The following is a 55,541-nucleotide window of genomic DNA, read 5'->3' as shown; positions in this document are numbered from 1 at the left end:
TGGAGGTGATATGATCCTTGACTCGTCTCTCAAAGCACTTCTTGATGACAGAAGTGAGTGCTACCAACCAGTCATCTCACACAGCACCTTCCCGCTAACCATCCCCGTATGCACACAACAAGCACAGAGCCATGCCTCATATGATTTGCAAAAATGAAATGATGACAAATACTTTACTCATTATGTCACTCCCACTAAGGCCAACTTTGAGTGGTTACTGTCCCAGGCTTATATGTGCTGTTCTAACCTGCTACGTAAAGTCACTTCTGTTCCGTAGCTGTATACGATCTATGCCTTTTCTCAATTGGATTTGTTAAACTCCTGCATCCCTTCTTCTCCGTTCTCTGACACTTCCTTTTGAAAAAGGTAAGGTAATCGAAGAGAGGGAAAATGTACGAAAATGTGCTCATATGAAATGAGACTCCTCCAATCGCACCTCATCAGGCAAATTACGTTTACAGGGTGGAATTCCAAAATACATTTATGAAGTTATAAAAACAAATGTAGCAAGTTGTGCAAGACATTTTCCAGATGAAAGTAGCATATCGTTTTAAATGTTCGCATGCTTTTCTCCTTTGAGAAAACAATTGCTTATACAAACAGATTTCAAAACTCTTCTGCGAAAGACTCAGGTAGGATACACTTGTGCTCCCTTGCCAAAAGGAGGCTATCGACAACTTGACCACTTATCGATGAGAGGACAGAGGAGAGAGGGCGGAAGACGGACTTGCCCAAATGAGAAAAGGACCCAGTGACAACCGAACGAGACTTCCATAGAGTGGCGAGGGATCAATAAACCTATCAACTTCAGCACACACTGGTGACTTGAATGATGCAATTCATGTTCACATTTAAATAATAAAACATGAAATTAAATTAAACAAATCTCCCAGTTGTTTTACAAGATGTTACAGTAAAACATTTTAATTTGGTAAGTATTTCATTTGTTTTATATGTCAAGTTTCGAAATCAGTCACAAACAAACACACGTCATATCATTAAACACACCTCTCAATTAATTTGTATGAAATTGAGCAAATTCTAAACATATATTGTGGTGCGTGTTGGGATAGCACTTCGCTCTGGAGCCTGCAGCCTTGGTCAACGTGGCTATTGGAGGGTCTAATTAGCCCCTAAACCCTCAATCATTTTCCCTCCCTCAGCTTTGGGACACTTGTGCAAATGGAGGGCCGGAGGGAATTGGGTGATTTGGGATTCAGCCGTACAGTATGTTGCAACACATGTACTGTAGTAGTAGCAGCACTTGGGAGACTTTGGAGCCAAACACGCATAGCACATGCCCCTTAGATGACCCAGCTAATGGTCTGTCACCAATCTCACAGGCACACAGTTGGGTATGGAGTGTTAACAGTTTTGAGAGTACAACACACTTTATTCCAATCAAGTAACAGAAAACAGCCCATTCCAGTGCATTTTGAGCATCATATTGTTAGTCTAACCATGGTTGTTAGATATCACAGCCAAGTAATTTTGGCAACCTTAATTGCATTAATGTTGATAAGTGGCCTCTTAAATCATGCAGACGAGCTCCGGGCCTGTCTACCCGACTGGCGCTTCTCCCTCCCTGTACCGTTGTCACTCCCTCCGCTACTGCCTTTCTGAACTGCATCAACACGTGTGTTGTGTTCTACTGCTCAGACGTTGCATGCATCAACCAATGGTTGCATGCCATGTCAATGACTGTGCCGTCGGGCACCAGATTGCAATAACATTATGTGGTCAGCTGATATACATTAAAAACCTATCCAGGCGTCTTGACATGACCATCGCCATGTCAAGACCTGCCACTGCCAGAACCCTACATTTATTTTTAGTTTTTTAAAGCATCTTTGAGATTGTCTTTAATGAAAAGCATTATATATAAAATATATAAAAACATATATAATACATCTATTATTAATTGGCCATACTCATCTTTTCTTTTAAATAAATAGTTTTAAAACATGTACACTATTGTGATAACAAAAATGAACCCACATATCAATCTTGAGCAAAAAATGTAGGATCATTTTACATTTAATCATGAAAGCTAATCCAGTGTTCATTGCTGGTTGGACTTCCAAATTTGCACATATTTGCCTTTACCCAGGCAGGTCACAAAACCACACCTATGTGAAGCTAGCCACAATAGTGGAATTTGAGTTTCGCCTTCAAAATAAAAGTCCCTCATTAGCTAGGTTTGCATTCAATTTGCGACAGGGTTTCATGCGAATATTCTATCATCTGCATAAAATCATGTGCATTATCACACCAGAAATGTGTTTCCATCAAAATTATTTATTGAGGATAAAGTATGTGCGTGATGACGTAGTGCACATAAAAACAACGTTTGTGGTTAAATTCCCATGTATTGAATGAAAAATCCAAGTTGAATGGGTTTCCATCGCATGTTCAACTCTACTGATGGTTTTGTCACAAACAGTTGCATTATATATCAAATGCGCTCACTGGTCTTGGCATGTGTGCTCGAGCCAACAGCTCGCTGATACAGTGCGGGTAGGCTACATACATTATGAGATTATTATTATAAAAGCATCAATTTTATCACCAGAATAAGACCCTCTATATTTATTGCAAAGGAGCATCCAGCTCATCACATGCACCACCCTGTGAAGCTTTTTCTATTTAATCTGTAGCCAAATAAACTGCATGGTTTGCTGAGTCATAGTGGGAGGCCCAGAAAACATATTAACACGTGACTCCAAGTTTACTTCCAGAGAGGGTGTGTTATATGGCTAATATACCACGGCTAACGGCTGGTCATACGCACGACTCAACGCGGAGTGCCTGGATACAGCCCTAAGCTGTGGTATATTGGCCATATATCACAAACCCCCGAGAAGCCTTATTACTATTATAAACTGGTTACCAACGTAATTAGAGCAGTAAAAATACACATTTTGTAATCTTTTGGTATATGGTCTGATAAATATAGCTTTCAGCCAATCATCATTCAGGGCTTAGGCTTCATAAACTGGGTGGTTCGAGCCCTGAATGCTGATTGGCTGACAGCTGTGGTATATCAGATCATATACCACGTGTATGACAAAATATTTATTTTTGCTGCTCTAATTACATTCGTAACCAGTTTATAATAGTAATAAGGCACCTTGGGGGTTTATGATACATGGCCAATAAACCACGGCAAAGGGCTGTGTCCAGGCACTACGCAATGCATCGTGCATAAGAACAGCCCATAGCCATGGTATATTGACCATATACTACATCTCATCTTGCCTTATTGCTTAATTATAACATGGCATTGTTGAATTCTTCTTTCTTTTGGCTTGAAGGGTATTCTAGAGCATGCATTATTTCCCTATAACGCACTGTATAGTTAATTTTTACATGGTTTTTTTAGCTGCTTTTGAAAGAAAAAAGTCTAATTTGAAAACAGTATTGGTATTGTTGAATTCGATTTTCATAATAGTGTAATGACCTGCCTAGATCATAAATGAACAATTGTCCAGACAGAGGTTTGAGTTTGCGAATTGACGGTTTATTAAACCAACTTTCCACAGGCTACTGTTTGGGCCGTAGCACACGCCAAAAAGATGACAGATAACCCACAAGCCAATCGTGACCTTCTCTTGGGAAGCCCAGACGTAAGAGAGAGAGAGAATAAAGGCTGAACCTGGTCTTAACTTCCAATGCCCACCCCCTGCCCAACCCCCTCCACGCCACTCCGCCAACCACCAGGATGCCCGGCATCAGAACATTCCAGGCATTCCCGTGATTGGCAGATAGCAGGTTGATTGACATGTCGGACCCCGCGAACACCGGGTACTGGTCAGTACAACACAACCACCTCCTAGCCTAACACATAACACACAGCTGTCTGTGCGGGTCGCTACAATAGCATGCTAGGACTGATTGTTTGGTTAGCTAAACTAGCAAGTCTGGTTGGTTACCATGGCAACTACTATAGCTATCTAGTAAACTTGCTAGCTAGTTCAGTGGATGTTTAACACATTTCTACTTGGAAATGAACACATTTCTCGTGATGTGTTAAATTATAAAGGGATAATAAACTGGGGGCTCTATGTGTTCTCTGGAAAATAATGCAACTCCGTGGGAGGTCAGTTACACTCTGCTAGTGCGTTGTGGAACACATTCCATATCAATCACTAGAATGCATAGCTGGCGCGTTTAGGGTCATTAGATATTGTGTGGATGAAGGGCGGGTAGGTGGCGGAGGGGGTTGAATAAAGAGAAAATAAAACCTTAAATCCATAAATGTATAATTATTTTGGCGGGAGTGTAGCCTAGTGGTTTGAGCGTTGGGCTAGTAACCGGAAGGTTGCAAGTTCAAATCCCTGAACTGACAAGGTACAAATCTGTCCTTCTGCGACAGGCAGTTAACCCACTGTTCCTAGGCTGTCATTGAAAATAAGAATTTGTTCTTAACTGATTTGCCTGGTTAAATAAAGGTAAAAAATAAATAAAAATAAAAATTATAGGCTACATTTATAGTGCATCCGGAAAGTATTCAGACCACTTCCCTTTTTCACATTTTGCTACGTGTTACTACGTCCGTCGTCGGAATGAGACCTAAGCTCAGCGTGGAAGATGTACATCTTTCTTTATTTTAGATGAACACCAAAAAACAACAAAAGATAAACGAACGTAACGTTCTGCAGGCTACACAGTAACTGAACAAAAACAAGATCCCACAAACTCAGGTGGAAAACAGGCTGCCTAAGTATGATTCCCAATCAGAGACAACGATAGACAGCTGCCTCTGATTGGGAACCATACCCGCCAACAAAAGAAATAGAAAACTAGAATGCCCACCCAAATCACACCCTGACCTAACCAAATAGAGAAATTAACAGGCTTTCTAAGGTCAGGGCGTGACACTACGTTACAGCCTTATTCTAAAATTTATCAAATACATTTTTTCCCTCATCAATCTACAGATTCTACACACAATACCCCATTATTACAAACCAGAAAAAAGGTTTTAGAAATGTTTGCAAATTTATTAAATATAAAAAACAGATACCCTATTAACATAAGTATTCAGACCCTTTGCTATGAGACTCGAAATTGAGCTCAGGTGCATCCTGTTTCCATTGATCATCCTTGAGATGTTTTTACAACTTGATTGGAGTCCATGATTTGGAAAGGCACACACCTGTCTATATCAGGTCCCATAGTTGAAGTTGACAGTGCATGTCAGAGCAAAAACCAAGCCATGAGGTCGAAGGAATTGTCCGTAGAGCTCAGGGACAGGATTGTGTTGAGGCACAGATCTGGGGAAGGGTAACAAAACATTTCTGCAGCATTGAAGGTCCCCAAGAACACAGTGGCCTCCATCATTCTTAAATAGAAGAGGTTTTGAACCAAACTGAGCCCTCAGGGGAGAAGGGGCTTGGTCAGGGAGGTGACCAAGAAGCCAATGGTCACTCTGACGGCGCTCCAGAGTTCCTCCTGTCGAGATGGGAGAACCTTCCAGAGGGATAACCATCTTTGCAGCACTCCTCCAATCAGGCCTTTATGGTAGAGCGGTCAGACGGAAGCCACTTCTCAGTAAAAGGCACATGTCAGCCCACTTAGAGTTTGGCAAAAGGCACCTAAAGGACTCTCAGTCCAATGAGAAACAAGATTCACTGGTCTGAAACCAAGATTGAACTCTGGCCTGAATACCATGTGCCACATCTGTAGGAAACCTGACACCATTCCTACAGTGAAGCATGGGGGTGGCAGCATGCTGCCACCCTCATGCTGTGGGGATGTTTTTCAGCAGCAGGGACTGGGAGACTAGTCAGGATTAAGAGAAAGGTGAACAGAGCAGAAAGATCCTTGATGAAAACCAGCTCCAGAGTGCTTAGGACCTCAGACTGGGACAAAGGTTCACCTTCCAACAGGACAACAACCCTAAACACACAGCCAAGACAACGCAGGAGTTGCTTTGGGACAAGTCTCTGAATGTCTTTGAGTGGCCCAGCCAGAGCCTGGACTTGAACCCAATCGAACCCAAGCGCATCATTAAGCTTGGGCCCTGGGTCTGAACCCCGCCCTGTGCAACTGGGTTCTGGACTTCCTGATGGGCCACCCGCAGGTTTTAAAGGTAGGAAACAACACCTTCACTTCGCTGATCCTCAACACAGGGGCCCCACAAGGGTGAGTGCTCAGCCCCTTCATGTACTCCCTGTTCAACCATGACTGCATGGCCACGCAAGCCTCCAATTCAATCATCAAGTTTGTAGACGATACAACAAGTAGTAGGCCTGATTACCAACAATGACGAGACAGCCAACAGGGAGGAGATGCCCTGGGAGTGTGGGGCCAGGAAAATAACCTCTCATTCAATGTCGACTAACCAAGGGAGCTGATCGTGGACTTCAGGAAACAGCAGAGGGAGCACGCCCCTATCCACATTGATGGGACTGCAGTGGAGCAGGTGGAAAGCTTCAAGTTCCTCGGCATACACATCACTGATGATCTGAAATGGTCCACCCACACAGACAGTGTGGTGAAGAAGCCGCAACAGCGCCTCTTCAACCTCAGGAGGCTGAAGAAATTTGACTTGCACCTAAAACCCTCACAAACTTTTACAGATACACAATTAAGAGTAAGGGCATCCCGTCGGGCTGTATCACCACCTGGTACGGCAACTACACCGCCTGCAACCGCTGGGCTCTCCAGAGGGTGGTGCAATCTGCCCAACGCATCACCCGGGGCAAACTACCTGCCATCCAGCACACCTACAGCACCCGATGTCAGAGGAAGGCCAAAAAGATCATCAAGGACAACAACCACCTGAGCCATGGCCTGTTCACCTCGCTATTATCCAGAAGGCGAGGTCAGTACAGGTGCAACAACGCTGGGACCGAGAGACTGAAAAACAGCTTCTATATCAAGGCCATCAGACTGTTAAATAGTCAGCACTAGGCGGCTTCCACACTGTTACGTAACTCTGCACCTTAGAGTTATATATAGATCACCAAATGGTTTTAGGAATGGTCAGAAAAAGTTAGTTGATCCACGGAGGCAAAAAGGACTATGTCAGAGTTTATTTCAATAGTAGAAAAGCTGCGAAATGGAGAGTTGAGAAGGGAGAGACAGAAAAGTTTGCCTAATGTTTGGCAAAGATTTGGTGAAGTGGTAAAAGAGGATGATATTATGTGTGATGATTGTGAGGCACTATACAAATTTGACAGACAAGACAGGGACATCAGATAGGCCTATGGTATGTCAAGGGAACTGTAGCCTTCTGTTCAGATGGGTTAAATGGAAACTGAAATCTGGACACTCCGTAGGTTTATAACCTCTCACATAGTCTTAATATTAACTTCTGCCGAATTAAGCATTTGTTGCAGTAAAAGTATACACTAAGTGTCGGCTAAATTTTGACTTGGGAACAGGAGTGGAGAAATATGATTTCTGTCTTTCAGCATCTTGAGATAATGAGTGTGCAGTTAGATACCATCTGTAGAGGTGATATCTATACTGAACAAAAATATAAATGCAACATGCAACAATTTCAAGGATCTTACAGAGTTACAGTTCAAATGAGGAAATCAGTCAATTTAAATTAATTAATTTGACCCTAATCTATGGATTTCACATGACAGGGCAGGGTCGCAGCCATGGGTGGGCATGTGCCCACCCACTTGAGAGCCAAGCCCACCCACTGGGGAGCCAGGCCCAGCCAATCTGAATGAGTTTTCCCCCACAAAAGGGCTTTATTACAGACAGAAATACTCCTGTTTCATCAGCTGTCTGGCTTTTAATGGCCTTCAATTGTCCCCAGCACAAAGTACACCTGTGTAATGATCATGCTGCTGAATCAGCTTCATGATATGCCACACCTGTCAGGTGGGTGGATTATCTTGGCAAAGGATAATTGTTCACTAATAGGGATGTAAACAAATGTGTGCACAAAATGAGAGGATATAAGGTTTTTGTGTGTGGAAAGATTGTGATCTTTCAACACTTAATATGTTGCATTTATATATTTTTTTCAGTATATATAGGCATCATAAAGCTGATAGTATTTCAACTAGGCTACATAAAATATGCATCCAAGCCGAACTTAAATCTTATCAAAACACATTAGGTCGTTTACACAGCTTTCTATTTGCTTACAACCAGTCAAACTGATGTCATTTGGAAATTTTGCTTTGAAAATCTTGTCCATTTCTTTAGAGTTATTGCATTTTCCCCTCGGTCCCTAAATGTCTTTGCTCCACAAAAGAAGCAGAGGTCACAGCAGTGGCTTGTGTTCATGGATGCCAAGGAAGGCCAGGCTTCCCCAAAAAAATTTAAACAAAAATTGAATGCAAGGGAAGCCAGCGGTCATTTGGCCTCCGTTGATAAAGAAATAAGAAAATACAGCCAATCAGCGTTGAGCTCAACTGTGAATGGTCTTGGCGCACCACAGACAGTTTGGACATGGCTTCATTCCAATCACATCGAGAGCATATGTCACTGACAGAAACTCGTTATTATTTTCAAAATATTTTTTATTATGAACACAAATACAAAAAAAACTGAAATATACAAACAAGAGTACATAAACCTAACAGACAGGGGTATTACATATCAAGATTCATTTTCAATTTGTTAAGAACTTTTATGGTGCATATTGCTTTTTTGTTTTTACATTTACTGATCATTTCAAAATAATATTTAAATTCGATCTTAAATAATGTGAAAAGGGGTTTGTTTTCTGCCCACTTAATTTTATGGACAAAGAATTTTCCATTAAAGATAAACAAATTAACAATGAAAGTTAAATCAGGGTCCATATCATTTGTTTCAAATAAAACATCATATCAGAGTCTTTCAAATTAACAGTAATAGTTGTTTCTTTTAAAATAAAATATTCTAACAGAAACTCGTTATGCATCTCATTGTGTTGTTGTCCTCCGGGGGCTAGCTAGCTAGCTAAAATTGTCCCTTTCCTAAATTAGCCAGGGATGGAGATAGGGGTTTTACTTGATTCTCCGTGTTGGCCAATTATTATAACGGCGATTCTGATCCAACCATTAATTCATACATTGTTGTGCCCCTGGTCTGAGAGAATGGAAGTTCAATATGTAGCTAGATCTAGAAGGCTAATGTTAACTAGCTAACGTTGCCCATGAAAGGAAGTTAGCCTAGGGAGCAAGCTTTTTAGCCAGGTAGCCAAAGACAAAAAAAATGAGTGTGTAATGTATGACAGAGTGATAGACCATTTATTCAACATGAAAGAGAGGAAGATGACATTGGCGTTTCTCTACAAGTAGGGTGAGTCTCTCTCTCTCTCTCACACACACACACACACACACACGCACACACGCACACACACACACAAATCATAACCATGGACAGCCACATCATATTTAGCTTAAGTTGATTGGACTAAATTGTTTTTGATATCTTTTAGTGGTCTGTATTAAACTAAATATAGGTGATTTCATGATGTTGAAGTTGAAATGGTGCTGGAATAGTTGAGGCAGCTCCTGTTTTCTTTGCGACTTGCGGTAACTCTCTGGTTCTAAATCAATAGGCTAGTTGTTTAGTGATCCAAATTGTCAGAAACATTAACTAGCTTGACCATGCTGTAGGTCATTTAACTGTTTGTTACATGCAATGTGCTTTGTGAACTTCACCGGACAGAGGTTGCGTTCCGGTTTTGTGATGAAGCAAAAGGTTTTGTTGAATTGATTATGCGACTGTGCCTTATTGTCTTGGCCTTAGGCCTCTAGCCTATATCACAGTCGCAAGAACAAAAAACAATGCAAATATCACAACACAGGTTGTAATGTGGGATTTTTTTCTGGCTTGGCTTCCCCAGTGATTTTACCCATTCACCGCTACTGGATCACAGAGAACTTCAACTTCATTCTATCAATTTATGAAATTATTCTGGTGAGCAAGAGTTGATTTAGTCTTCAAAATATAATTACATAAGAGAAGCTGCATGTTACTAATTATAGACAAGTTGACTAACAAATAGCCTACAAAATGTTGGAAATTATAATCTGAAAAAACTAAATCTGCCCAAAAATCTTTCCGCAATCTGATCATAGCCTATACCGCATTTTCTATATTAGAGGGTTAGGGTTGGGTGCAGGCCTCAGCTTTTCACTTTATCACATATAAACACATCTGTCTGGTGGTTGCGGATGGGTTATTAGCAATTGGGTGTGGGTGAACAAACAGCTGACCCACAACACCACTACCAAGTAGCTATTTAGCAGTTTATGGCTTAGAAGTTTATGGTAGAAGCTGTTCGTGGTCCTGTTGGCTCCAGACTTTGCATCTGTACCGCTTGCCGTGTGGTAACAGAGAGAACAGTCTATGACTTGGGTGGATGGAGTATGACAATTTTAATAGCGCCCGACCATATGGGATTTTTGGATCAGATTTTAGAGCAATATATCTGAATATTTCAATTATTATAGCTAGAATGAAAACAAAATGGTGCAGCCCTATAAAGGTAGTTGTAAACAGAAAGCATATTTCTAGAACATTAATGTAAGCGTCACATAACATTTAGGAGCACCAGGAAGACAAGGTTTTTGTATGGGGGAAAACTGATTCTAGTGAAAGTTAGATAAAACTGCACTGATTCCAGAAAAAAAAGTTGACTTAGGCTCTGAAGACTGAGCTGCCCCATGCTAGCCAGCTGGAAAACAATGACCTCATATTTTTCAATGTACATTTTTCAATGTATTGGTATTTAGATATGTTTTCATAGATTGTAAAACTGTAGCCACTGAAGTAATTGCTATACAGAGTCATTGGGACGTCCCTACCCCCCATTGAAGCGAAAGGTGAATTTGGTCTTGTCCCTGACAAGTGACAACCCAAACATCAAAACGTAGCTACGAAGCGCTACTTTGTAACCTGGTATTTTTTTCGTGTCTCTGGAAACATTTAAATGACAGAACTTGAGGAATACCCTTCGCCAAAACCAAATATAACACACGAGATTTCGCGGGCTTCTCTAAAGGGCTGTAACGTTAATGTTACCTTGTAGTCTTGTGTTACCTTGAACGTTCAGCATGGCACTCGCTTTACATTTGCGCATAACATCATTTTTTTTGTCATGTCACTTCACATAAACAGTATATGGCCAGTGCGCATGTTTTGCACTTTATAACTAAGACTACACTACAGTCTGTCGTTTCCAATGGGAACAATGAGTCCTAGTGGGCACATAATTATTTTTCTGTGAAGTGCGAGTGTGCAATAACTCAATTCATCTTTACACTCCTAAACAACGCATTTTTTTTTACTTTGGCAAAAGATAAAGTCTACAAACCTTTGTCCACCTTGTTCGCAACATATTTTAGTTTTGGGAACAGAAAACTGTACTGAGTGACAAAATGTGCAGAATGCCGGCCAAAATCTATCTCGTTCCATCTTCTCCCACTGCCGGCCAATGGGTCTCCTCTCATGCCTCAAATTTAGTGAAATATCCGTGGTTATCGTGTCCAGTTATGCTGTAGACCGCCAAGGCAAGATAGGCTTATAGCCATGCAAAGAGTGCCCTCTTCAGGACAAATAATAAAATGCAACAATAAAGTCAAATTCTATGAAGAACGGCTTTTTCCCCTAGCGTTTCTCCACATTTTATATCGGTCCCTTTCGGTAGATTAAATGCCAATAAAAATACATCCATATAAGGCTAATATCGGCCGGGCTCAAATTTGTAGGGCCTTCCTCTGATACTGCCCGTTATAGGGGTCCTGAGTGGCAGGGAGCTCGCCCCAGTGATGCTCTGGGGTATCAGTCAAACCTGTCACTGAGTAGGCTGATACCCCATTTTATGGATACACAATCCATAGGTAAGGCTGTACAGTCACATATGAATGTCAATATGTACAATAGGCTGAATAGTGAGGTGAATTCCCATTCTTAAAGTCCCGCAATAAGAGCTACAATGCTAATGTAACCTGTGCTATACTGCACCGCTGTAACTCTGCGTTAGTACTTCGTAACTTCACATAGTACTTTAACAACTGTTACACTAATATGCGTGTAAACTCTTCGCAGTTGTGTTCTGTGGGTGTCACTGAGTAGACTGATAACCCATTTCATGAATCCACAAGTACGTGAAATATAAGTATGCCCCCAATGCAATTCTTAAATCAATACATCCACAGTGCGATTTCATACAGATTATATTTTTCGGAGGTCAAATTAACTAATTATTGTCATTTGTTAATATTCCAAACTTGTTCAGCATGATCTAGTTCAATTATGTCATGATTCCGCTATTTGTATCCGTTTGCATCACTTTCAGTGAGGACATTTTTATTTTGAAGGCGAACCGCAAAGTCCACTATTGTGGCTAGTCGTTATTGTGGCTAGCTTCACATTGGTCAAAACCACCTACCCACGAAAACAACCCCAAACCATCCTGACTAACGTTACGTTCAACGGTGTTGCATTTATATCGTCTACCCATCGGAATATAAGGGAACCTAAAACGATTTATTTTGAAATTAAGAATATTTTTCACGTAATAATGTACGTCGGATAGCTACGCCACATTCCTCTGATAGCTACAAGTCGCCAATGTGATGTTATATGCGGTAAGTGTCAACTAGCTGACGTTACAAAGTAGCAAGTACAAGAAACCACAATTTATACATTATCGGGCTACATCATCTATTTTGTATCAGTTGTCATGCTTGCAATTTGTCTCTTTATCTAGCTAGCTATTTAACTAGATTTGTTGCATTGCCTGACTAGCTACTAACATGTTATTCGAGCTAGCTAACACCCCTGTTTAATCTCTTTAACTTGATATTGTCAGTTAGCTAGCTAGCTAGCTCGCGATGTCAGACGCACCAACCGTTCGGTCAAATGAAGAATCTGTGGCCCTTTTAGGGAATAAACTCCGACTAAACTGGAAGCTGTTGCTGGCTGTCATTTCCATTTAATTTCTGGTAGCTAACAGGCTAAAGAAAGCCAGCTTGTTTTAGCAAACTATAACTTGCTATTTTTAGCAGCTTAGTTTAAGCCACACATGCAATGACTGGAGGAAATAAATTGACACCATAAGTACTTTACCCCACTGAGTAAGAGTTTAAGTAAAAATACTTTAAGTCTGTACTTCGCTATTTATATTTTTGACAATTTACTTAACTACACTCCTAAAGAAAAGTGTAAATGTTCCTTACAAGCCACAATGTTTTATACAATTACAATTAAACTTACTCTACCTGTTATCTGTGTGTGTTGTTCTTAAATGTCTCGACATTTGAGACAAAATATTCACAGTATTGTTTACCTGACTTTTCAGAGAGCTGGTAGGTTTTATATTGACTATTCCGTTCTACTTCATACCTATCAGACCATCAGTATGCTTGAAAGTATGGATTATATCCCTCGTGCTTCTCGTGCTCTGCATAGGTTGAGTTGGTTATTGGATCGAATCCCTGAGCTGACAAGGTACAAATCTGTTGTTCTTCCCTGAACAAGGCAGTTAACCCACTGTTCCCCGGTAGGCCATCATTGTAAATAAGAATTTGTTCTTAACTGACTTGCCTAGTTAAATAAAGGGTTAGCTGCAGAGGCTGTGGCTTGAGGGTCATCAAGCTCTAGCCTAGCTAAGGCTGCCCACAGGACAGCGCGTAGTGAGGCAGACCTTCCTTCTGACTCTGCGTGATCCGAGACTTGGAATGACTCCTCTGACCCATCTTTAGCGTTCACGATATGGGTAAACAACACTGGTTAGCACCTCCACCATGTTGTGCGTCATCACCCTGGTCACTAAAGTGCTGGTTAGATGCCCGAGTGGAGAGCCGGTCATCATCACGGCTATCTGTGTCCTTTGTTGCATCCCCCATGCAGGAGGGAGTGCTAGAGAGCCCCGACTCAGGGGGTTTGAAGGAATGCAAAAGGGTTTTTAGCTTCTCTATCTCAGAAGATAAGTAATCGATCTTATGAGTGAGGCTCTTACTTTTTTTTTTACAGGTGAAGGGGGTGGGGGGCATCGGTTTCATGGGCTTTCCCTCTTTTTGTGGCCTTAGATGGGTCCTGGCGAACAATGCCAGACGCTGGTAAATTATCTGTGAAAACAAGGCCCTCTACTCTGGCTAGCCGCGCTTCTCTCACCTTCACAGGCATGATGGCACAGTTAGAGGTCAGAAAGGGCTTCAGGTGGTCAACACCTAGAGAGGTGGGGCACAGGTCATAACCATCTTCTACTTGTAGTTCAGCCACAAGAGGATCTACTTCTTCAAAGTAGTCACCCTTTGCTTTGATAGCTTTGCACAATCTTGTCACCTGGAATGGGTTTCAATTAATAGCTGTGCCTATATTTTCTTAATGCTTTGGAACCAATCAGTGACAAGGTAGGGGTGGTATACAGAAGATAGCCCTATTTGGTAAAATAACAAGTCCAAATGATGGCAAGAACAGCTCAAATAAGCAAAGAGAAATGACAGTCCATCTTTACTTTAAGACATGAAGGTCAGTCAATACGGAAAATTGTGCAGTCGCAAAAACCATCAAGCGCTATGATGACACTGGCTCTCATGAGGACTGCCACAGGAAAGGAAGACCCAGAGTTACCTCTGCTGCAGAGGATAAGTTCATTGGAGTTACCAGCCTCAGAAATTGCAGCCCAATTAAATTCTTCAGAGTTCAAGTAACAGACACATGTCAACATCAACTGTTCAGATGAGTTGCGTGAATCAGGCCTTAATGGTCGTATTGCTTCAAAGAAACCATTAAAGGACACCAATAAGAAGAAGAGACTTGTTTGGGCCAAGAAACACGAGCAATGGACATTAGACCGGTGGAAATCTGTCCTTTGGTCTGATGAGTCCAAATGTGAGATTTTTGGTTCCAACCGCCATGTCTTTGTGAGACACCGAGTAGGTGAATGGATGATCTCTGCATGTGTGGTTCTCACCATGAAGCATGAAGGAGATGGTGTGGGGATGCTTTGCTGGTGACACTGTCTGTGATTTTATTTAGGATTCAAGGCACACTTAACCAGCATGGCTACCACAGCATTCTGCAGCGATACGCCATCCCATCTGGTTTGGGCTTAGTTGGACTATCATTTGTTTTTCAACAGGACAGTGACCCAACATGCCTCCAGGTTGTATAAGGGCTATTTGCCCAAGAAGGAGAGTGACGGAGTGCTGCATCAGATGACCTGGCCTCCACAATCACCAGACCTCGACTCAATTGAGATAGTTTGGGATTAGTTGGACCGCCGAGTGAAGGAAAAGCAGCCAACAAGTGCTCTGCATATGTAGGAACTCCTTCAAGACTGTTGGAAAAGCATTCCAGGTGAAGTTGGTTGAGAGAATGCCAAGTGTGCAAAGCTGTCAAGGGGTGGCTACTTTGAAGAATATAAAATGTATTTTGACTTGTTTGACATTTTTTTTAGTTACTACATGATTCAGGTGCAGTTAATACAGGTAATGAGTGGAGAACAGGAGGGCTTCTTAAAGAAAAACTAACAGGTCTGTGAGAGCCGGAATTCTTACTGGTTGGTAGGTGATCAAATACTTATGTCGTGCAATAAAATGCAAATTAATGACTTAAAAATCATAATGTACAGTTGAAGTGTACCTATGATAAAATACCTGCTTTGTAAGTAGGAAACACTGCCGATTTTGCAGGTTATCAAATAATTGTTCTCCCCACTGTAGATGCCTTAACAACCCACATGGCCAGAGGGCCTACTGTATGATTTCCTTCCAACCCCCCTGTTCTTAGCAATGCTGCACAGGGTCTCTCAGGCTCAGCACAGTCTGCTGCTTGAAGCCCCCAGATAGCCAGCGAGATCCTGGTTTCCAACCCTCCTCAGTCTTCTGGAGGGAGAGCCATGGCAGCTCCCTCAGACAGGACCTGCTCTCACAGTTAGACGGCAGGATATGGCATCACTGACCAGACCAACTACAGCTATGGGTGTGGCCTTTGAAGAGCTTGACCCTCTACTGATCAGCTGCGACTCTGCTATTATCGAGACGTTACAGAATGCCAGAGCCCCATCGACCAGGAAGATGTATGCTGGAAGCTGTTTATTGAATGGTGCTCTACCAGAGCAGAGCTTCCTACAGAAACTATTGTACTCAAGGGCCTCCCGGGTGGCGCAGTGGTTAAGGGCGTGGTACTGAGATAGATAGTAGCTACTAAAAACAATTGGATACCACGAAATTGGGGAGAAAAAGGGGTAAAAAAACAAACAACTATTGTACTCCGGTCGCTCTGCCTCTACCTTGAAGGTGTATGCCTCAGGCATATTGGCTAACCATTTACACATCGATGGAAAATTGTCAGGGACCCACTACCTCATCTGCCAATTCAGAGGTTAGTAGTGCTATTCCTCGTGACCTTGTTGGTATGAGACATCCGTACTTTCAACCATACGGATGAATGTAACTGGTTCTACGAATACCTGGAAGACCGTCAGTACTTTCCTGTCACTGAATCTTTTGATGAGAAAATTATCTTTAGACTGCGTGGTCTGATGTACTGTTTTATATGAAACGCGGAGGCAAGACCTCCCACGCTGTCACGTCACCGGCATGACATTGTTGTTATTATTACTCGACCTGCTCGGCGCGCCAGGGATATAATCCATAATTTCAACCGTACTGACGGTCCTCCAGGTCCGTAGTTACATTTGTAAATTCCGTTTTCTCTCGTCAATAGCTAGTGCAACCAAGCAGGCATGTCATAAAAATTGTACAGTGCCTTCAGAAAGTATTCATACCCTTGCTTTATTCCACATTTTGTTGTTACAACCGGATTTCAAAATTGATTAAATATATTTTTTTCTTACACATCTGTACACAATACCCTATAATAACAGTGAAAACATGTTTTTAGAAATTTCAGCAAATTTATTTCACTTTTTTAAATGTAAAAAATAAACAAACAAAAAACAGGTTGATTGTTCTCCATCCTTCCCTGATTCAGAATCTACAATTTTATTGTCATGGCATGCTTGGTTCAATAGCTATTGGCGAGAGAACGGAATATCCAATGCACATCTAACTTTACCTGGTGCCAAACCAACCATATACCGGCTGGGTCTCTAAAAAAAATACTTTTCTTCAACTTTCTGGTGTGTACATTTACATGATTTTGCAGGCATTCGTTTCAGGCTGTATATAGCAATTAATTGTGTATTACAGCCTGATTAACGAGACTAAGGTTGAGTAGGCATACTAAGGAGTTACTTTTCAGTATGAACTCACTATGCCTTGTGAAAGTGTAGTGGTTGCAAAGAAACATCTACAAACAGATTTACAGCCATATAGATACAGTTGAAGTCAAAAGTTTACATACACCTTAGCCAAATGCATTTAAACTCAGTTTTTCACAATTCCAGACTTTATAATCAGAGTAAAAATTCCTTGTCTTAGGTCAGTTAGGAACACCACTTTATGTTAAGAATGTGAAATGTCAGAATAATAGTAGAGATTTATTTCAGCTTTTATTTTTTTCATCACATTCCCAGTGGATCAGATGTTTACATACACTCAATTAGTATTTGGTAGCATTGCCTTTAAATTGTTTAACTTGTGTCAAACGTTTCGGGTAGCCTTCCACAAGTTTCCCACAATAAGTTGGGTGAATTTTGGCCCATTCCTCCTGACAGAGCTGGTGTAACTGAGTCAGGTTTGTAGGCCTCTTTTATTGCACACGCTTTTTCAGTTCTGCCCACAAATGTTCTATAGGATTGAGGTCAGGGCTTTGTGATGGCCACTCCAATACCTTGACTTTGTTGTCCTTAAGCCATTTTGACACAACTTTGGAAGCATGCTTGGGGTCATTGTCCATTTGGAAGACCCATTTGCAACCAAGATTTAACTTCCTGACTGATGTCTTGAGATGTTGCTTCAATATATCCACATACTTTACATTACATTACATTTACCTCCTCATGATGCCTTCTATTTTGTGAAGTGCACCAGTCCCTCCTGCAGCAAAGCATGTGCCCCCCCATCCCCGTGCTTCACGGTTGGGATGGTGTTTTTCGGCATGCAAGCCTCCCCCTTTTTCCTCCAAATATAATGATGGTCATTATGGCCAAACGGTTATATATTTTTTCCCCTCCAAGGATGAATCAGACTTGTGGATGTCTACAATTTTTTATCTGAGGTCTTGGCTGATTTTTCTTTTGATTTTCCCATGATGTCAAGCAAAGAGGCACTGAGTTTGAAGGTAGGCCTTGAAATACATCCACAGATACACCTCCAATTGACACAAATGCCTATCAGAAGCTTCTAAAGCCATGACACAATTTTCTGGAATTTTCCAAGCTGTTTAAAGGCACAGTCAACTTAGTGTATGTAAACTTCTGACCCACTGGAATTGTGACTAAGTGAAATAATCTGTCTGTAAACAAATGTTGGAAAAATGACTTTTGTCATGCACGAAGTAGATGTCCTAACTAACATGCCAAACTATAGTTTGTTAACAAGGAATTTGTGGAGTGGTTGAAAAATGAGTTATACTGACTCTAAATGTATGTAATCTTCTGACTTCAGCTGTATATCTCACAATACTTTGACTTGCAAGTTGCCACAGTGTTTTTTGTTTGCTCAATGTATGGTCCAGTATAATCCTGATTTGAACTGATTTGGCTGATTCTTTTCATGGTTTGAATGTAGAGAGGACATGAGGCATGTAAGTTCAGGCAGAGAGTGTGTGACCTGATTTACTATTAGTTACCATGAAGCTTCTCTAAATGGTCCTCCACCTTGGGGAGAGAGAAGTAAACATCAACACATATATTTTTACACATGCTTTTGAAGAGCATATAGCAGGCTATGAATGCTGCCAGGCAACCTCTGAAGTATGAAAATAAAATCAACAATAGAAAGCAGCCCTGAGGACTTCCAAACTGTGTGTAAATGTCCAGAGAAAGGAAGAGGCTAGAATGAAAATGTGAGGTTTGGTTTCAAAAAGGGGGAAGGGTCTTGGTGCTGTTCTTGTGAGAGCACTTATTATTACCAAAGATACTTCCTACTCTTGAGGGATGATAAAATGACGAATGTGTAAGGGGTCAGGGCATTATGTCAATGAACACAACAATTAATTGTTTTTTATTGTTGTCAGTATGTCCAGTTCACTTTGCAAAGGAATTATCTTTGCCAAGCATGTCTATGGACAAGCAGATGAGTTCAAAGCAGACAAGACAAGTCTGTTTTGTGTGCTTGCAGAAACAAGATTGCTGTATTTTTGGATTCAAACTGAAGGCTTCTTGATTTTAGCAAACCAAAATTTTCACACAGCTCTTTGACAATAGTTTTTATATCAACTTATTTTGGGAGTTATGGCTTTGCTTACTGAAAGCCTATACATTTATTTCTTATGTAGGCTATGAGGTAAATGGGACCCTTCCTACCTCGGTCTGAATGCATACTCTGAACCACATGATGGCAATGACTTCACTCTGTTTCTCTCCTTGCATAATTAGAAACGCATGAAGTTCTACCAACACTCACATGATATGCCCAAGTTTGCCTGGATAGCAACTAGTCTTGGAGTTCGAGTGCACTTGGATCTATGTTGAGTACTTGGATCTATGTTGAAAGAGGATATATCGCATCTAATGTTTACATCTGAAGATCTGAGTCGTACGTACATTTAGGGCATTTCCATGTAAAAAGGACCCATGAGCACCAATGTGAAGTTCATTGGAATATGTCAAATTGGGTGTCAAATGAAAGCTAATGCGGGGCAAACAATACTACACGACTTTAAAATATCTAACGTCACTGAACCTCTCACATTAAACAACCGTCTTTCCTGTAGTTTTTCGTCTTGCCAACGTAGTGGTGCACACTAAGCAATGTATCACAGATGGGGGATTTCACACACTACAAGATTCTTCAATTGGTTGTCAGGATTCTCGATACCACACTGTCTCATGATGTGATTTAGATTGTAAACATAGCTAGAACGAGCTGTGGCTCAAAGCAGCCTCATAAACATTATCAGTCAGACGTTCACACCTTGCCATACAGAGTTTAAATATCTAGCCAATAAATGTTGAATAGAAAAAACATTGCTTGTGAACTTCAGAGGTGTAATAATTTGACACTTTGTACTTGCTTTTAAAACTTCTTAGGGATAGGGGGCAGTATTTTCACGTCCGGATGAAAAGCATGCCCAAAGTAAACTGCCTGTTACTCAGGCCCAGAAGCTAGGATATGCATATAATTGGTAGATTTGGATAGAAAATCATCTAAAGTTTCTAAAAACTGTTAAAATAATGTCTGTAAGTATAACAGAACTAATTTGGCAGGTGAAACCCCGAGGACAAACCATCCAGGGGGAAAAAACTTGAGGTAATAGTATTTCCCAATGGGTTTCTATGGGAAGCCCTATTTAATAGAAACCTGGTTGCAGTTCCAATGGCTTCCACTAGATGTCAACAGTCTTTAGAAATTGTAGAATGTTTTCTTTTGAGAAATGAAGAAGTATGGCTGTTCTTTGTAACTGTCACTCCAGGTGGACTCTCTGTTTTGGTGCGCATGAACTGGAACGCGCTTCACATTGTTTTTATCCGGTATTGGAAACAGTTTATCCCGTCCTTAAATTTTATAGATTATTTACGTTTTAGGATTCTTGAGGTTGGATTAGGAACGTTGTTTGAAATGTTTGTACCAAGTTTACAGTTAACTTGTTAGATACTTTGTAGCCGTGTTGGGCGAGTTGGAACCGGTGTATTTCTGAATCAAACGCACCAAATAAATGGACATTTTGGGGATATCAATAAGGAATTTATCGAACAAAATGACCATTCATTGTGTCACTGAGACATTTGGGATTGCAAAAAGAAGATCTTCAAAGGTAAGGCATTTATTATATCGTTATTTCTGACTTTTGTGTTGCCATCTGTCTGGTTAAAATTTATTTTCATGTGTTTGTATGCGGGGCGCTGTCCTCAGATAATCGCATGGTCTGCTTTCGCCGTAAGGCCTTTTTGAAATCTGACACTGCAGCTGGATTAACAAGACGTTAAGCTTTATTTTGATGTATTACACTTTTATTTTCGTGATTTTCGGATGTTGTCAAATCGATCTCGCTAAAGGGATTGGCACGCAAAGGGATCACTAACAGGTTAAAACCTCTTAGTGCTCCTCCCCTACTTTGTGCAATTTCCTGCCTGAAGACATACCCAAATCTAACAGCCTGTAGCTCAGGCACAGAACCAAGGATATGCATATTCTTGGTACCATTTGAAAGAAAACACTCGAAGTTTGTGTACATGTGAATTGAATGTAGGAGAATCCTACAATGTGATTTTCTGGATTTTTTTTCCCTCATTTTGTCTGTCTGAAAATTACAGGCCTCATCTTTTTAAGTGGGAGAACTAGCACAATTTGGTGGCTGACTAAATACTTTTTTTGCCCCAATGTATGTGTTTCCCCTTCCGGTATGAAACTTCAAAAGTGAATGACTCTCATTACGCTGGAGATTACTACATGGGTTGGTCTTGCAACACATAAACATGACCTATTGCCGTTTAGCTCATTGGCTATCTACCCAGCTAGATTTCAAGACGATTAGTGGTTAACGATTGGGTTAAAAGACAGTCAATCAACGAAACAGCGAGCAAATCATTGGTGCACAATGATGTCATGACTTGTTGTCTTCAAATCGGTTTCTTTCAGTCAATACGTCCCACGAAATGGCCCATCTTTTTGATTGTCTTACAAACAAACCAGTTAATTGAAGTAAAACCAAACATGACTGGAAAAGTCACGTTCTGTGTGGGTTATTTACCTGGAATGTGTCGTCGAAAATTTAACGAGACGGAATTCACGACACAAGCGGTTCACAAAATGTTTTGTGTTAGGCTATAAAAAAACGGATTTTATCAAACAAAAGATCATTCATTGTGTAACAATGAGCATTGAAATTGCAAACAGACGAAGATCGTCAAAGGTAAACGATTTATTTTAATGCAGTTTGTGATTATGTTACGCCTCTGCTGGTTAAAATTGTTGTTTTTAATGGGTCTCTATGCTCAGATAATCGCATCGTATTCTTTCGCAGTAAATCCTTTTTTAAATCTGACAATGAAGTTGGATTAGCAAGATTCTAGGCTTTCGATACATGTGAGACACTTGTATTTTCATGAATGTTTAATATGACTTTATGTAGCGGTTCCGTGCGCAGAGAGGTTAAGGGCTTGTAAGTAAGCATTTCACAGTAAGGTCAACACTTGTTTTATTCGGCGCATGTGACAAATAACATTTGTGGGGGGGGGGGCTTCCAGAACTTCAACCTGAAAAATAACATCACGTAAAGGTAGACTCAGCGTGAAGTGAACCCATGCACGTGCGCAGATACTGTGTGAGAGCGAAGTCTTGCATCTCTCTCATTTCAATATCTGTGGTGCTACTCGTGGCAACGTCATTTTGCTGAGTCTATGTTTAATGCACAAGACATATCTAGCTTTAATGTAGGAGTAGCAATGCTTTTTGATGAAATCATGAATTAATCAAACAGGCCAGAGCCGTGCATCGGGCTGTCACTCACAAGCCCAGCATGGAATAATGCCATAAGCAACAACTGCTTAAACAACCTGTGGTAGCCTGTCACTGTCACCAATAGCAATGACAGGCTCGTGGTGCTGAAAGGACACCGACTGTGATCTGCGCACTCTGTGTAGGATAACTATTTTTGTAAAACACATTTATTTGACCTTTATTTATTTAACCAGGTAAGTCAGTTAAGAACAAATTCTTACTTTCAATGACGGCCTAGGAACAATGGGTTTACTGCCTGTTCAGGGGCAGAATGAATGATTTGTCAGCTCGGGGGTTTGAACTTGCAGCCTTCCGGTTACTAGTCCAACGCTCTAACCACTAGGTTACCCTGCCGCCCCACATAGAGAGCAGTCACACACAGCATACTGATAAAAGCCACACATTTAAAATAAGCCAGTAGGCCCCCAATAACAAAAACACAACAATTTTAAGCATATCCAAATCGTAATGTACAACTATTACTTCCCATTGCAAACATACTTTTAACACGTTCCGTACACGAATGTTTCACACAAGTTATTTTCAAAGAGATAGCTAACAGCTGCAAAAACAGTGAGCTGCAAATCACCAAATCATGATAATTTGATACTTCTTGTTGAAAGTTAATCTTGAAGAGTGTTAACAAATTAGCAAAAACAACCTCTTTGATAACACTTGTGGCTGCAGCTGCTATACACTACAGCAAAAGGTAGCTAGAGACCAGGATTATTCAGTCTTTTCTTGCCCAGGGACCCTGTAAATTAGATATCTCTTTAATCCATTTTAAATTCAGGCTGTAACTCCACAAAATGTGGAAAGAGTCTGGGAGTGTGAATACTTTCTGAAGATACTGTTTTTAGTAAACATATTAACATGCACCATTAAATTAATGTATTCAGCGAAACAGGAAACAACTACTGCATGTGTAAATTGCTTTGGAATAATGTTGCTCTTGACTTGGTTTCAATTCAAAAGTGGAATTTGACAAGTGTAGGTGTTTCCACATACTCACTTCCTCCATATTAATACACTGTTCTTCAATCGCTTATTTTCTGTCTATGTCAACATATACGCTTTTTGTCTTTAGGTTTTGTGCGTATGCTGTACTATACTGTAAAACAGTATATATGTATATAAACAGTTTTATGCTGTCGTGTGTGTGTGTGTGTGTGTGTGTGTGTGTGTGTGTGTGTGTGGACCTGACATGGTCATAATTTAATCATGAATTCACAGGTGGATTCCTCATTAACGGGTGGCACCTGTGAGCATTTGTTATTGTGCTGTTAAGCTCAGCTCTTCAGAGTATTCAAGGCAAACAGACTCATTAGGGGTGTATTCAATTGGAACAACTTGGAAGCAAACGGAACGACACTGAGAGGGACCTACCTGAATTTGTCCAATAGAAACCGTAGTTTCCGCTGCAAACTGTTTTCCTTCTGTACAAAATGTTTTGCTACAGTACGCAACTAATGAGTACACCCCATGTCTCATCCTGACCAGGTGACAGTATTCACGTACAAATGTGTTGTGGTAATTATTTGCCTGATAAGGCTTTATTACAGGCTTATCACTGCTGATGCATAGCTTTGTTCTGTGTTGATCCCTGGTACTTGGTTGAGAACCTAATCGGTTTGCATAGGTGGGTTAGCTGACAACCTAACAATGTTCATGCTTCAGTGGTGCAGAAGTCCGTGAGATGTTGTGATTCTGGATAGCCAGTTAGCTACCAACAATGACAAACTGCCATGTAGGGAATCTAGCTGAAAGAGTCACTTACGTTTCATCTTGTTCTTGATACCATGTCTTGTTTTGAGGTGTTTTGACGAATTTCATGACAATGAAAGTCTTATGCTAATATGGCAAAAATTCTCTAGCTAGCTAACCAACAACTGTAACAATGTATTTCAGACAACAAGTGCTCATTGTGCAAATGTATTTGTTTTCAATAAATATTGGAGACGAAATATACACTGAACAAAAATATAAATGCATCATGCAACAATTTCAAAGATTTTACTGAGTTACAGTTCATATAAGGAAATCAGTCAATTTAAATAAATTCATTAGGCCGTAATCTATGGATATCACATGACTGGGAATACAGATATGCATCTGTTGCTCTGAGATATCTTTTTTTAAAGTAGGGGCATGGATCAGAAAACCAGTCCGTATCTAGTGTGACCACCATTTGCCTCATGCAGCTCGTCACATCTCCTTCACATAGAGTTGATCAGGCTGTTGATTGTGGCCTGTGGAATGTTGTCTCCTCTTCATTGTCTGTGTGAAGTTGCTGAATATTTGCGGGAACTGGACATGTTGTGCATGTCGATCCAGAGCATCCCAGACATGCTCAATGGGTGACATGTCTGGTGAATATTCAGGCCATGGAAGAACTGGGACATTTTCAGCTTCCAGGGATTGTGTAGCGATCCATACGACATGGGGCTGTGCATTATCATGCTGAAACATGAGGTGATAGCGGCAGACGAATGGCACGACAATGGGCCTCAGGATCTCGTCATGGTATTTTTCTGCATTCAAATAGCTATCAATGAAATGAAATTGTGTTCATTGTTCGTAGCTTATGCCTGCCCATACCTTAACTCCACCTCCACCATGGGGCACTCTGTTCCCAAAGTTGACATTAGCAAACCTCGACGACCTACCATCTGCCCGGTACAGTTGAAACTGGGATTCATTAGTGAAGAGCACTTCTCCAGCGTGTCATGGAAGTGGCCATCGAAGGTGAGCATTTGTCTACTGAAGTCGTTTACGATGCCGAACTGCTGTCAGGTCAAGACCCTGGTGAGGATGACGAGCATGCAGATGAGCTTCCCAGAGACTGTTTTTGACAGTTTGTGCAGATATTCTTTGGTTGTGCAAACCCACAGTTTCATCAAGACGATCCTGCAGGCAAAGAAGCCAGATGTGGATGTCCTAGGCTGGCGTGGTTACACATGGTCTCCGGTTGTGAGGCTAGTTGGACATACTGCCAAATTCTCTAAAATGACGTTGGTAGAGAAATGAACATTCCATTCTCTGGCAACAGCTCTGATGGACATTCCTGCAGTCAGCATGCAAATTGCATGCTCCCTCAACTTGAGACATCTGTGGCATTTTAGAGTGACATTTTATTGTCCACAGCACAAGGTGCACCTGTGTTATGATCATGCTGTTTTATCAGCTTCTTGATGAGCTGAAATAAAATATATGAAACATGGGACCAACACTTTCCATGTTGCCTTTTTTATATTTTTAGTCGTGTGGTTTACATGTTGTCAACAATCTAAGTCAACCCTGTGTCGTGTCTTTGGCTATGCCGTATTAAGTGATATGACATGCTATTCTATAATTAATATTACCTGATTGAGCTAATCATGTAAATGTAATTAACTAGAGAGTCGGGCACCACAAAAGAAAATGTATAGAGCTGTTATCTTCCGAATAAACTCTTAAAGACCTAGTAATATTTTACAACAATAGCAGTCAATATTAATCGTCATCTTAATTCAGTCTCATCTGAAAGTTGTAAATTCTTAGTTATCTGCACGAACCCTGGCTAACAAGTTGAATCAGCAATACAAAATTGGGTTTAAATCATTATTTATTTACTAAATACCTACACGTACACATATAATTTAATCATAACTTGATTACAAATTACGTCATAAAAGAAAACGTCCCTAGCGGGCGGAACAGATATGACAACTTGTTACACAAAAGAAAAGGGTTTGAGTGAAAGAGCGGGAAGACTGAGGAACAAAGGGAAGAAGCTGTGCTATCATAAATACAGTATGTTATGCATTCTAAATTACTGCCCATTTGGAAAAGGAAAATGCAATAAATATTTACTCCGAGCTGCGCTTCGGTAGGTTGGTGGTAGATGAAAGGCCATGTTGCCCAACCGAGTCCTTTGAAGAATGTCTCTGGTTGACAATTGAATACGTTGTAGTAACATCGTTAGGTGGTAGGCGGGATACTCTGTCTGTTCCTTCCTAACCCTCTTTTGCATCTGCTGTTGCTAACTCAACGGCTAGGAGGTATCACTTCTATAGTGAATAAGAGTTCAAAGTTCATACCATTCGCAACCAAAGCTCACGCTGATGTTGGCTTCATTCTGTAGTTATTATCTGAACCATTCTGACATCGGACTGTTGTCCTACATCCTCAGAACAGAAGGTTATATTATCGTCAAGTGCTTATATAGGAAGGGAGAGGAGGGCTTGTTTGAAAAGTTTTATAGCCCATGTCCCTTCACAGGGGCAGGCCACTGATTGAGCAGAGCCCTAACTTATGAAAACCCAAATCTCACATTTTAGAAGCTATAATCACATTTCATCACAAATAATTTCATATTCAAACATTTAAATTGAACAACAATTCTATGTGAATCCGATAACTCTGATTTGTAGACTTTCCACTTTAGAGTTTGTCATCGTTTCATTGATGAGAATGTCTTAGATGACAACCGAACTGACATCATATTCTTTAAGTACCACCGTATATGTTCAATTGTTCGGATTACCAGAATATAGTTAATTTCCCCCCACCTTCTGATGTTCCCAGAATCTCTGTTAACCAAGGGTTTTGCAAATGTAACCTCATTAGAGAGAGGAAAAGGGGGGAAGAGGTATTTATGACTGTCATAAACCTACCCCCAGGACAACGTCATGACACCTGTCTGTTTTGCCCCATAGTTCCACACGTGTTAGGTTGGTTCTTAAGAAACAAAACCATCTATACCATCTACTATTTGGGATGTTAGTCCTTGGCTTTCACCAAGGGATAGCAGCTGAATTTTCCATATAACGTCAAGCTACATTTATCCCCATGTGCCAATGAGTTGGCTATGATTAGTGATTGGAGGGAAAATCGATTAGTTAAATATCGTAATATTTTTTTTCATAGCTCGTTCTACATCTTTTTATAGGGAGCCAATTTGTTTTCAGCACTTATAACCATGTCTGAACAAAACTTGTTTTCTCATGGCTCTCTCTTGTCCCTTTGCAGCAGACATGTTTGAGCAATTTGTTTGGAACATCGAATCGCAATAAAATCACAGTATCGAATCGCAATACACACCGTATCGGCACATAAGTATCGTCATAATATCATATCGTAAGGTCCCTGGCAATTCCCAGCCCTAGCTAAGATGTGACCATCCAGCCACTAATTGCTCTTTCAAGTTAAGCTACTACTGAAAAAAAAATACTGTTTTATAGATTGTCTCACATCTACCATCGCTGGGGGAAATATGTTTGTAGATTGTATTTGGGTGAAGGGAAGTTGTAGGCTATTCAATACTTTTGACAGTCAGATTTGCATGAAACCAAACAAACAGGGTTAATATTTTCCTCGAATCTTATCTCTTTAGTGGTGAGTTCTGAGCCTGTTTATCTGCCAAGATTGAAGATGTGATATTCCTCTGTGACATCAGCAAATACTCTTTCCCAGGGGCCAGCGTGTTACCTCTACTATCTGTATTCAGACACCATGACACAACACACAGATTCGTGACTTGCTGTTCCGAACCCACTGTCTTCAACTATTATGCCTGGCAGATTGATTAAAGCACTGCCGGTTCCTCCACCACTGCTTTCTGATCTCATTAGGCCATTACATCATTCATTATCTCATGAGGAAATTTCAAAAGGTTGAAGATGAACACTTCAATGTCAATGTCCAGTGATGTTTTTTTTCCTGGTACTAAGGGAGGAAGGTTGAACTGAAGTCAAGGCGAGAGAGAGAAATCACATGGAAAAGACCCCTGTTGATAGGGCTGGAAGCTGTTAAAAAACAGTGGAAAATTGGCCAATTCAACTGTCGCAAGCTGTGCTTGTGGAAGATGGTTAGTTAATACCACAACAGAGAAATGTTAACTAACACTAAAATTATTGCTCCAATGAACTAAATTTGATGCTGGCTTCTAACTAAAACGACTCTAGTCTTTTGGCAAACTGACCTTAGACTGGCAAATTGTACCTCTATAAGGTCACTGTACTCTCAGTTATCTTAGTGGATTCATTACTTCCTACAGAAGGCCCAAAGACGCGTGCATTGTTTTCAGAATCCTGTAATTGACCTTAATTGCCAATTTCCCCTCAAAAACAGGATAAATGCAATCATACAGCAGATTGATTGCTCTGCAGTGGATGCAGATTTGATTTGATTGCTTATTCTCATTTGTATTGAATACCTCAGATAATTTGACTGTATATGGGTTGTCATCTATCTTGTTTGAGTTTGTCAAAAGTACCAATGGCCTTGTGTGTTATCATGAAAGAAGGAAGCTTACTTATTTTTACGACTTACTATTTTGCAGCCAAGATGGAAGCCTGTTCAGTGTTCCCTTTCCTACAAAGTAGGCTATTTTATTTATTTCCTAGAAGACTAAAAAGCTATACCTCTATCAGGCCCGTATAGTATGAATTGTAGATACTTTCATATATCCTCTTCTTTGAAGGCTCGGTCTCTTCATGTATTCTATTGTGAAATTTTGACAATTGAGGGTTTGCTGAAAGACTTAAGAGACCTTATTCCACGTCTCAGTCACTGTTCCCATACATCTTGCTTATAGACTAGCCTACATGACTGAGACTAACTCAATGACTTTCCTGGCTACTGAATGCTATGTAGAACTTCGATCATGAGGCTACAGTACCAATATTTCAAATGTTAATCTAATTTTGATTGATCAACTGCACATACTGTACAGAAACAATAAAAACAATTTAATGCAGGTTACTGCAAACATTTTTTGAAAGTTAATTTAGCGTAATATTGAATGAGGTACATTGGAGTTAATGTAGGAGGCGCTAATGATGTGAGCCTCAACCACTTGTCAAATAAGTGACAGTGTGGTTGATTCATCGACGTGTGAAAATGCTGTCAGTGTCAGATAGTTTCCAACAAGTATGTCTAAAAGTTTGTTTTAAGAGGTGTCCTGACCATACAGCATTTAAAGAATCTGGACTTACTGTAGGCCAAAATATTTTGCCAACAGTAGTGCAAACCTCTCAGTAAAGTGAAACCTGCATTGCTGATGCTAAGAATGTAATCTCTAAACTCCTACTCATTCCCAGCATCTCTTCTGCCAATCAAGTTGTCCAAAAATGTAACCTATCCCCAACATCGGCCACTTTAGCTGGTTGCTCTCGCTCCACAGTACTGGATAACCTTCACGTAAAAAAAACCCTGAACAAAGAGACTTTGTCTCTGCTTCTATAAGTAGCTTCTGTGTTCTATGAGACTGCTGGTGTTGTCGAAAGCCTTCAAGGCAGTTTCACACACAGGCCTACTACATACAAACGAGTAGGCCTATACCTGAATAGAATTGTGAAAACAGTATGTTATAGTAATATGAAAAGTATTCCAACACATCAGAACACTCAACCTCATGACAGGCCTCAGGGAGCCTAGTTCATGTTTGCTATAACCAGTATTACGTGTTTGTGTGTGTCTGAACTTTCTCTACCCAACAGTGTTGAACTGCAGCTGCTTGCTGTTAATTTTCACCCTGGTATCGCCAACTTGTCAAGCATGTTCGGTAAAATGCATTCTATGTGGCTTTGTGGGGCAGGTAGTAGGATAGGTGATATAGGTGAGAGAATAGTGTTCACACGTTTTATTCACCATTTTTCTCAGAAGTTAACGTTCCGTAATGGAAGATTACCGTTTCAAATAAAGCATTGTCCCAGAAAAGCAAAAACACCCAGGGGGAAGGAGGAGGGGAAAGCAAACAAAAGGTTGGCCTGAATATGTTTCCATAACTGGAATGTCATTTTGACATTCTTACTTGTAATGTTGGTTGTGGTGGCTTATGTTGATTCAACATGTTCAAACAAATATACTTTAGGCATAGAAAGAGGAAACATGGTACGCTCACTGTTGAAATGTGCTCTATATGCAAACAGACTGTCTATATAATGTATCTATATGGCACAAATAAGCCTAGCTTATTGGTTCAAGTTTAGTTACCTGAGTAACATTTTAAATTCCTTCATTTGTGTGTGTGTGTGTGTGTGTGTGTGAGTTGTGGTGATAAGACTGTGTGGCCTAGGTGAGACGTTAAAACAATTAGTTCTATAACAGGAGCTGACCCGTTTTCAAATCCCCATGAATCCTCCAGTGTGTTTTCTACTATGTGCATCCAGCTCCCTGCGCTATGTTTACTGTACACTTTTTCTGACTGGTTGCCTGTTTCCACCACTTGAAATGTGTCCTTTTCAAAAAAAAAATGAAATTTTCCAATGATATACATTGTTCTTAAAGGATGAATAAGGTAAATGGATGGAGATCAGATCTTTTTGCGTTTTGCAGACACGCTAGCTCAGAATGGGTGGGGTTCAGGGACGCCGTTCAAGCCAGAGAGCGATAGAGAGACCAAGAGGGAAGGAGGAGGAGTCTGAGAAAGAGAGAGCCTTGTTCAGAGGAACTGCTGCAGAGCTGTTCTTTCTCTCTCAGAGCCACATGTGTTTTGTGATTAGAGCAGGTGAAGAATGAAGAGGAGGCACAGGGGAGATAGGGGTAAGTCCTATGGCACAGGTGTTTTATGCTTACATAATTATTTCTATCTTCGACCGGGAACTTTAGAACCTGGAGGAATGAATGTGACTCTTCAACATTCCAACCAATGTTATTATAGTTTATAGACTTTTCCTTGAAATTCAGTTTAGTTAGGTTTAAGATCTGATTTACTTGTTTTTTTTGTGTTAGGGACCAGAAGTAGCCTGTGTGTTTTAATGTTAGAAGACATTTATGTATAGTGTTTCGATTTTTGAGGGATGTAAGGTTTTGCCACTGTGGAGCAGTAATACACACTTTGATGGGTCAGGTCATAGGTTAGGTTCTTTTTCAAGGGGGGGCTGAACGCATTGATTCCACGTGTTTTTCTGCTTCTCGTTAAGAGAAATTATATTTGGGTCTTGGAGGTGTGGTTTGATGTGGGTGTGTTATGTTCACTATATCGTACCCTGGCAATTAATGTTTGTTCCTCCTTGAGTCACCACATCCACAGCATAGCCAATACCACTTCCTCAAAATAGTTCGAATTAATCCAAGATAAACCAATAAATCTGTAATTTATTTTGATGTTTTGCAGTGGATGTGTTAGCCGCACAATTTTACATCGAGCTCATGTGTTTGGTGCAGTATTTCTGAAGTAAAAAGACGTGCATGGATAACCTAGTCAGTGCACTGCAGACAGTATTGATTCCGCTTCTGCTGTCTGCTTAGAACTGATTTCTGAGAACATGTCATCAACTTTATCAGCAAGCTGTCAACCTATTGTAAATAAAGCACAAGCAACGCGCTGTTTCAGTGCCCAAAATCACTAGCTAGTTAGCTAAGTTCCGTCTATGTTTGTCAATGAAACTACCTAGTAGTTGCTAGCAGGCACATTGAGCAGGCAGGCCGATCAATATACAATATATGTCTATACGACAATGAGACAAAATAAGGAAGTGGATAGAATGATATGATTCAGTCAAATTAACAAATGTATATAATATTAATTACTATGTACGGCGCCTTCAGAAAGTTTTCATACCCCTAGACTTATTCCACATTTTGTTGTTACATCCTGGAACCAAACATCTAAAATTTGGATTTGTCAGACCAAAAGACATCTTTCCACCGGTCTAATGTCCATTGCTCGTGTTTCTTGGCCCAAGCAAGTCTCTTCTTCTTATTGGTATCCTTTAGTAGTGGTTTCTTTGCAGTAATCTGACCATGAAGGCCTGATTCACACAGTCTCCTCTGAACAGTTGATTTTTTGAGATGTGTTTGTTACTTGAACTCTGTGAAGCATTTATTTGGACTGCAATTTCTGAGGCTGGTAACTCTAATGCAGCAGAGGTAACTCTGGGTCTTCCTTTCCTGTGGCGGTCCTCTTGAGAGTCAGTTGCATCATAGCGTTTGGTTTTGGCGACTGCACTTGAAGAAACTTTAAAAGTCCTTGACATTTTTTGGATTGACTGACCTTCATGTCTTAAAGTAATGATGGACTGTAATTTCTTTTTGCTTATTTGAGCTGTTCTTGCCATAATATGGACTTGATATTTTACCAAATAGGGTTGTCTTATGTATACCACCCCTACCTTGTCACAACACAACTGATTGGCTCAAACGCATTAAGAAGGAAAGAAATTCCACAAATGAACTTTTAACAAGGCACACCTGTTCATTGAAATGCATTCCAGGTGACTACCTCATGATGCTGACAAACCTTTGACTGGTTGTGTGTGTGTGCGTGCTTTTGTTTGTACAGTGTACTGTTAATTTGTCAAAGATAAGTTTATGTATAGTTTTAGTTTTTCAAACGGGTTTGTGAATAGTTTTTATTTCAGTTTATGAACGTCTTTCATTAGTAGTTTCGGTTTACTATAACCTTGTTTCCAACAACATGTTTGTCAGCGAGACTGTCTATTGTTTCTTTGTCAACCAGAGTGCTAAGGAAAGTTTATATTGACAATAATCTGTAGCTCTATATTTTTGCTGTGTCTATTTGGCCTGAATTGGTTAGTCTCATCCCTGAAACATACGTTTTAGAATTGTGAATGAGTCACTCTGCTCCTGGCGCCCTGTTTGTGTACTTGGCATGCTTTGGGGGGAAAGGTTAAACTCTGGTCACAGACACACCCTTTTGCTTTTCTGCCTCGTTAGTTACTCAGTGGTATAAAGAACTTAAGTGAAAATACTTGAAATTACTTCTTAGGTCGTTTTTGGGGGTGTCTGTACTTTACTATTTATATTTTTCACAACTTTTACTTCACTACATTCCTAAAGACAATTATGTACTTTTTGCTCCATACATTTTCCCTGACACTCAAAAGTACTTGTTACATTTTGAAAGCTTAGCTGGACATGAAAATCGTCCAAGAAAACATCCCTTGTCGTCCCTACCGCCTATGATCTGTCAGACATCCTAAACACAAATCCTTTGTTTGTAAATTATGTGTTGGAGTGTGCCCCTGGCTATCCGTGAAAAATAAAATACAAAATTGTGCCATCATGTGTTTAATATAAGCAATTTGAAATAATTTATACTTAAGTATATTTAAAACCAAATGCTTTTAGACTTTTACTCGGGTAGTATTTTACTGGGTGACTTTCCCTTTTACTTGAGTAATTTTCTATTAAGGTATCTTTACTTTTAGTCAAGAATGACAATTGAGTATTTTTTCCACCAATGTCGTTACTCTTCCATTCCACGGCCAAACCTCGAAGGGAAGAATTTACAGCATGAAGCAGTATGGTTGGACTATGTATCATTGATGCGTTTTCCACTTGTCCTTGTTTCATTTTGTGATCCAAGTAATTTTTTCCAGCATCAGAAATGTCAGCGTTCTGCTATGTAGTCTTGTTTCTGGCCACTAGTTTCATTTATGTGGGGCTGTAGGCCTAAAAACATCCTTGATTTTAGATTTTAAAAAGCTCACGTTATTTCCATATATATATATATATATAAAATGTATCTAGGGCCTGGACAATACCAGCATCACGATACTTGTTAGTATTGTGGCAAGGAAACAAAACATGAAGCCCTAATGTTGGAAACAAACATTATATTGTCATCCAGAGTCATATTTATATATTTTCCATGCTATAGCACACACATTTTGAAATACAGCATGTTTTTAAAGGACCAAAGAGTTTGGTCTGCTTCGTGTTTTCATGGAAAACATATACTAGAATCATCACAACCCTAGTTGTATCTGCCATGACTTTTCATTATTGGCTGTAAGCGCGAACACAAAGCTGTGTCAGATGGTTGAGTAAGAATATACATGATTCTTCTAACACAGTTTGGTGTTCACTGTTTGTATGAGCCGGGCAGCGGGTGCTGTTATGTCACTGAATGCCGAGCATCAGCTACAACACTATTAAGTAAACAGAATTGCACTGCCATATGAGCAGTTCAGTTACTTTGCTACATATTTTTTTACATTTTAGTAATTTAGCAGACACTCTTATCCAGAGCGACTTACAGTAGTGAGTGCATACATTTACCCCTGTGGGAATCAAACTCACAACCCTGGCAGTGCAAGCGCCCTGCTATAATACCAACAGAGCTACACGGGACTATTAGATTGCTGATGTTTTGCAAGCTGTTGGAGTGATGAAATGACGGTTTCCTTTATGCCTCTCCTGCAGCTATGTACAACTATAGACATGGCATATCAACTCGCCATTGTAATTACAGTGGCATGAAGTACTCCTGAATCTTCAAAGTCAACTGTCAAGTTATTTTCCAACTCTGTTCACTACACGAAATGTGTTGTATTTAAGTGTACTGTGTTCATTGCTCCCGGGATACTTCCGTTCCGAAGTTGGTTGAACAGCAGTAAACTGACCACCACTACTTGTAAACATACTCTCTCTGTAGACAGTAAATTGCAAAATAAACTTTGTCCAGTTGGTCAATGCAGTGCTTGTAAACATTGTGTAAAGTTGTCTGTGTATTTACTCATCATGACAATGCTAGGCCTTGCCTTATAACAGGTAGGTAGCCTAGTGGTTAGAGTGTTGGACTTGTTACCGAAAGGTTGCAAGATCAAATCCCTGAGCTGACAAGGTAAAAATCTGTCGCCCTGAACAAGGCAGTTTAACCCACTATTCCTAGGCCGTCATTGAAAATAAGATTTTTTTTCTTAACTGAATTGCCAAGTTAAATTAAAGTTTAAAAAAATACTCACACACTTTGGGACAATGCTTTATTAGAAAAAGTAGTCTCATTACGGAACGTTACCTTCCGAGAACGATGGTGAATAAAATGCGTAATCACCATTCTCTCACCTGTATCACTTGGTCTACTACCTGGCCCACAAACCCACATAGAATGAACTATGCAAATATTTACTCAACATGGTTGGCCAGTAGACAGCATGCAGCTGCAGTTGAACACCTTTGGGTAGAGAGTTCAGACACATGGTGAAGTTAGAAAGCACAGGGACATGATCTTTGATGCAGCGTATTTTCTCTGGTCGCACAGTAAAGCAGTTGATGCGGGTGTTCTCATGGTTTCCATAAACCAGTCTGGGGGGGATCCTTACTGCAACAAATGGTTTAAGGGGAACTAAACTATTTTTTTAACCTGTGTGGGGAAAAAAATCATATTTTTTAACCCATGCAAACTCATAACTAGTTATTCCTTTGTTCAGGTGAAGGGTGGCTTTGCTCATCCTCACATGTTGATGCATCTTACATTTAAGGCTGCCTTACCCCATGTTTTAGTATACTTCCCCTAGGGTCCACTACATCCAGTGGTGGAAAAAGTACCCAATTGTCATACTTGAGTAAAAGTAAAGATACCTTTTTTTTAAATAGAAAATAACTAAAGTAAAAGTGAGTCACCTAGTAAAATACTAGAGTAAAAGTATTTGGTTTTAAATATACTAAAATATCAAAAGTAAATGTAATTACTAAAATATACTTAAGTATTGAAAGCAAAAGTATAAATCATTTCAAATTCCCTACAGATAACCTGGGGCACACTCCAACACATACATAATTTACAAACAAAGAATTTGGGTTTAGTTCGCAGTAGGGATGACCGGGGATGTTCTCTTGATACGTGTGTTAATTGGAGCATTTTCCTCTCATACTAGCCATTTAAAAATATAAGTAAAGTACAGATACCCCCCAAAACTACTTAAGTAGTACATTAAAGTGTTTTTAATTAAGTACTTTACACCACTTATTACAACTCTTGTCCCCATGCAGTGCCATTCATTTGAATGTTGGTTATCCTTCCACAATGTCACAATGGATGGCAGAAATGTCAAGTTATGTATCACTATATTTGATTTATTACCCGATTTAAGGGTATTCTGTGCATCTTTCATATGGTCTGGATGCCTTTGGAATACTGTACAACAAAAGGAGTTTGTATTGAAAAATGCACACGTCAGGGGAGATACCTATTTAGGCCATCCCTAGCTGCTGGGCTGCTCAGTCCTGTCCCTGGGGGTCTGACTTACTGTTGTCACTCTGGCCTTGCTCTAACACACCTGAAACCAATAATGAATGTTTAACTAAGATCCTAAAGTCCTCCCTCGCCCTCCTTTTGTCAAATCTGACCACGACTCCATTTTGTTGCTCTCAGCCTTTAGACAGAAACTTAAACAGGAAACAACCCTGCTCAGGTCTGTTCAACGCTGGTCCGACCAATCTGATTCAACGCTTCAAGATTGATTCGATCACGTGGACTGGGATATGTTCCAGATAGCGTCAAACAACAACATTGATGTATACACAGATTCGGTGAGCGAGTATATTAGCAAGTGCATCGGTGATGTTGTACCCATGGCAACAATTAAAACCTTCCCCAACCTGAAACAGTGGATTGATGGCAGCATTCGCGCGAAACTGAAAGCACGAACCAATGATTTTAATCAGGGCAAGGCGACCGGAAACATAACCGAATACAAACAGTGTAGCTATTCCCTCCGCAAGGCAATCAAACAAGCTAATCGTCAGTATAGAGACAAAGTAGAGTTGAAATTCAACGGCTCAGACACGAGGTATGTGGCTGGGCCTACAATCAATCATGGACTACAAAAAGAAAACCAGCCCCGTCGTGGACCCAGATGTCTTGCTCCCAGACAAACTAAACAACCTCTTTGCTCGCCTTGAGGACAATGCAGTGCCACCATCACGACCCGCTACCAAAACCTGCGGACTCTCCTTCACCGCAGCCAATGTGCGTAAAACATTTAAACGTGTTAACCCTCACAAGGCTGCCGGCCCAGACGGCAGCTGCGCAGACCAGCTGGCTGGTGTGTTTACTGACATACTCAATCATTCCCTATCCCAGTCTGCTGTTCCCACCTGCTTCAAGATGGCCACCATTGTTCCTATTCCTTAGAAAGCTAAGGTAACTGAGCTAAACGACTATTGCCCCGTTGCACTCACTTCCGTCATCATGAAGTGCTTTGAGAGACTAGTCAAGGATCACATCACCTCCACCCTCCCTGACACCCTAGACCCATTCCAAATTGCTTACCGCCCCAATAGGTCCACAGACGATGCAATCACACTGCACAATGCCCTAACCCATCTGGACAAGAGGAATACCTATGTAAGAATGCTGTTCATCGACTGCAGCTCAGCATTTAACACCATAGTACCCTCCAAACTCATCATTAAGTTCGAGACCCTGGGTCTCGACCACGCCCTGTGCAACTGGGTCCTGGATTTTCTGACGGGCCGCCTCCAGGTGGTTAGGGTAGGAAACATCTCCACCCTGCTGATCCTCAACACTGGGGCCCCACAAGGGTGCGTTCTCAGCCCTCTCCTGTACTCCCTGTTCACCCATGACTGCGTGGCCATGCACGCCTCCAACTCCAATCATCAAGTTTGCAGACGACACTACAGTGGTAGGCTTGATTACCAACAACGACGAGACGGCCTACAGGGAGGTGGTGAGGGCCCTCGGTGTGGTGTCAGGAAAATAACCTAACACTCAACGTCAACTAAACGAAGGAGATTATCGTGGATGTAAGGAAACAGCAGAGGGAGAACCCCCCTATCCACATCGATGGGACAGTAGTGGAGAAGGTGGAAAGTTTTAAGTTCCTCGGCGTACACATCACGGACAACCTGAAATGGTCCACCCACACAGACAGCGTGGTGAAGAAGGCGCAACAGCCCCTGAAGGTATCACCGGGGGCAAACTACCTGCCCTCCAGGACACCTACACCACCCAATGTCAGAGGAAGGCCAAAAAGATCATCAAGGACAACAACCACCTGAGCCACTGCCTGTTCACCCCACTATCATCCAGAAGGCGAGGTCACTACTGGTGCATCAAAGCTGGGACCGAGAGACTGAAAAAACGCTTCTATCTCAAGGCCAACAGACTGTTAAACAGCCATCACTAACATTGAGTGGCTTCTGCCAACATACTGACTCAAATCTCTAGCCACTTTAATAATAAAAAATTGGATGTGATAAATGTATCACTAGTCACTTTAAACAATGCCACTTTATGTAATGTTTACATACCCTACATTACTCATCTCATATGTATATGCTGTACTCAATAGCATCTAGCCTATGTCGTTCGATCATCGCTCATCCATATATTCATATGTACCATTTCTTATTCATTCCTTTACACTTGCGTGTATAAGGTAGCTGTTGTGAAATTGTTCGATTACTTGTTAGATATTGCTGCATGTGTAACAGTATAGACTTTACGTCCGTCCCCTCGCCCCGACCCTGGTGCGAACCAGGGACGCTCTGCACACAGACAACAGTCACCCTCGAAGCATCATTACCCATCGCGCCACAAAAGCCGTGGCCCTTGCAGAGCAAGGGGAACCACTACTTCAAGGTCTCAGAGCAAGTGACGTCTCCAATTGAAACGCCACTAGCGCGCATGTGACCAATAAAACTTGATTTGATTTGAATAACGGGTGGTTTGAATTTTTTTATGTGGGGAGGGGGGTGGTATTGATATTTGTGGGTCAAACTTTCTCACTTATCATTATTCAGGATTATCCATAATCATGGTAGCGTCCACATTCATGTAGAAGTGTTTAGAAACTTATTATATTCTTATTTACAATAAAAGTTACCCCAAAATGGTCATATTAGATTGTGAAGAAATGCAGGAAATTATCTTTAGATGCCCAAAACATTCTGAGGGAGGACCCCCAGACCATCCACCAGGTTGTCCCTCCACTTCTAAAACCAAAGTTGTACCCCCGAGTTGAATACATTTGTGGTTTTCCCCTCGGCAGCATGGCTAAAGTCTGCTGTGGAATAATAACACTGGCTGCCCTGTAAGATAATTCAAGGAGCAAAGGTCCACCGCACGCAGCTGACTCGGTGACGGCAAATCTCTAATCTCTCTCTCACACATTTACACTCCACCTCTGTGGGTTACCCTTTCCCCTACTTCACTCCTGTCGTGAATTGCCTCTCACACTGAGTCAAAACAGGCTACATACAGTGGGGCAACAAAGTATTTAGTCAGCCACCAATTGTGCAAGTTCTCCCACTTAAAAAGATGAGAGAGGCCTGTAATTTTCATCATAGGTACACTTCAACTATGACAGACAAAATGAGAAAAAAAATCCAGAAAATCACATTGTAGGATGTTTTTATGAATTTATTTGCAAATTATGGTGGAAAATAAGTATTTGGTCACCTACAAACAAGCAAGATTTCTGGCTCTCACAGACCTATAACTTCTTTAAGAGGCTCCTCTGTCCTCCACTTGTTACCTGTATTAATGGCACCTGTTTGAACTTGTTATCAGTATAAAAGACACCTGTCCACAACCTTAAACAGTCACACTCTAAACTCCACTATGGCCAAGACCAAAGAGCTGTCAAAGGACACCAGAAACAAAATTGTAGAACTGCACCAGGCTGGGAAGACTGAATCTGCAATAGGTAAGCAGCTGGGTTTGAAGAAATCAACTGTGGGAGCAATTATTAGGAAATGGAAGACATACAAGACCACTGATAATCTCCCTCAATCTGGGGCTCCACGCAAGATCTCACCCCGTGGGGTCAAAATGATCACAAGAACGGTGAGCATAAATCCCAGAACCACACGGGGGGACCTAGTGAATGACCTGCAGAGAGCTGGGACCAAAGTAACAAAGCCTACCATCAGTAACACACTACGCCGCCAGGGACTCAAATCCTGCAGTGCCAAACGTGTCCCCCTGCTTAAGCCAGTACATGTCCAGGCCCGTCTGAAGTTTGCTAGAGAGCATTTGGATGATCCAGAAGAAGATTGGGAGAATGTCATATGGTCAGATGAAACCAAATGTAACTTTTTGGTAAAAACTCAACTCGTTGTGTTTGGAGGACAAAGAATCCTGAGTTGCATTCAAAGAACCATACCTACTGTGAAGCATGAGGGTGGAAACATCCTGCTTTGGGGCTGTTTTTCTGCAAAGGGACCGGGACGACTGATCCGTGTAAATGAAAGAATGAATGGGGCCATGTATCGTGAGATTTTGAGTGAAAACCTCCTTCAATCAGCAAGGGCATTGAAGATGAAACGTGGCTGGGTCTTTCAGCATGACAATGATCCCAAACACACCGCCCGGGCAACGAAGGAATGGCTTCATAAGAAGCATTTCAAGGTCCTGGAGTGGCCTAGCCAGTCTCCAGATCTCAACACCATAGAAAATCTTTGGAGGGAGTTGAAAGTCTGTGATGCCCAGCAACAGCCCCAAAACATCACTGCTCGAGAGGAGATCTGCATGGAGGAATGAGCCAAAATACCAGCAACAGTGTGTGAAGACTTACAGAAAACGTTTGACCTCTGTCATTGCCAACAAAGGGTATATAACAAAGTATTGAGATAACAAAAGTTTATTGACCAAATACTTATTTTCCACCATAATTTGCAAATAAATTCATTAAAAATCCTACAATGTGATTTCTGGATTTCTTTTTCTCATTTTTTCTGTCATAGTTGAAGTGTACCTATGATGAAAATTACAGGCCTCTCTCATCTTTTTAAGTGGGAGAACTTGCACAATTGGTGGCTGACTACATACTTTTTTGCCCCACTGTACAGCCAGCCATTACAAAGAGTATTTTATAGCTGTTCAAATCTGTCATTCATGGTGGTGGGCTAACCTGTTGTTATGGACATGTTGGAATGTTAAAATAAGTTATATTTTTTGCTCATCAGTCTCATCAGAGTTGAAGCCTTGCCAGTTGTATTCATGAAAGCAGGCAGCTGGTGCCTATAGGGCTGTATCCCAGTCTGTAGGGCGGTTGGCTGAGGTAAGGGTTGAATGGTTCTGTTGGCTGCTTGCCCTGTGACTGGGGTGGGGCCCAGTGCTGAGCACTGACCCTCAGCCTGGCTGATTTATGAGTTCCTTACTGAGCCTCCAGAAACACAGCCTTGGCCTCCAGCTGAACCATGGACTCCCTGAAACATAAGCAGGGACACCCTGTGTCCATTGCTGTCAAAACCATTTATAAACACACCCAAGCCAGCAGATGTGGATTGTTGCAGTTTACACTACAGTGGATAAAGTGAGCTGTTGCTGTTGTGCTTTAAGTTAAAGCAATAGAGGCATACTGTTGAGTGGTGGTTGCTACAGCTGGAAAAATGGGAAACCGAGAGTAGTGGGGTAAAATTTACAATATGTGCATACCTCACATGTGACCCGTAATAAGACTTTGGAATTAATATGTTAACAAAGTCTATTAAATAACCAAGCAATATTAATGTAGAAGTGTTTGGGGCGGCAGGTAGCCTAGTGGTTAGAGCATTGGGCCATTAAACAAAAGGTTGCAAGATCAAATCCCCTTGCTGACAAGGTAAAAATCTGTCATTCTACCCCTGAACAAGGCTGTTCCTAGGCCGTCATTGTAATTAAGAATTTGTTCTTAACGGACTTGCCTAGTTAATTTTTATTTAACTCCATAAAGATTAATGGCTATAGATCAGTAAAAGTAATAGAAAGGTCTGAGAATTGTCTATATCAAAGGCAGATATTTAATACCATTGTAAAATGAACAATACATTATACAAGGCATAAAGCTTAAGTTACAAAGCATTTCAAGGCCTTATTCTGGGCATGATCATAGAGGGAGAAAGAGAAGTCATAGCCTTAAAGGCCATGTTCCAAGAATCCCAGGGGCGGAGAGCAAAAGAAAGAGGGTATATCTCACCAGCGCAGCACAGGACAGGATCAAAGGGATGGAGACAATGCATCTGAGAACCCTTTTTATAACAGTTGTTTGGATTCAAAATCTCAATTCAACAGCATTACTGTTGAGTTAACCTCCAATCAGATATCAGACAACAGAACCACTGCTACCCAGTGAGACTGAATGGGGGTTACACCATGCCCAAACTGGATGCGCAGGTGCGTCCGCAATCGTGCGCAAATTGATTTTGTCCCCCCACACCAAACGCGATCACGACACGCAGGTTAAAATATCAAAACAAACTCTTAACCAATTGTATTAATTCTGGTTGAAAAGCATTAAACGTTTATGGCAAATTAGCTAGCTAGCTTGCAGTTGCTAGCTAATTTGTCCTTTTTTTCTAGCTTGCTGTTGCTAGCTAATTTGTCCTGGGATATAAACATTGAGTTATTTTATCTGAAATGCACAAGGTCCTCTACTCTGACAATTAATCCACACAAAATGGTCAACTGAATCTTTCTAGTAGAGGTTGACCGATTATGATTTTTCAACACTGATACCGATTATTGGAGGACCAAAGAAGCCAATACCGATTAATCGGACGATTTAAAAAAATATATATATATACACATATATATATATATATATTTATATTTGTAATAATGACAATTACAACAATACTGAATTAACACTTATTTTAACTTAATATAATACATCAATAAAATCAATTTAGCCTCAAGTAGATAGTGAAACCTGTTCAATTTGGTATAAATAATGCAAAAACAAAGTGTTGGAGAAGAACGTAAAAGTGCAATATGTGCTATGTAAGAAAGCTAACGTTTCAGTTCCTTGCTCAGAACATGAGAACATATGAAAGCTGGTGGTTCCTTTTAACATGAGTCTTCAATATTCCCAGGTAAGAAGTTTTAGGTTGTAGTTATTATAGGACTATTTCCCTCTATACCATTTGTATTTCATTAACCTTTGACTATTGGATGTTCTTAGAGGCACTTTAGTATTGCCAGTGTAACAGTATAGCTTCCGTCCCTCTCCTCGCTCCTCCCTGGGCTCGAACCAGCAACACAACGACAACAGCCACCACATCAAAGCAGCGTTACCCATGCAGAGCAAGGGAAACAACCACCCCAAGGCCCAGAGTGAGTGAAGTTTGAAACTCTATTAGCGCGCGCTAACTAGCCAGCCATTTCACTTCGGTCACACCAGCCTCATCTCGGAAGTTGATAGGTTTGAAGGCATAAACAGTGCAATGCTTGACACACGAAGAGCTGCTGGCAAAACGCACGAAAGTGCTGTTTGAATGACTGTTTACGCGCCCGCTTCTGCCTTCCACCGCTCAGTCAGATATTTAGATACTTGTATGCTTGTATACTCAGTCAGATTATATGCAACACAGGACACGCTAGATAATGTATAGTAATATCATCAACCATGTGTAGTTAACTAGTGATTATGATTGTTTTTTATAAGATAAGTTTAATGGTAGCTAGCAACTTACCTTGGCTTACTGCATTTGCGTAACATGCAGTCAGTCTCCTTGTGGAGTGCAATGAGAGAGAGGCAGGTTGTTTTTGAGGTGGACTAGTTAACTGTAAAGTTGCAAGATTGGATCCCCCGAGCTGACAAGGTGAAAATCTGTCTTTCTGCCCCTGAACGAGGCAGTTAACCCACCGTTCCTAGGCCGTCATTGAAAATAAGAATGTGTTCTTAACTGGCTTGCCTAGTTAAATAAAGATTAAATAAAGGTGTAAAAAAAAAAACGGCGCCCAAAAATACAGATTTCCGATTGTTATGTGAACTTGAAGTCGGCCCTAATTAATCGGCCATTCCGATTAATCGGTCGACCTCTACTTTCTAGTCATCTCTCCTCCTTCCAGGCTTTTTCTTTATTGAACTTTATATGGCAATTGGTATTAACTTTCATAATAAGGTGTATTATCCCGACCGACCTCAGTTTATCTTTCAATCACCCACGTGGGTATAACCAATGAGGAGATGGCACTTGGGTATATGCTTCTATAACCAATGAGGAGATGGGATAGACAGGACTTGCACCGCGTTCAGCGTCACAAATAAAACGGACTTCTATTTTAGCGATTGACAATGCAGACGCTCGTTGGCGCAATGATTGAATAACATGTATTTGTACATTTATTTTGCGCGAGCGGTGTAGTCAGCATGTTATAGGGAGAATGCAGGATTCCTAAAACAACACAAAGGAAATCCTAGCATACAGGTTATAAGAAGCACTTTGGGGGCTGGGTTGCCCAGCAGTAGCAATCATATTGCTTGGTCTGTAATTTGTTCAGTGGTTTTAGGTGGTAACTGTCTAAAAGATGACTGCCTTAGGTTAGTTTTAGGGGATACTGAAGCAAGTCCTGTCACTTCTGCTTATCAAAGTCTTTGATAAATCAATATACTGTATCAAACTGTAGGGAGATTTCTAACCAGCAATAATTACCTTTTTTTTTAGGGCTGTAATGTACAGTATGTTGACCGTTTACAATGGGATCTCAATGTCATTGTTGTGGGTTTACTGGTAAAGGCTGTCAGGTACAATCATAGATATTTCTCAGTGGCTTGGTACATAAAAAGGCTAAAGCCACACAGGATGTGTGTCCTCTGAAAGGATTGTCTACTGTAGAGATCAAAGATGGAAACATGCTTCTATTTTGTTGTTCCTATGAGTGTTGCCGTCGTAAAAATAGCTTTTGAATGATGTGTGTAATTGATAGCATGTGTTCATCTGAAGGAAATAGAGCTTAACTGGTTTCAGTGTTGATTTCAGTGAGCTACCTGTGGTACTAAAGGCCATGTTACAAGCTAATTATCCTTTTCTATAATTCAACGATTGGTCACTGTCTGCTCTAGGTTGAATCTCAAGTCTCAACCCTTTTTCTCTCCTTTCCCAGGAAAGAGGCATACGGGAACCCCATTGAAGTAATGAGGTGAAGAAGCACAAAGCAGGCTAAAGCAGCTGGCTACTAGCTACCTTCCATACTCTGCTAAGTCTGAGACTGGGTCCTCCGGGTGTCCCCATCCAATGCTCCTGAAGCGCCATGAGCCACAGCTGGGGACGATTTACTACTCCATAGACTGCCATATCTCCTGCAGCCTTTCCCTCTCTGTCCTCGGGCCCCCCCTGGCCCCTTCCCCCCTTCCCCATTGGCTGAGATGAAGAAGGTGGGGCAGTGGTCGGCGGAGGAGGTGTCCCATTGGCTGAGCGAGGAGGGGATGCAGGAGTACGGCGACTCCCTCCAGCAGGCGGACGGACCCGTCCTGCTGCGGCTCACCCCGGATGACTTCCTGACCCCGCCCCTCTCACTGGTCTCATCAGACAATGGGCGGCAGCTCTTGGAACGGCTGGAGACCCTACGGATCGAGCATCACATTGAGGAGCACCAAAAAAACGGCCACGCCAATGGCCATGGGAGGCTGCCCAACGGCACTGCCAAGCCCCTGCGGAAAGGTTCGCTGGTGCTTAATGGCTTCCGGAAGGAGATGGTCCAAATCCCCATCCCCATGTTGGAGCCTGAACGCTCTGGGTTCCCCCAGGAGTGGGGCAAGACAGGCGTAGCGTTCCTCTACGCAGTTTGCTGCTTTGTCACTACCACTGTGGTCATCTCGGTGGTCCATGAGAGGGTGCCGGCCAAGGAGCATACCCCACCGCTGCCCGATAAGTTCTTTGACATTTTTGACCGGGTGGAGTGGGCCTTCTCTATCTGCGAGATCAATGGCATGCTGCTGGTGAGTCTGTGGCTGCTGCAGTGGACCCTGCTCAAGTACAGGTGAGACAACAGTGAATTCATAAGGTGAATTCACCAATTTGTAAGTCGCTCTGGATAAGAGCGTCTGCCAAATGACTTAAATGTAATGTAAATGTGTGATAAGAATAGATGGGGCAGTGTTTTACCTTTTCAAATTGTAACCTTCAACTTTGAACTTATTTTTCTGAGATACGCAATGGCAACATTACAGGCTGAATAAATTGCAAACGTCTTCCAGAACTCACCACGCCTGGATATGCGTTTAACATATGAGCTAACCACATATCATATAGCAATCTGATGCTCGACTTGGCAATCAATAACGTGGCATGCAACCATAGGTTGCTGCAATGCAACGTCTGCAATGTAGTCAGCCTGGAATGTGACCGTAGATAACTAACCAATAATCTGTATCTCTGTGTCCAGATCAATAATCATCCGTCGGTTCTTCTTCATTGTGGGTACCCTCTACCTGTACAGATGTGTCACCATGTACATAACCACTCTGCCTGTTCCAGGGATGCACTTCCAATGCTCTCCAAAGGTTTGTTTCCTTCCAAATCCAAGCAACAGTAGGCTGTCAGTTGCGAACACTCACTGTGACCTACCAGCGCCCACATCTATTTCCATCAATGATGTGTCATTGCTGCTATAGTATTCTGATTCTCTGGGCTATTCTTGCATATAAACATTACAGTTGGATCTTAAAAACAACACCCCCTAAAGACAAACTCAACAGAAAGAGATCTAGACCTTGTTTTCAGTTTAACGCCCCCCAGTCCTCTTCACGGGACATTGATCACATGAAAAAGATAAAAACGGTTATGTTGCATGTGTACAACTTAAAAGAGCTATTTTTTAAACTGCTTGAGTGCTCATCAGGCATGAGTTTCCTTTCAATGTTTTCGCTTCTCACATCCTAACCCTGTGACTAAAGAGCCAGATGAGGTCAAGTTATACTGAGGTAGCATGTGGTTCAAGTGTGACTCACTTGATCACTTATATATACTATATAGTTCTCTATTGAAAATCTTTTGAAGTTTCGAAGAATGGAAGTCACAAAATGGTAGCTCCGCCCACCACAGAACAAAGCTGTGGGTGGGAGTTCAGTGTATAGAAACTTTCCCACTCCTACTGTTGCCCAAGGCCATTGGGAGTGATGTGTATTGTTCCCTTGTTCCGCCCTCCAACTTTCCTCCCCTCCTCTACTCCCCTCCCAGCAACAGATGAAGGTCTTTTTATGTACTGTTATGTCCTGGGCCTGGTTTCCTGTTCTAAACCTCTATCTGAATTGGAACAAGCTGTCCTCCATCACAGAGACCAACTGTGAAGTGGCTTCCTCTCTCGTGTGTGTGTGTGTGTGTGTGTACGTGTTTAGTTGTGTGTGTGCGTGCACGTGCTTATTTGTGTGTACATGTTTTTTTTGTGTGTGCATTTGTTTATTTGTGTGTTTCCATGCACAATGCACATTTACGTGTGTGTGTGTATATTACACTGTGTGTACATAGCACATGCGTGCATGCAATGTAGTGTTGGTTGAGTCACATGCTGTATCTGATCCACAAAGTTTCTCTTCTGTGTTCCCTATTTGAGTTCAAATGTAGCATACATAATGGAGAACAAAAAAGTTAAGAGAGCGCATAGACATGTGACTAGCTGACTGGACATTGTTGAATGATTGACATGTCAAATTGACACATAACGGTATGCGTGTCGTTGCAGCTATTTGGGAACTGGGAGGTTCAGATGAGGAGGATCATAAAGCTGATCGCCGGCGGAGGCCTGTCAATCACCGGCTCCCACACCATGTGTGGAGACTACCTGTACAGCGGCCACACAGTCATTCTAACACTATCATATCTCTTTATCAAAGAGTGTAAGTATTACATAGGTTAGCGTTAGCATGGTTGTGTCAATCTCTTTATCAAAGGGTAAAAGTAGGCTACAGGTTTACCGTCATGCTAACACCAACACTTTACTCTATCATTATAAACTTCTGTCATTTTCTCTGTTCTCTTCTCTTTCACAATCTGAGATTACCAGTTGGCTGTTTTCCACTGCTCATAGAAAACGTTTTAGAATTGCAGTAAAGCTTTTCCCAAGCAATAGAGAGATAAGCTGACTTCTTGTGTAAATTCTCTGCTAACAGTGGTGTCACATGATGTTGAACTGTACTGTTGTGATGTTAGCCATGTTGTTTATGCTGCAGTGACATCTAGTGGATGGTTGTGGAAGTCTGGTTTGAAAGACTACATAGTTTGTTCCAAAGCAATGTGTTAGGTAAATGCATTTCATTGTTGATTATTGAAACAAAATAATGTCTCTATGTATATTCCTTTAACCCTTCCCTGTCTTTCTCTGTTGTCAGATTCCCCTAAGAGGTTTTGGTGGTACCACTGGTTCTGCTGGACTCTGAGTGCAGTAGGCATCTTCTGCATCCTGCTAGCCCATGACCACTATACTGTGGACGTGGTGGTGGCTTATTTCATCACAACACGTCTCTTCTGGTGGTACCACACCATGGCCAACCAGCAGGTGGGGAGCCAGCACGCCGGTCTCCATTATCTGGTGTTAAATGTAGCTTAATTTAGCTTAAGTAGCATTATTCTACTTGTATTTATTTTCTCTGTTGTGTTTTCATTCAGGCGCTGAAAGAGACGTCCCAGAGTAACCCATTCTCCAGAGTCTGGTGGTTTCGACTGTTCCAGTACTTTGAGGGAAACGTCAAGGGCATTGTCCCTCGAAATTATCAGCTGCCGTGTTCATGGCGATCGTCTCCGTGGAGCCATGGGGTAAAGTACAGCAAAGTGGACACCCAGTGACCCAGGTCGCATGAGGGGTGGGAGCTGAGCGAGAGACCTCCTGAAGTTGTGATCGTCTGAAGGAGATGGTGTCGTGTTGCCAAGCCAGTGCTGTTCCCTTGACTTGTTTAGAAAAATCCCAGTTCTGGCTAGCACTGTGACCATAGTCTTACTTTAGCACTACAAATAATTTTATTTTGGGAAAGGTTTTTGAAAACTTAGCACACTACTTTCATCATGTATTTTTTGCTTGGGACACTTTGCAATGTTTCGTTGACTACAGCAGATCTGGTTAATATTTAAATATTATATTTCGATTATTTTTGTTTTTTTGTTTTGACCAAGGCTGTAACAAGTAGTTTAGACTCTTTTCCTCTGCAAATAATTTGAGAAATTCTGGTCCGATAAGGTCTACTAAGTGCAAAACATGTCACTGAAATGTTTTTTTGATAACCAAAATGCCATACGTCGTCTGGGGGAGTTTTAGATGCAAAATATTTTTTTTCTTTTTTAACAAATTACTTTTTTTGTCATCTACAACGTGGCAATGGTGCAAAAAAAGTTTTTTTTCTAACAATTGCAACTTTATTTTTCAAAACAAATAATGTCCCCAAAAATATTTTTAGATTTGTACCTTTTTCAAGATTGAATGCTGAAAGCAGAAGAATCTGTGGTATTTAGAATTGTTCCAGTGCCTTCCTTAGCTTGATTGTATATTATGTGTCGGTGTTCCTCTGCCTCGCGCGTGTCTGTCTGACTGCCCACAAGGTCGGCATGAAGCGGTTCCAAATGATCGTTCAAGTCCTGTTCGCATGAATGTAAGAATAATGATGCCAGCCTTATATGGTAATTAGTCTTCCCAAAACCAAAAACATTGAGACGAGTGAAATGTCCTGTCAATTTATTTATGTTTTCATATATAATATTTTTTTCCATAGCCGGTGATGTTATAGCAGTTAATGAAGAACCGTTAAGTTGTTTGGTTATGTCCTAATCATTTACTGACCCTTAGCCAGTCTTGACCGTGTTCTAAATCTTTTTCCAATCCTATTCTAACCATGTCCTTGCAAGATGGTCTTGGAGGGTTTTCAGTCCTCTAACATGTCATTAAGACTTTAAAGCTCATTGACTTGCTAATAATCTTGTATCAAAGGTTAGTTGCTAACTTTGAAAGAATGATGGAAACCCTCTGGACCTCAAGGACTGTACTGGAGTTGTGCAGCACACCTACAAGTCTTTGTAAGAGATACTGAATCCCTATTTTGTCAAACAGTGTTCTCGAAACAGACCCAGAAAATAGATCTTACTGGCTGTTGTCGACTTGGCCAATAGAGCAGTGTGTTCCTGAATGCAGCCTGCCAGAATGTCTTACTGATAAATAGGGCCGGAAGGACACCAGTATCACTATTTTTTTCCGTTGCAAAAATGAAAACCTGAAGCAGGCTAACTCTTTGGTCCTTTTAAAAACCTACTGTATGTTAAATATTGGTTGCTATAGCTCCCGAGTGGTTTAGCGGTCTAAGGCACTGCATCTCAGTGCTGGAGGTGTCACCCTGGTTCGAATCCAGGCTGTATCATAACAGGCCGTGATTGAGAGTCCCATAGGGCAGCGCACAATTGGCCCAGCGTCGTCTGTGTTTGGCTGTTGTAGGCCGTCATTGTAAATAAGAATTTGTTCATAACTGACTTGCCTAGTTAAATAAAGGTAAATTTAAATAAATAAATAACTTGGAAAATATATAAATTTGACTGTAGATGGCATCATAATGATGTTTGTTTCTGACATTAGAACTGTTTTCCTGAAGAATTGAATCCCGCTTCGTGCTTTGTTTCCCTGCCATGATACTGACGAGTATATACTGGTATCGTCCTGGCCCTACTGATAAAGACAAGCTTCTTGTGATTATTTATCTGTCTTATTGACATACATGTTGATCTTAATGCAGTTCAGTGGTGATATGCCATCTTTGAACTGTGTCAAATGTATAGGGCTTTTCAATGTTGACTTGTTTAAAAACAGAAGTTTGAGGCAAAGTGTATTGGTACTGTCCTGAACTATATTGGCTGGCAAGTTTGCAATGCCAAAAATAGTTTAGTCACAACTACCCACTAAAGAAGCTGACAAATTGTACAAAGCCAATGGGGTTATCAAATGGGCGAGGGGGCCAAATGCACAGTACTGGGGTTCTAATGTACGGACAAATCCACACAACAGACAACGTACTGATTACCATGAATGTGAAAATGGTTTCTAATGATCCTCGATACACTTGTGCATTAAAATGATTTTGTGTTACCATTCCAACAGCACAACATGTTTTCTCCTGAAGTAGAGCTGGTTCGAGTAAGAAATTACCTCAGTTCAGCTGTCTGACTGGAGAGACTGAACTGATAATAACATGGCACTTTGTTATGAAAATGCAGCATGGCCCAGTTTAATAGAACTGAATGGTGAGACAGGACAGGTTAATATAATGGACCTCAATTGTATTTATTCTTTAAAAAGAGCTCTAGCCTCTAATCATTGTTGTACATTTTTACGTCATGTTTTTTTTGTGTGTCCTAAAGAGTAGCAGTACTAAATCGATAATGATGACATAATTTGAATGCTGAATTGATGTGCTATTTCTTCTATTGATGAATGTTTTGACAAATTGTAATTTGGCCTCTTAGCTTGAAGAGGAGGCAGCGGTGGTTGTCCTCTAAAGAAAAGGTTGGGATACCTTCGTTCAATGGGTATAAGGTCATATGTTTATGGCTATATTAAAAGTGCATAAACTGTAATGAGTTTAGCATGTACCCATGTGAGACGAAATGCTGTTCTCATTGACAGCTGCGGCTATGTCAAAAATGTATGAATGTGAATGGCAGATTAGATGTCTCTATGTAGGCTTATTGATGTACACCTCTCTAAAGCCATCTACAGCTGTAACATGAGAGGAGTTTGGGGATATTCCCCTTGAGCCCCTTCAATCCAGACATTTCTCTCTTAAAAAGGAAGCCAGTAGAACCATTTCTGAAATCCTTCGACGTTTGATGCACGCACATTAAGGCCATATTTTGACTTGAAGTGCACACGCCTAACTTAAACCAGGCAGTGAAAGTCAGAATATGTGCCTTGATAAATATATATATACAGTACCAGTACAAAGTTTGGACACCGACTCATTCAAGGGTTTTTCTTTATTTGTACTATTTTTTGTTACATTGTAGAATAATAGTGAAGACATCAAAACTATGAAATAACACAAGGAATCATGTTGTAACCAAAAAAGTGTTAAACAAATCAAAATATATTTTATATTTGAGATTCTTCAAAGTAACCACCCTTTCCCTTGATGACAGCTTTGCACAGTCTTGGCATTCTCTCAACCAGCTTTATGAGGTAGTCACCTGGAATGCATTTCAATGACCAGGTGTGCCTTGTTAGAAGTTAATTTGTGGAAACTGTTTCCTTAATGCGTTTGAGCCAATCAATTGTGTTGTGACAAGGTAGGAGTGGTATACAGAAGATAGCCCTATTCCATATTATGGCAGGAACAGCTCAAATAAGCAAAGAGAAATGGCAGTCCGTTACTTTTAAGACATGAAGGTCAGTCAATCTGGAAAATGTCAAGAACTTTGAAAGTTTCTTCAAGTGCAGCCACAAAAACCATCAAGCACTATGATGCAACTGACTTTTTCAAGAGGACCGCCACAGGAAAGGAAGACCCAGAGTTACCTCTGCTGCAGAGGATAAGTTAATTCGAGTTACCAGCCTCAGAAATTCCAGCCCAAATAAATGCTTCAGATTTCAAGTAACAGACACTCAACATCAACTGTTCAGAGGAGACTGTGTGAATTTTTTATTTATTTATTTATTTCACCTTTATTTAACCAGGTAGGCTAGTTGAGAACAACTTCTCATTAACAACTGTGACCTGGCCCAAATGAAGCAAAGCAGTGCGACACAAACAACAACACAGAGTTACACGTAGAATTAACAAGCGTACAATCAATAACACAATAGAAAAAAAGAAAGTCTATTCCTTGAAATGAACATCCCAATAAAATAGAACAATTAAATAAAATATATTTCAATAGCCATATGGTAGCACACACATGCCACTTTACACATCTTTTAGGAGTTAAAGGGTATGAACTCTTATGCAAATGTGCAAATGGTGCAGTTATTACAATTTAGCAGATTAACACTGGAGTGGTAGATGTGCAGATGATGTGCAAGTAGAAATACTGGTGTGCAAAAGAGCAGAAAAGTACATAACAATATGGGGATGAGGTAGGTAGATCAGATGTGTACAGCTGCAGCGATCGGTTAGCTGCTCAATTAGCTGATGTTTAAAGTTAGTGAGGGAAATATGTCGCCAGCTTTAGCGATTTTTTTTGCAATTCGTTCCAGTCATTGGCAGCAGAGAACTGGAAGGAAAGGCGGCCAAAGTAGGTGTTGGCTTTGGGGATGACCAGTGCAATATGCCTGCTGGCGCGCGTGCTACGGGTGGGTGTTATTTGTGACCAGTGAGCTGAGATAAGGCAGAACTTTACTTAGCATAGACCTATAGATGACGTGGAGCCAGTGGGTCTGGCGATGAATATGTAGCGAGGGCCAGCAGACTAGAGCATAAAGGTTGCAGTGGTGGGTGGTATAAGGGGCTTTGGTGACAAAACGGATGGCACTGTGATAGACTGCATCCAGTTTGCTGAGTATAGTGTTGGAGGCTATTTTGTAAATGACATCATTGAGGATCCGTAGGATACTCAGTTTTATGAGGGTATGTTTGGCAGCATGAGTAAAGGAGGCTTTGTTGCAAAATAGGAAGCTGATTATAGATGTTATTTTGGATTGGAGATGTTTAATATGAGTCTGGAAGGAGAGTTTACAGTCTAGCCAGACACCTAGGTATTTGTAGTTGTCCACATATTCTAAGTCAGAACCATCCAGAGTAGTGATGCTAGTCGTACGGGCAGTGAACGGTTGAAAAGCATGCATTTAGTTTTACTAGCGTTTAAGAGCAGTTAGAGGCCACGAAATGAGAGTTGTATGGCATTGAAGCTCGTTTGGAGGTTTGTTAACACAGTGTCCAAAGAAGGGCCAGATGTATACAGAATGGTGTCGTCTGCATAGAGGTGGTTCAGGGAATCACCCGAAGCAAGAGCGACATTGTTGATATATACAGAGAAAAGAGTCGGCCCGAGAATTTAACTCTGTTGCACCCCCATAGAGCCTGCCAGAGGTCTGGACAACAGGCCCTCTGATTTGACACACTGTCTGAGAAGTAGTTGGTGAACCAGGCAAGGCAGTCATTTGAGAAACCAAGGCTGTTGATTATACTACATTTAGAAAGCATGATGTCAGAAGGTGAATTCACCAATTTGTAAGTCGCTCTGGATAAGAGCGTCTGCTAAATGACCTAAATGTAAATGTAAATGTTGAGTCTGCCGATAAGAATGCGGTAATTGACAGAGTCGAAAGCCTTGGCCATGTTAATGAAGACGGCTGCACAGTACTGTCTTTTATCAATGGCGATTATGATATCGTTTAGTACCTTGAGCATGGCTGAGGTGCACCCGTGACCAGCTCGGAAACCGGAAACCAGGCCTTCGTGGTTGACTTGCTGCAAAGAAACCATTACTAAAGGGCACCAATAAGAAGAACAGACTTGGGCCAAGAAACATGAGCAATGGGCATTAGACCGGTGGAAATATGTCCGTTGGCCTGATGAGTCAAATTTGAGATTTTTGGTTCCAAAAATATGGATCTCCGCATGTGTGATTCCCACCGTGAAGCGTGGAGGAGGAGGTGTGATAGTGTGGGGGTGCATTGCTGGTGACACTGTCTGTGATTTATTTAGAATTCAAGACACACTTAACCAGCATGGCTACCACAGCATTCTGCAGCGATATGCCATCCCATCTGGTTTGTGCTTAGGCTGTGTTAGGGCTAACACCTCCAGGCTGTGTTAGGGCTATTTGACCAAGAAGGAGTATGATGGAGTGCTGCATTCGATGACCTGGCCTCCACAATCACCCGACCTCAACCCAATTGAGATGGTTTGGGATGAGTTGGACCGCAGAGTGAAGGAAAAGCAGTCAACAAGTGCTCAGCATATGTGGGAACTCCTTCAAGACTGTTGGAAAATCATTTTCAAGTGAAGCTGGTTGAGAGAATGCCAAGAGTGTGCAGAGCTGTCAAGGCAAAGGGTGGCTACTTTGAAGAATCTCAAATATATCTTGATTTGTTTAACACTTTTATGGTTACTACATTCCATATGTGTTATTTCAGAGTTTTATTCTACAATGTAGAAAATAGTCAAAATTAACAAAACCCATTCAATGATTACTGTAGGTGTGTCCAAACTTTTGACTGGTACTGTATATAACACCTTTTTTGTCTCCTGGCCATAGTTTGGGAGAAGTTAGTCCATGGTTGCAAACTAAGCTGGAATTTTCTTTTATTTTAGAATAATGACAGCTAACGTAATTATGTATGTTTAATTTGTGTGAATCAACAATACAATTTTTCATGTGTTTCTTTTGTGTATACCAGATAAGCTATGATAAATGGATAGGACAGAGAATTATATCTGGGAGGCTTTCAAATAAAACAATTTATCATTCAGCATTTTAGCAGTGTCCTCTGTCCATGATTGGAAGTTATGACCAGACGGAGCCCAAGATTGTTGTGGTCTTCTGTCCCACCCGGACGAAGAATGGTGTAGCACAGAGGTTCATAAACATTTTCACTCTGGGCCCCTTTCCAGCATTGTGTATACACCACGTGTATACACCACGTCTATTTCTATAGGCTCAGGCACATTTCATGACACAAACTGTTGACAC

The 55,541-nt window shown here is 41.1% G+C and overlaps 1 protein-coding gene across 2 annotated transcripts; it reads left to right on the top strand.

The window, feature by feature from the left end:
• Nucleotides 1-12,328: 12,328 nt before the first annotated feature.
• Nucleotides 12,329-55,321, top strand: LOC135511027 (phosphatidylcholine:ceramide cholinephosphotransferase 1-like). 2 transcript variants are annotated; one of them, XM_064932486.1, is made up of 6 exons: nucleotides 12,329-12,557; nucleotides 45,049-45,924; nucleotides 46,330-46,447; nucleotides 47,626-47,779; nucleotides 48,272-48,438; nucleotides 48,549-55,321. In XM_064932486.1, the coding sequence occupies exons 2-6, from the start codon at nucleotides 45,311-45,313 to the stop codon at nucleotides 48,723-48,725; spliced, it is 1,230 nt and encodes a 409-aa protein (XP_064788558.1). In that variant the 5' UTR covers nucleotides 12,329-12,557; nucleotides 45,049-45,310; the 3' UTR covers nucleotides 48,726-55,321. The 2 variants fall into 2 exon arrangements, with proteins under 2 accessions (XP_064788558.1, XP_064788557.1); XM_064932485.1 differs by lacking the exon at nucleotides 12,329-12,557 and adding an exon at nucleotides 30,862-31,010.
• Nucleotides 55,322-55,541: the final 220 nt, after the last annotated feature.

This window comes from Oncorhynchus masou, chromosome 23 (assembly GCF_036934945.1).
Source record: "Oncorhynchus masou masou isolate Uvic2021 chromosome 23, UVic_Omas_1.1, whole genome shotgun sequence".
In the NCBI taxonomy this organism is placed as follows: domain Eukaryota; kingdom Metazoa; phylum Chordata; class Actinopteri; order Salmoniformes; family Salmonidae; genus Oncorhynchus; species Oncorhynchus masou.
Note: the sequence above shows the minus strand (reverse complement) of the source record. Positions and strands in the feature narration are given on the sequence as shown.

Coding starts and splice junctions, on each gene's coding strand:
- LOC135511027 (XM_064932486.1), top strand. CDS start 45,311: ATGAAGAAGGTGGGGCAGTGGTCGGCGGAGGAGGTGTCCCATTGGCTG. Junction 46,448..47,625: donor ACTTCCAATGCTCTCCAAAG/GTTTGTTTCCTT, acceptor GTGTCGTTGCAG/CTATTTGGGAACTGGGAGGT. Junction 48,439..48,548: donor ACACCATGGCCAACCAGCAG/GTGGGGAGCCAG, acceptor GTTTTCATTCAG/GCGCTGAAAGAGACGTCCCA.